The sequence below is a fragment of the Pistacia vera genome, unplaced genomic scaffold (assembly GCF_008641045.1).
Source record: "Pistacia vera cultivar Batoury unplaced genomic scaffold, PisVer_v2 Contig92, whole genome shotgun sequence".
Taxonomy (NCBI): domain Eukaryota; kingdom Viridiplantae; phylum Streptophyta; class Magnoliopsida; order Sapindales; family Anacardiaceae; genus Pistacia; species Pistacia vera.
In genome coordinates this window covers 218110-290198 of record NW_022196801.1, presented here as the reverse complement: position 1 = coordinate 290198, position 72089 = coordinate 218110, and the positions used below count along the sequence as shown (strand labels likewise).

The window sequence follows — 72089 nt, the reverse complement described above, 5'->3', positions numbered from 1 at the left end:
ATTGCTTGTTTAAGAGCTCGACACTCATCGGTTGAAGGAGGATTTTTCATGGGCTCTGGCTCTCCGAACAGATTAGCTTCTTCTGATTTATCCAGAATAGCTGATATCGATGCGTTCAGTCGAGTAAACAGATTCTTGTAACGATCACGACGAGGAACTTAGGCATAAGATTTCTTAGGCTCAAACCGCTATTTCTTTTCCTTTCTCTAATCGTTATTAGCCCATTTGCAATCAGATCTTTTACTATTCTCTCCCCAGTTTTCCTCCCTCCGACTGGGAGTACTGGTCGAAGAACCAGGGTCGTGGCAATTCAAGGTAGCCATAGAATTTTCAATTATGAGATATTTCTCTATGAGGTTGTAAAAGCGAGTGAAGGAAATATCGTCCTCAGATTGCAGTTTCTTCCACGGGTCGGTTTGCGAGCAAACTCCTACAATAATCGGGTGTGTTAGCCATCTTGTTAAGCTCTTTGTGGAATCTATTAATATAGGATTGGAGGGATTCATTCCTCTTCTGCCGTATGTTGCTAAGATAGCTCAGTGGCATTGAGAACTTCCTATTGGCATGGAAGTGTTTAAAAAATAACGAACTTATCTGCTGCCACGAGTTGATAGATCTTGGTGAAAGTGACCTAAACCAACACTTAGCATGGGCAGTAAGAGTCATTGCTAAGTAGCAACATTTAGCCAAGTTGAAAACTTGGTGGAGCTCTATGAGGTCGTTAAACTCATAGAGATGATCCTGTGGATCAGAATTCCCATCGAATGCTCATATATCTGGCATTTTAAACCTTGATGGGAGAGGAGCAGTCAAAATCTAAAGCTCGCTGTAACTCCTCAATCTGAGGAAGCAGAGCCACCTGGGGATCACTTTCTACAATGTGGGTTTGCCCCCCACGATTACGATTGAGGAAAGACCGCAGGTTGGACTCTTCCACACCTTGGCCAGAGCTTTCAGCATACCTTAACACATGCTGGCTAGAGCCATGTGAAGGCACTGAATAGCTAGGGGAGTTATCCTAACCTCCATCGTGGTTAGAATCGACCCATGGATGGTGGGTATTTCCTTCGCGATGATGGTCAGAACCATCATTCTAATGCCGTGCACTCTTGTGGGGGTACCCATGCGATGTGGCGTGAGACAGCTCATGATGTGACATACCGCCAAATCGCAAAGCTGCAGGTATTTTACCTGTTTCACGACTGGTATTCACTGGCCCCTTCGAGCCTTTTGGCCCATTGTCAACCACTTGCTTTCTCTTATTTTTACGCGCTGTAGTGCGTGTGGTATGAGCTTTCGCCTGTTTCCACGCTTTTGTGTGACCTACAAACGTTTTTGGAGGTGGCACCACCTTGTCAAAATTGGGCGGTACAACCTGATCCAAACGATCTAATCTTCAGTTAACCGTTTGGAGAGTATTGTTGAACCTCTCTAGGTAATTCATTACAGCTGGATCAAGCCGTGAGGTTGCAAGGACGTTACGGTACCTTAGGGAACTAAAGGTATTTCGAGAGAAGTAACATCATGTACTCGCGGGATCTCCTTGTTGTTGGTGCTAGTTCTCTCAGTTTCAAGACCACGAGCCATTTGTTCACGAGTAGAATTGATAGATCAGAGATTTTGAATGACGAGCAGATATAAAATCAAGCCCTCATTCTAGCACCAAACTATTGATGCGTGATTTTGACACCAATGACTTGCAAGTGCAAAGTGCTAAGCTGTTCTTAGAAATTACACGTGAATGATTATGTGAGAGCTAATCAATATAATTGAATGCAAAGACTGAACAATAAATAAGAAATGATTTTTAAAGTGGTTCGGACGCTTAAAGTGATTCCTACGTCCACTGTTTCTTTTATATATGTGAGATTACAAGAGGTCGCATACAACGAACAGCGAGCAGAGGTACAATAACTGAGTACTCAGAGAGAAATCAAGTTAGTCTCTTTCTCATAAGTTATCTTTGCTCTGAAAATAAAGATTACAATCAGAATGAAGGTTCAGGATCCCGAAAATGAGAGGGGGACTCCTATATTTATAGTAGTGGGATTCAAGATAATGATTACAAATCTGCAAGTGGGTACGTGCCATGCAAGTCCTTCTTTACCTCCCATTGACTGATAACTTATGAAATATCCTCAAATTGTTTGGGGCTTGGACAGGTATGTGGTCCTCAATCACTCATAAATAAAACATGAATCTGCTAAGTTGATGACAACTGTATTCTTTCTATCACGGGGCAATATGACAGCTCTTGGACGATGCAAAACCTTTATGAACTCTGATTTATACTCACTGACGTAAGTTTACGTGGTTTTTAGGCATAACAATAATAAATTTGTTTTTATATCTTTTGATTATAATATCTTTTTGTTGTTATATTTTATTAAGGGGGTAATTGTCTGTGCTTATGAAAATTAGCTTATAAGCAACAAATGCTTATAAGCTAATTTTAGCTTATAAGCATTTGAAATTTTAAGCAATTACGTGTTTGGTTAAAATACTTATAAGTGGCTGATAAGTAGTTGACGTCTTTGGTAAAATGTATTTTATAAGTACATTTTATTATAAAATGACTAAAAAAGATACTATATTAAATAAGGGTATACTATAGAATTTTAAAATTAAACAAAGATAATATGGTAATATACTTGGTCAAACTAGCTTATAAGTAAAAAAATAAATAAAAAGTACCTCCTCCTAACTTATTTTTCTTTTGGCTTATAAGTTTAAAAAAGTTATAAACAAACAGATTAGGTTAATCTTAGAGCTTATAAACTAATATGACCTATTTATAAACTTTGATCAATACCTCCTAAATTACAGAAAAAGGTTAAATTAAAACCAACCAAATCCACACCCAATCAAATTCCAGCGCAATTCCTACAAAGGTAACGGCCGCGGGACACGTGGCACGTCACACATGTAAGGAATAAGAGAGGAGGCCACTAACGTGAACACAACGGTGCGGAGGGCCTAAACCTGCGCACACACTTGCAGCGTAACCGTGTGAAGAAGAGGAGGGAAATAAAAAGGCAAACAAGGCAAGGGGGAGAGAGAGAGAGAGAGCAACTCTACTAGTGAGAGAGTAGGAGAGAGATTGAATTGAGTCGATTCGAGTGAGTTGGGTCCCGAGTCAAAGTGACCGAATCAACAAAATCTTAAAATCACACCTTAACAAAAACAAAAAATAAAACACAGCGGAGTGTGGGTTTGGGTTAGGGCGTGGCACTAGAAAAAAAATGGAGAACAAGAAGATAATTAGTGATCTTTCCTTTACCTCTCTCATTCCCATCATTGTTACCTATTCTTCTCTAACCCTGACTCTTATCTCTAACCCCACTTTTTTCACATTAACAAAAACTCCCCTCTTTTTTTACATACCCACCAAACCTATACCACTCAATTCTTCTCCCTTTCTCTCTACTTTTCTTCTTTGCCTCTTGTTTCCGTCTCGACCCAGAGTTTCCGTCTCGTTGTCAAGTTTTTTCTTGTTTCTTGACCGAGGGAGAAGGTGACGAATCTGTCTTTCTCATGAGCTTTTCGTTTTGTTATTGTTTCTTTTCGTTGTTGGCTCTCTCGATTTTGGGTTTGACGATGGTTGGTGAATGTGTTAAGTTTTTGTTTCTTGATTTCTTAATTTTGTTCTCTGTTTTTGTAGCCCTGAGATTGGTGGGCTTAGATTTGTATGTTCGCTAAGAATTGTCAATTTATTTTGTTCAATGATGTGAGGTTCTCGATTACCTTCCTTCATTCTATTTCGGTTCTACCTATGTATTTGTGTAATCCGCATTCTATTGCATTTGAATTTCTTCACTTTCATGAATTTTAGATCTGTTTATTAGGTATTGTGCTATGGTCCTGGGTTTTTAGATTCTCCGGCTATGTGCATTGCCCAACTTTTTTTCATTAAATAATTCATGTCACTGGCAATTGCTTTGTTGAGTAACATTTTATTCTTATTGTTCGTTTTTTTCTTTCGTCTCTTGTTTTCTGTTAGGATCTGTCCAATACAAGAACTCATTGGTTCTCATTTTATTTTTGGTGTAGCATTTTCAAACTTTCTACATTGCATACTTTCTGCGGTATTTTTTGGTTACATGATCTGAGAAGTAGTGGCAGCACTGTATCTGGCAGATAACAATTTTTGGTTCATGGAAGAGTTGGGGGGCCATTGTTTTAATGGTATTAATAATGCTATCAAGAAGAAGAGAAGTCAAACTTCTCGCCGACCACGACCTGATTCCCAATCTTTTGTTGAAAGTCGTGATTCAACGCCACCTTCAGATGATATGAGCAAGATCTCTAGTGATGAGAATGTTGGGTGTGGTAATAAATCTAAGCGGAAAGAGTTCAATCTCAATCAATCTGTTTCTGGGTTTTCTTCTGGTAGTGGATTTGAAGGTGAGAAACCCCAAAAAAAAGCTAAGAGGGAGGATGGAGGATTTAACATTTTCTACAATAGTGAACTGGGGCGAAGTGGTCATAACAACAAACGTGCTAGTGAAGGTGTCCTTGCCCCTGCTAACTGGAGAAGGAATGGTGAAAGCCAGAGTCCAGGGCAGTTGGGGGGAGTGAATTGTGATGGTTTAGGAAATGAGAGTAAGGTGAAAAAGGTTAAGCTCAAGGTTGGCGGTGTTACACGCACTATACAGGCCAACTCCACAGCCAATGGTGTGGCAGGGGGTGGGTCTTCTAAGAATTCCCAGTCCCCAGATGACTCCAGACCAAGGCAGAAGCAGAATCTTCAGGTATACTGTTGCTTCTTGTCAGCTCAATTCTGTGAAATTTGGTAGCNCCTTCAATTATGATGCCTTATTAAATTGCCGTTACAAACTAAAAACATAAACTACCATGTAAGGATTCAATATTATATTTAATACCATTACTATTTCACACTTATGTTGCAACCATTGAAGCCGTGGGAGGAACCTCATCAAATGAAGAAGTCAGCTCTCCTGAAATATACAAAAATACAATCTCATCTCTTCCCAGAGTAAATGGTTGGGGATTTTTAGATTATCTTTGTGTCTACAAAGGCTTCTGGTGTGAGCTTCCATTCTAGAGTATGCCTTGTTTGCTCAACAACAGTTAATGTCTCATCACTCCAGTGATATTATTCTTCTCAGCAGCGCTCCAAAATGTGGAAGCACTTGGCTTAAGGCTCTGTCGACCTTCACCATTGTGAACGGAAATGATAAGTTTATTGAGAATACCACCACCCCCTTTGCTCACAAAGCGTCCCCATGTTTGTCTTCCCTATATTGAGATAAATCTATCAAGGAGATTATCAACTAAGCCGCCCACATTCCGTACACTTCCTTGCCAAAATCTGTAAAAGATTCAGGTTGAACACTGTTTACATTTACAGCTAGAGAGCCAAAGGATGCATTTGTTTCTCTATGGCATTTTGCTTGCAAGCTAACGCCTGAGGACCGAGAACCCATCTCTTTGGATCCAAAATCGACCCAGGCTGTCTGTATATTTAAAACACATTGATGCGACGTTTATGGGCGTCGAAGTTGATAGTGGAATTACTCCGATGCACATTGGAGTTGTGACATAAAACACTTAATTCCGCGACACCATTTTTGTTTGAAAAAGGATTATTAATTGCCTCGACAAATATTTTCGATGCTACAAAATATGTAGAAGGATCGATTGAATTTCATTTGGTTCTATGTAAGAATCAAGATGGTAAGATTTTATGAGTTCTAAATAATTTGTTCACATCTTTCATTAAAAGGGTAGGATTGTACGAAGTAATGTGTGTTGGAGTCTCACACCGACTAGGAACACTCAAACCTACTAGTTTATAAGAGAGGGTAATCCTCCTATTGAACAAGGCTTTATTGGGTGAGGAGTCAAGCCCACCTCAAATTCTATCATGGTATCAGAGCCCAGATTCAGTTGAACTGAGTGTTTGACCAGCGGGTGAGGAGTTAAAATCAATAACTACCTCCAATAACAAGCATAACCTAACATATGAGCTTGATTGTGAGTGCGAGTGTTGGAGTCCTACACTGACTAAGCACGCTTAAGCCTACTAGTTTATAAGAGAATATAATCCTCCTATTCAATAATGCCTTATTAGGTGAAGAGTCAAACCCATATCAAATTCTATCAATGTGGTATTTTGCTTTTATTCATCTTCGCATATTGAACAACTATTGTGATTACTATTTTCGTTGTTGTATGGTACTATTGTCAATATGTGTGGTTTATTTATCAAATTGTATTTAAAAATTTATAGATGAAGTTTATTTATATGGTATTATTTGAGAAGATTTGCATTCATTTTTAATTATTGGATCAATAAACAACAAAGGTGAAGCTTAATAAATTACATAGAACATTAATTTAAAAGTATATTACAAAACGAGTATCATAATATCTTTTGTCTTCCATATAATGTTTTGGTGTAATCCTAATGTGGGACTACAAAGATAAATTAGTTTCTCAACAAAATGAAGCACTACGAAGCCACCAACTTAATGATATATATTATTAATAATGCTACGGACACTGGGATTTTTGCACCGAAATATTGTACCAGTCTACGTGTAACACGCTTTGATTTTTTTAACAATTTTTTTCTAGTGAACGGCTGTCCATCAAATTTGGACGGCCGTTCATTCACATGGACGCCTGTCCATGTTATATGAACGGACGTCCATATATAAGGGATGGGCGTCCATATACAAGGGAGGGGCGTCCCCATTTAAAGGACGCCCGTCCATAAATAAAATATGAAAATAAAAAAAAAAATTTTGGGGACGGCCATCCATAAATTATGGACGACAGTCCCTTACATTTGGGTGAGCGTCCATTCCTAATGGACGCCCGTCCATACTTTAAAAAAAAAAAAAAAAAAACGTTTGGACGGGCGTCCATTATTTTGGTTTCTATAGATACTGCACATCATCAGCGAACTTTTTGACGTCCTCCAGCCAGTCTTGGTTTCTTGAAGGGACAAATACAAACACAGGTTTTCCATTCTTGGCATGTTGGACAATTGCAGTATATATGGGTTTCGTCATGGCTTGCATCCTTGCATCAAAATTGGATATATCCACTCCCTGAATATGTATTTCCAGAGGCATAGGACGAACCCCAGGAGGAAAATTGAAAAGGCCATGAGAGGTAGCCCCTATCCATTCGTCATGGCTTTTCTATTGCGATCCCATGAAAACTTTGAGGACTATCTTAGTGGTATCAGTGAAGAGATGTTGAGAGCTACTTTACGTCATGGAGTAAGCTGTTTCAGAGCTATTCAAAGGTGGATATGAAGACAGAAGAAAAAGAGAGGAGATAGGGAATGAAGACGAATTTTTTTTTTTTTTTAAAAGTATGGACGGGCGTCCATTTTTTTTTTTTTAAAGTATGGATGGACATTCATTCCTAATGGACACCTATCCAAACATAAGGGACGGCCGTCCCCAAAGTTCTTTTTTTTTTTTCATATTTTATTTATGGACGGGCGTCCTTTAAATGGGAATGCCCGTCCCTTGTATATGGACGGGCGTCCATGTGAGTGAACGGCCGTCCAAATTTGATGGACGGCCGTTCACTAGAAAAAATTTGTTAAAAAAATTAGAGACGTGTTACACGTATGCTGGTACAATATTTCGGTGCAAAAATCCCGGTATCCGTAGCATTATTGATATATTATAGTGTAATAAAATACCAACCACAAGTTTTTATTTGTTCAAATCAAGAAATTAATGTCAGAGAACACATCCATATATTGGTGCATTCTAAGTTGGGGTATAAACTTTTTTAGCCCACGTAGCTGCTCGTCGGCGTTGTCGGCAAACTCCAATGCCGGTCCTCGCGTCGGGAATCTGCGTCGGAGGATGGACCTTTTTTGGTAGTGTAGCCCCCTAGGCTTAAGGCAATTCCTGAACTTCTTGTCATTGTGATCGACTAAAATGGAATTTAACATGCAATTCCTTCCTCATCTCCTTTAAGTTACTGAATAAAGGACCCATTTTATTACCCAGGTGCTGACACATTTTGCCTGGAAAGCAACCATTCCAGCTAGATACCCTCGACTAATTGGATGGAACTGGCTTGTCCTGTGCATTAAACTATTATGAAGATATTATGCATGACCATAGCTACTATTTTAACTTTCTATAATTATTCTAACTTATAATTTTTAATGTATTCAAATGTAACTTTGGCTTCATGAATTAAAAGTGAATCTTATACGAATAGCTATCATGGAGCAAGAAGTTTTTTGTTTTGTTTTTATGATCGAGAGTGTCAAAGTCAACTTATATACATTTCAACTAATCTTTCAAGACCCTAGAACCACCATAGCAACTAAAAAGGGATTCGAATTCAAGACCCTTTGAATAATACACCAAATATTCCTTATCGAACCACTTGGCCACCCACGTAAAGAGGATCTATCTAACATCATAAACTACAAGCATCTTTATCTAATACAAATAGCATATCATAAACTTATTATTAATATATTTGAATCACACATATTAACATATATAGTTATATTTCCTTTTGGGCTCAATGAAATCCACATGACACGTAATGAGGTTACATACACAAGTTTTCAGACCATAGCTGAACTAATATTAAATAAAATTGCCTAAAATCTTCACAACAAATGAGATGATCACATCATATCAAAAAAAAAAAAAAAAAAAACCAACGATCAACTAGGACTCTTGAATGTATTATTTAAGAAGTCCTAGTTCGATTCACCTAAGTTGCTAATAAGGATGACCACTGAGGAGATTTATCCGGTTGTCAACTTTAGGGCTCCGAAGGATTAGTTGAGATGCACGTAAGCTAGCTTAGACAGCCTCGATCACAAAAAAAAAAAAAAAAAGAAAGCTAATGATACAGTATGATTAAAGTAGCTTGGACCCAACGCATCATATAAAAGAAAAGAAAACTAATAAAAAAAAATTATATGTATACTAGTTAAATGCAAAATCACTCTGTTTTAATTTCAGAAACTAACAATGTTATCTCCAAAATTTCACTCCAGATCTTAATACAGTAAAACCTCTCTATAGTCATAATAGTGGGATTAATTAATTTTATTACTATGAGGAGGTTATAACTTAATAGAGGTGTGGTAACAAAAATTTCTTTATAATTCATGTTTTAGTTGTATAGTGTTAGGATTTCAATTGATGTTCTAATACTGTTAAGATTTCAATTCAACACTTCAATTGCCTACTTTTGAAATTAATAGAAGATCGTGTCTTGCAACTAGCAAAAATATTGCTAATTGGTCAAAATGATGTGAAGCCACAAACTATTGCTAATTGTTTTAATCATTACAAAATTATGTAGCAAGTTGATGTGAAGCCACATACTATTCCCAATTGTTTTAATCATTACCAAATTAGGATTCCCGATGTCGATGAATTGCAAGTTACAAATGAAGTGGATGAGAAGAATCAAAAAGTCATTGTAGAATTTAGTGATAAGATTCGACAACTTCATTACACTAATCAAATAGATATTAATGTCTTTCTTACTAATCCAAATGAGCAATAAGTCATGTATGCTTTAACTAAAGAAGAAATCACTTCTACAATTAGACAAGAAGATAAAGGAAATAATCATGAGGTTGATAGTACAGAAATATAAAAAGTTTTGTGTCAAGAAGCTCTAAACATACTTGAGAAACTATAAATATTTGGCTTCAACAAGAAGATGTTCATGCTAGCGAGTAATTTATCTGCAAGTTAAAAGATATAGTAACAACTTTAAAACATAAATCATTATCTTAAACAACTTTAGATAAATATATTGTTTCATCTTAAACATTTAATGTAACATAGCATATTTGTTTTGCAATATACAGATAATTATTACTATGTGGAGGTAACTTTTCTTAAGATGGGAATTAAAAAAATTATAACTTATTACAATATAGAGTTTATTCTTATTTATAACTATCCCAAATTGAGAATATAATTTTTTATGACCATGTAGAGTTTATTCTTAAATAGAGTATCACTATAGAGAGGTTTTACTGTAATAACTAGAGAAAGATAAAAATTAGTGGCCTATTTGATATAGAATTTAGCTTTAATTTTTTGTTTTTAAAAACAAGGGATACAAAAACTTTATAGAAATGATTTGAAATATTTCAAAAAACAGTTTTATGATACAATCTTAAAAACTAGTACAAGTAGAAAAACGATTAAATATCGTTTTAATAGTTTTCTATTATTTTTAATTCGATAACAATTTTTAAAAATCATATCAAATACATTTCCAAATATTAAAAATATAAGATACAACTAAAATTTGAACCCTATTTTAGTTTTTTAAAACTAGTTTTGAATCATAAATCAAAGATACATTTCACTGACATATTAAACAAAAAAACATAAAAAATTCTACGTGATTTATAATTTTATATTAAGAGATTACTAAGGTACTTTATATAAAATACCTTTTCAATAATTTTTTTTTTTTTTTGTTTTGATAATCAGAGGTGTCCAGCCTAGTTTGCGTGCACCTCAACTAATCTCCCAAGGCCCTGAAGGCTGAAGTTAACGACCGAGTAATCTTCTAGTGGCCACCCTTATTAGCAACTCAGGAGAATTAAATTTAAGATCTCTTGAGTAATACACCAAAAAATCTCAGTTAACCGCCTGACCATCCAAAAGTCGGTTTTTTCAGTAAAAAATAATGTTGACAGATTTCAATAATCGTATCTTAACATTTTTTGGTAGTGTTGTCCCCTAGGCATAAGGCAATTCCTGAACGTGATTGACTAAAATTGAATTTAACATGCAATTCCTTCTTCATTAATTTCCTTTAATGTACTCAATAAAGGACCCAATGTATTGCCCACGTGCTGACACATTTTGCCTGGAAAAAAACCATAATCCATCGTTATTGTCCATAGTAAAAGCACACTGTCTACTACACAAAATGCTTATACATGCTCGTGAATTTCTAAGGAGTTCAAAGAAAGAAGCTACAGAAATAAAGTGATATCAACTCATTATTCGGTTATTACTTTCTCTTCGCACGCAGAATCAGAAGGTATGATCATTTTCTTTGTACATTAGAAGTTAAGAGTTTCATGTAAATGTAGATATAACAGTTGGTTCATTTGCTAAATAATTTAGGCAATTATTTACCTTAATGCTAAGCTGACTCAGAAGACACACGTGGATGAAAGAATGAGAGTAAAAGAAATGACTAGACATTGTTTAAAGTGGTTCGGATGCTTCAGGAAGCAAGTCCTACGTCCACTGATGTTGTATTAATGATAGCGGTCAGGTCGCATGTCGCGAGCTAATTTTACAAATGATTGAGAGAGTAAAGAGACAGAGAGAGAGAGCGTATGTGCTGTTTCTTTTAAGAGATTAGCTAATCCCCAAGTTGAGAGAGGAACTCTCAATTTATAGTGGGATAGATTAAGGTTATGATTACTGAATCTGTGAGTTAGTGGGATTATCCGTACAAATCTTCCTTTATGTCTCATTGCCCACCTTCCAGAGCGATTTACGTGATTTGGTGCAGGAATTGGACACGTGGGAGCTCTCCAGCTCCTGGCTGGTCTGGCGCGCACCCACTACACTGACAGAAGCGTGCTGCTCCTTTCATCACGTGACTCGGCTATGGGTGTACCCAGGTTCTGACTTTTGCATGCTGACATGGCCTTACGTCACCCCTATTTTCTTCAGGCATAACAAAAGTCCCCTAGTTTGTAAGGTTTGAAGATCGAACCTTGGAAACTACATATCATGCTGTGGTGCCAATGAAGAGATTTTGGTCGAACCTACCTTATCGAAAGGAGGTCAAGGCAACGCCTTTATGCGCGCGACCTGATTACACTTGGAATCCTTTGCTAAACAAGGGGTCGTGTTGTTTCAGGACCGAATGCTTATCAATAGTCATGTCGCTTCACGACCAGAGGGCCATGATTGAAGAGTCGCGTCGCTTCGCTACTGAACCGATGGAGAGTGTTCTATGTAATGACCTTTTCAGATGTCATCTGCCACATTTTTGTAACGACTGCATTTAATAAAATAACTTCTGCTTTGACAGACGTGTTCTGTGCGCAATAAGTGCCAACCAGGTGCATTAAATGCATGACATGCTGAAACGATACCCCTTATCAGAACATTGAATGCAGATTGGGGCGTATTGAATGCGGAGGGAGAGAGTGCCGTCGCTTGAGTTTTTCAATGGGGAAGGATGATGGTTTGGTTTTCTCGAATCGTGACTGTCACCATTCCTTACTGATTTGCGACACGTGGTCATGATCAACGGTGAGACATCTTTCAGCCCAAACGTTGTTTTGATTTTGGGAAAACCAAGCATCATCTCTTTTGCTATAAAAACTCAAATTCGTCCCAGGCAATGTCACCGCAAGTCTTTCAGAGAGAGCAAGAGACTTTCACAAGCTTGGACTCTTTGCCTTCCAAACCAGTGCGTTCCTGATATTTGAAGCAGAAGTCATTTTCATACTCCAAGAGGTGAGAATCGTTCTCTGTTTTATTTTTTGTTTTCAGTAGTTGAATAGTCAGTCTTCTAGTAGTTGATCAGAGACGAGATGTTCTTGCTGGGTTCAAGCCGTGAATGGCAGCTAGAAACATTTTGTTAGGGTTTTTTGGGAGTTTTTCTTCCATGTCATCATAAGAAATAGCATACGAGGGCTAAATGACCCCCTACTTGTCACTTTTGCATACTGCAGAAGAATGGACCCCTCAACGACCAGATCTGAGGAAAGGACTGGTTCGTCTATGCAGGATGCTCCTGCGAGTCCCACTCGTGAGATCCTCTCGGTACTTACCAGAGATGAGCTCGAAAGGGTGATAAAACAATATGGTATCGACGTGGAGGTTTTCCGCGATAGGACACTCTCAGCTCAGAATCCGTCAAGTGGGTTGGCCGCGATCTCTGAGGAAATCTTCAAGGGTGGGGGGTTGATCCCTTTCCACCCTTTTGTTAGGTCGGTCCTAGATCATTTCGGGATCGCGTCGATGCAACTCACTCCGAACGCGTACATGATTGCTGTTGCCATGTACATCGCATGTCGTGAGAACGGGTTGGGTGAGCTAACTGCGTTAGAGCTCGGCTACTCGTATATCTTGAAAAATAGCAAGGACAAGGATTCCTACTACCTGTCCAGATGGCCTACTATAGCAGCGAGGATACACAGTTACCCTAGCAACGTGGGGGCCTACGAAGCGAAGTTTTTCTTCTTTCATTATGACGACCATTGCTGCTTTCAGTACCCGAGTAGGTTCTTTTCCCCTGACGAATTCATGGACTTCGATGATGAATTTTTTTTTATTTTTTTATTTTTTTATAACCACTTGTTTATCTTTGGTAGTTAATAAGATGACCAGTTTGGAGCTGTTTGTGGACCTGGACAGAATCGTAGCTTTCGATTTCCTGCCCGAAGCGAGTGGCGACGCGAAGAAGCTTTTGACAACCGCAAATCTACGAAGATAAGGTTTCTTCAACGTTGACACTACCTTAGAGCCCCCATCTTGTAAGTCGTCCTAACTGGATCTTGCATGTGCAAATGATTGTTTACTAACGACGCTCATATGCAGCAACTATGCCTTCGAAGGTACCAAGGTCGTCATGATCAAGATAGTTCATTTACCCTCAAGTAAGGATTGTCAGGACAATCGAAGCTGCTCCCAGTGGTCCCCTGGCTAAAGGAGGAACAACGGGTGTTTTGGTGGGACCTGTTGAGGCTTCCTAACCTTCAATAGGCGCCCTAGTCTGACCTGCGGGCACTTCTCAGCCTTCGGCTGCTCGCCCAAGGCTAAAGACAATGGCTCAGCGGTTGAAGAAAAGGTTGCAAATTTAGGTCGGAGAGTCAAAATATGAACCTGAGGGCAATCAACCCGGGAGGTCACAGTCAAGCATTGGGCAAAGGTCGGGTAAGGAACCGGCGGTTGACACAACCTCTTCCGGAGGCACTGGCGAGGATACTTCAGTGCTGGACTTGATGGGAAGCCTGCCAGAGCATTTACAGCTGATAGTCTTCACTTTGCTGGAGTGCGGACTAGCGGAAGCATTCGAGGAGTACGTGGGTTCTAGCAACGTGGACCTGATGTCCACATCGATTCAGCACTTAAGAAAGGTAAACAAGCTGTCCTCAACGAACTGACTTGCTATTCTTTTGTCCTTTTCGATACTGACTTGCTATTTTGTTTTTTTTTTTTTTTTTTTGTTCACAGGCCTTGCTCTCCATGCAACTATCCCTGCAAAAGGTTCGACTGGGAGCTACTGCAGGGGAGGTTGCGCTGAGGGAAGAGAATTCAAAGCTCAAGCGAGACCTGGAAGCCGCTGCAGCAGAAAGAGAGCTATCCACAGAGGCGACGAACTGATACCTTGGTGAAAGGAACGCGGCTCTTCGCACAGTGGATTTCCAAAAGGCCGAGCTCGATAAGCATGGGGAGGAGGTAAAGGAGCTCTAGAAGACTATAGCCAGACTCTCCAAAGAGGTATGAGAGAAGGACCAGGAGCTCAAAGTGACCTCTCAGTGGGCCTTATGAGCAGAACAGGAGAGGGAGGCCTCTGAGAAGCAAAGGCAGGCTCTCGGGGCTGAACTCCAAGCAAGTCAGGGAAGGGTTACTTCCCTGATCGAAGAGATGTAGACCCAGGCAGCGGAGGTCAAGGCAAAGGTGGCTGAATGGGCGATTGAGTCCATATATGCCTTGCAGGCGAAGAATCCTCAGATTGATATGTCCGACCTTTCGGAGGAGTGGTGAGAAATCCTCATATCCATGGCGCAGCTCGATGATAAGGAAGCAGCAGAGGCCGCTTGAGAAGTTGACTCGGGAGAGGGTTCGGGACACCCCCCGGAGTCTACTGCTGATCAGGCGGATGACGACTAGTCTTGAGATGAGGTCGGGTTTCCTGGAGTTGTGGATCAGGGCCGATAATTGTAATTTTTTGGAATATTGCCCACTGTACTCCTTTTATCAATGAAATACATTGTGCCTTTACAATCTGTACACTTTGTTATGAGTTCACATTACTATTTTAATTTCCCTAACTGTTTATAAAATTAGAACAAGTCTATGCGAACATAATTATAACACGCTTATGCGAACAGAATTACATGTGAAGATTATTTCAAAAGGATAGAAAATACACTATTATTTACATATACAAAGGTTACAAAAAATAATTTTTACAAGGAAAAATTGAGTTCGGAATTATTGATAATATGGTCGGAGATGCTCCGCATTCCAAGCTCGGGGCACTTTGGAACCATTCAGCCTTTTGAGATGATAAGTCCTCGGTCTTATCACTTTGGCGATGCGGTATGGACCTTCCTAGTTCGATCCTAAAAATCTGCCACTTGGTTCTCTAGTACCGAGAAGAACTTCATTCAAAACAAGGTTGCCGACCCGGAAGTCTCTTCTCCTGACCTTAGAGTCGAAGAATCTCTTTGCGCGTTGTTGATAAGCTGCTATTCTTAGTTGAGCCTTGCTGCGATGTTCTTTAACTAGGTCTAGACTTGCTTGCGTAAGCGCTTCATTGTCTGTTTCGTTGTAGAGGTCCCTCCGAAGTGAATCGGTTCCTACCTCCACAAGGATCATCGCTTCGCAGCCATATGCTAGCAAAAATAAGGTTTCTGAGGTAGAGGTTCTCGGAGTTGTCATGTATGCCCATAGAACTTCAGGGAGGTCGTCAGCCCAATTTCCCTTGGCTGCGCCAAGTTTGGCCTTTAAAGTGTGCTTAATGGTTTTGTTGATGGCTTCAACTTAACCATTTGCTTGCGGCCTTGTGAATACCCAACGGAGGCAAATTTTTTGTGAATACCCAACTCGTCGCAGAACTGCTTGAACTCCTCGTTATCAAATTGCTTTCTGTTGTCGGATATAAGGGTATGAGGAATCCCGTAGCGGCACACGATGTTTTTAAAGATGAAGTCCTTGAGCTTTCTGGTTGTGATCGTGGCTAGCGGTTCGGCTTCGACCCATTTGGTGAAGTAATCCACCGCGACCACGACATATTTTACTCCCCCTTTACCAATTGGCATGGGACCGATGAGATCGATCCCCCACATGGAGAATGGCCAGGGGCTGGTCATAGTTATTAGTTGGTAGGAGGAAGCCCGCGGTATATTCACGAACCGTTGGCACTTGTCACACTTCTTGACAAAGTTGTAGGCGTCTTCTTGGATTAGGGGCCAGTAGTACCCTTAACGAACAACTTTTTGGTGAGAGATCGTGTGGCGGTGTGATTACCGTAGATCCCTTCATGTATCTCCCTCATGATGTAATCTGCCTCTTCGCTGTCTACACATCGGAAGAGAGAGGTGCTAAACCTTCGCCTGTATAGCTGGTCTCCGATGAGGGTAAAACGAGCAGATCTTGTTTGGATGGTTCTAGCCTCGACCTTGTCGTTGGATTGTGTTACATTCATGGCCTGTTCGATTGGTGTGATACTAGGGATCTCGATAAATCGAACAAGAATGCTCTCCGATGCATCTGAGTCCAATGACGAGGCTATCCTTGCCAAGGTATCTGCCACAGAGTTGCTATCTCTTGGAATCTATGTGATCATGAAGTGCTTGAACGGCTCGAGTGAGGCCTTAGCTTTCCTCAGATAGCTGATCATATTTTGCTCCTTAGCTTGGTACTCCCCCAAAATCTGATTAATGACCAGTATGGAGTCGCTGTGGATACTGATCGCGGTTGCACTCATTTCTTTGGCCAATCGCAGTCCAGTGAGTAGTCTTGGAATCTGTGTGATCATGAAGTGCTTGAATGGCTCAAGTGAGGCCTTAACTTTCTCCAGATAGCTGATCATATTTTCCTCCTTAGCCTGGTACTCCCCCAAAATCTGATTAACGATCAGTATGGAGTCACTGTGGATACTGATCGCGGTTGCACTCATTTCTTTGGCCAATCGCAGTCTAGTGAGTAGAGCTTCGTACTCGGCCTCATTATTGGTTGCCTTAAAACCAAACCGGAGAATGCCATGAGTACAAGCCCTTTCGGGACTTAAAAGGAGAAGACCTGCCTTGACCTTCTTTCTGTTCAATGATCCATCGACGTAGAGGCTCTAGGTCGATAGATTTTGAGCAGTTTCTTGAATGACTTCGCTGGGCTATTGCTCCGACTCATTTGTCGGATGGTGTGAGAATGTTGATATGAAGTCGGTAACAGCCTGTCCTTTGATAGTTGCTCTCGGTCTGTAATGGAGATCGAACTGACTCAGTTCCATGGCCCATTTGAGCAATTTACTTGATGCCTCCGGTTTCTGGAGGACCTGCATGAGTGGCTAGTTGGTCATTACATGAACTGTATAGGCATGGAAGTAGGGTCGTAACTTTTGGGAAGCGATCAACAGGGCATAAGCTAATTGCTCCATTTCTGGATACCGCATCTCGGCATCCAACATATGCTTGCTCACGTAATATACTGGCCATTGTGTTCTGTTCTCTTCCCAAACTAAGGCTACACTGACCGCTAACTGAGAGACAAACAAGTACAAAAGGAAGATCTCTTGCGAGAGAGGCTTGGATAGAAGTGGTGGCTTCCCGAGGTGTTCCTTAAAACTCTGGAATGCCTATTCACACTCGGGAGTCCATTCGAACTTCTTATTGGCCCTGAGTACATTGAAGAATGGTAAGCAGCGATCTGTTAGTCTCGATATGAAGCAGCTGAGTGCCGCTATTCGCCCGTTGAGGCTCATGACCTACTTTTTATTGGTCGGGCTTTTCATGTCGAGGAGGGCTTGGATTTTCTCGGGGTTGATCTCAATTCCCCGTTGGTTAACCATGTATCCTAGGAATTTTCCCGAGGATACTCCAAATGAACACTTGAGGGGGTTAGCTTCATTTCGTACTGTCGGAGGATGTTGAACATCTCAACGAGATGTGCTATGTGATCTAAAGCGACATGCGACTTGACAAACATTTCATCTACATAGACTTCCATCGATCTTCCGATCTGTTCGAAGAACATTCGGTTAACCAGCCACTTGTAAGTTGTGCCAGCGTTCTTGAGGCCGAAGGGCATAACTCTGTAGCAGTATAGTCCCCGATCCGTAACAAAGGATGTATGCTCTTCGTCCGATGCGTACATCAGAATTTGATTGTATTCCGAGTACAAGTCCATAAAACTCAGCAGCTCGTGCCTTGAGGTGGCATCCACGAGCTGGTCAATCTTGGGCAGGGGAAAGCTATCTTTCGGGCATGCCTTGTTAAGGTCGGTGAAGTCGACGCAGGTTCACCATTTGCCGTTGGGCTTTTTCACTAGGACTGGGTTGGAAACCCAGGTTGGATAGAGTGCTTCTCGGATGGATCCATTTTGAAGGAGGTTATCCACCTCAAGTTTTAAGGCATCATATTGCTCCGGGTCCATCGCTCTTCTCTTTTGGTGAACCGGCTTGGCTTCACCATCGATATTTAATGCGTGGCAAATAATATTCAGGCTAATCCCGACCATATCCGCATGTAACCATGCGAACACAATGATATTCTCTCTGAGGAAGCTGGTAAGTTTGGTGGCGAGGTGGGGGTTGAGATTGCTCCCAATCCTCAACACTCTGCTCGGCTCGCTCTGGTCGACCGATACTTCAGACAGATCCTCAATTGGTCCACTGGAAGGGCATTCTTGAATACGAGGATCCATATTATCCTCGGCTGGGCTAGGTTGTGGCTTGATCCGGCTGATTGCCATTGCCTATTGGGGAATGCCGCATGAGATACCTTTCCCTTTGCACGCCATCTGTACTACTTTCACATAACAGTCCCGAGCTGCGAGCTGAGATCCGCTGACTTCCCCTATCCCTGTTGGGGTGCGGAACTTCGTTTGCAGATGGTATATCGAAGTGACTGCCTTGAAGTTTCTTAGCAGAGGTCGCCCCAAGATTTTATTAAAAGCGGATGGGCAATCCACTACCAAGAATTCAGTTACCTTGGTCACTTGTCAAAGTCACCCAGTATGATTGGAAGCAAGATCGTTCCTTTGGGGATCAGGTGGTCCCCTGTAAAACCATATAGGGGGAACGAGACGGGCTTCAGGTCGGCCTCGTCCAAGTCCATTCTTTCAAAAGTTGTCTGGAACAGGATGTTTACAGCACTTCCGTTATCCATCAACATTCTGTGGATGTTATGGCGTCCTATTAGGGGCGTGATCACAAAAGCGTCATCGTGGGGATGATGCAATCGAATTGCATCCTTTTCGGAGAAGGTAATTTTCTCCATCCTGCAAACCTTTTGTGGTCGTCGCATCGTGCTCATCACACTGATAGGGTCATGATGGGCTACGCGAGCATACCTTTCTTGGGCGCCTCGCGAGTTCCTCGCGAAATGCGGTCCCCCGAAGATCAAATTGAGGGTGCATACTCCTTTGCGATCACGACACTTCTTTCCCAGTTCCCCTTGATTTTTCTCTTGTGAGGGAGTGGAGTCATCAATATATTCCTTGAAATGCCCCTGCTTAATGAGGTCTTCGATTGCCTGCTTAAGAGCTCGGCACTCATCGGTGTGGTGCCTATTACCTCAATGAAAACAACAGTATTTTTTACTATTCCTGGCTGATGGGGGATTTTTCATGGGCTCGGGCTCTCTGAGCAGACCGGCCTCTTCTGATTTATCAAGAATTGCCGAAATGGATGCATTCAGTGGAATATATTGGGTCCTGTCACAGTCACGATGAGAAACTGGGGCGTAAGACTTTTTAGGCTCATAGCGCGGTTTCTTTCCTTTTTGTTGATCGTCAGTAGCCCATCTGCGATCAACTCTCCTATTTTCCTCCCAACCAAGTGCACTACATGAGGTGCTGGGGCCGAGGCGGTAGAGCGCCGCCACTGAATTTTTAATATGGAGTTACTTCTCTGCAAGGTTATAAAAGCAGGTAAGGGAAACATCATCCTCAGCCTGTAGCTCTTTCCACAAGTCGGTCTGTGGACGAACTCCTGCTATGATGAGAGTCCGAACAGACTCTTCGGGAGTGTGAGCTACCTTATTAAGCTCTTTGTGGAATCGATTGATGTACGATTGGAGGGATTCGTCCCTCTCTTGCCTTATATTGCTAAGGTAGCTCAAAGGCATTGAGAACTTTCGGTTTGCTTGGAAGTGCTCTAAAAATGTCGTGCTCATCTGAGGCCACGAGTTGATCGATCCTGCTGGGAGCGACCTGAACCATCGTTTGGCATGAGCGGTTAGGGTAACTACCAAACAATGACACTTAGCCAAATCTGAAACTTGGTGAAGCTCCATTAGGTTGTTGAATTTATACAAGTGATCCTGCGGATCAGAATTTCCATCGAACGCCCGTATGTCAAGCATTCTAAATCTTGATGGGAGTGGGGCGGCTAACACCGTCGGAGAAAAGGGGGACGCTGATGCGACCTGCCCTTGCTCATATTGCTGAGCTTTTAGTTGATCAAGAGCTCGCCGCAGCTCTTCGATTTGAGGTAGCGGCGCTACCTGGGATTACTTTATGCAACGTGGGTTCTATCCTCACGGTTATGATTGAGGAAAGACCATAGGTTGGATTCCTCCTCGCCTCTGTTGGTAGTTCCGACCAATCTTGACACACACTGGCTAGAGCCATGTGATGGCATTGCGTTATTCGGGGAACTTTCACAACCTCCGCGGTGGTACGAACTGACCCGCGGAGTGTGGTAACTTCCTGCATGACGATCGGGGTCGTCATTTTGGAGATAACGGGAATTTTCCTGCCTTGCACTTTTATGGGAGTGCTCGTGCGATATGGCATGGGATGGCTCAGGTCGCAACATGTCATCGTGCCTTAATGCCACGGGTATTCTACCCTGGGTGCAGTCTGTGTTTGCTGGAACCTTGGAGCCTCTAGGCCTATTGTTCGCCACTTGCTTTCCTTTTCTTTGACACAATACAGCGTGCGCGGCACAGGCTATTGCCCTTTTTCGCGCTTTTACTCGACCTGCAGGCCTTTTTGGTGGTGGCACCGCCTTATTAGATTTGGGTGGTGTGACCCGGTCCAAGCGGTCTAACCTTCGGTTGACTGTTTGAAGAGTATTGTTGAACCTCTCCAGGTAGTTCATGACGATTGGATCGAGCCGTGAGCTTGAGGGAATATCCCCCTCAAGATCTTGTGGAACTAAGGGTATTTCGGAAGAGGTGCCCTCTTGCACCTGGGGGATATCTTCCTCACCATTGTGGGGTCGCTCAGATTCGAATCTGCGAGCCATTTGCTATTGTGAGACCAGTAAGTTAGAGATTCTCCTAATGAAGGATGAATACTAAATCAGACCCTCCTTCTAGCGCCAAACTGTTGATGCGTGATTTTAACACCAACCAAACGCAAGTGTGAAATGCTGAGCTGACTCAGAAGACACATGTGGATGAAAGAATGAGAGTAAAAGAAATGAGTAGACATTGTTTAAAGTGGTTCGGATGCTTAAGGAAGCAAGTCCTACATCCACTGATGTTGTATTAATGATAGCGGTCAGGTTGCATGTCGCGAGCTGATTTTACAAATGATTGAGAGACTAGAGAGAGAGAGAGAGAGAGAGCGTATATGCTGTTTCTTTTAAGAGATTAGCTAATCCCCAAATTGAGAGAGGAACTCTCAATTTATAGGGGGATAGATTAAGGTTATGATTACTGAATCTGTGAGTTGGTGGGATTATCCGTACAAATCTTCCTTTATGTCCCATTTCCCACCTTCCAAAGCGATTTACGTGATTTGGTGCAGGAATTGGACACGTGGGAGCTCACCAGCTCCTACTTGGTCTGGCGTGCACCCACTGCATTGACAGAAGCATGCTGCTCCTTTTATCACGTGACTCGGCTGTGGGTGTACCCAGGTTCTGACTTTTGCATGCTGACCTGGCCTTACGTCAACCTTGCTTTCTTCAGGCATAACACTATTTATTGTGCTAATGTAACATTGACTCTCACTTATAGCATAAACTTTTAGGTACAATGACTGAAAAAGAAATAAATTTTTAAAAAAGAAAGAATTGCGGAAACATATATTCTTTCCTACGACGCTTCTTCTTCACTTGAGTCAACTTTGGAAAATTAATGTTAATTTTTCGTTGCAGTCATGGAATCTCCACCCATTTAATTGCAGATAGTTGCCCACCACCGCCATCATTGATGGTTAGATTTTTGGTCGTCGTTTGGCCGTCAACGATGGCCAAGATATGGTCATCGTCAACGGCCAAATATTTGGCTGTAGATTTGGTTGTTTCTGATATGAATCTGGTCGGAAAAGGTTAGATCAACGTACAACTAACCAGATACAACAGGTCATGGGCCATTCTGGTGACTTCCGGCCACCGTCTGACAGTGGTGGTCGACTGTCGGTAATTAGTTGGGTGAGAAAGGGTGTTTTTGTTAATTTATAAACTTTTATTGTGGGGAGTGTTTAGCTAAATTAACAAATATTTTTAAAAAATGTACCAAACATATTCTCAGAATCCTATGCCATTTAATTAAATATCTTATCCTATTCAGAATAGAATACTATTATAGAAAGTTAAACAAAGGGATACATTCCGATTCTGAATAAATACAAGAATTGTTATTTAATATAATACTATCATGTAAATTACCGGTGAACCCTTAAAAGAATTGTAGCTTTGCCCCTAGAAAGTTTGAAAATAGCCACTTACAACCCTGTCATCTATTTTTGGGGTTAAAATGGATGGAAGACCAAGTTTGACCAGTTCAATTACAAATATACCCATGATTTGGCCAATCTTCCCTGAAACATTGTTATCTTTTTAGAATGCTAAGGAGAGTTGAACTTGTCATCTCAAGAATGACAGCTAAACCACTGTGCTAAAGAAATTAAATTTAAATGTGTTTCAACAAGAACTGTATAAACAATAAAGCAAAATAAGATTGGAAAAAAATCTTTAATTTATGTTTTTAATTTTTATTTAAAATTTAGGTTAAAGTATATTTAAATTTCTTTTAAAGTTTTTTAAATTTACCATGCAAAAATTATGTTTAGAAAATATATAGTTTTGTAATATTATTTAGTTTCTGTAGAAAAATATTATTTACTATTACTTTTAATAAAATATTTTTATAGGAATCTTAAATATATTAAATTTATATTTTTCATATTTTGTTTTATTTATTATATAATATAATGTTTTAAAGCATTTGCATTGACGCTTTTAGTCAAGTGTTCAAAGTGTTGAGTTTTAATTTTTGACATCACGGGTTGGAGTCGTGTGTATAACAATTTTATCAATGAATAATTAAAGTGAAATGGTGGTTTTACCCTTTTCTCCGTCCATCTTAATGGAAAAAATAGACATTAGGGGTTGTAAGTGGCTATTTCCAAACTCTCAAGGGGTAAAGGTTATGGATACTTTTAGGAGGTGTAAATTATCAATCACCTTATAAATGATAGACAAAGTGTTATATTTTGTTAAGGAAAAGATGAAAGAAAAGCTTATATATATAGTAAAACCTCTCTATAATTATAATTGTAGAACTAACTAATTTTATTATTATAAGAAGGTTATAACTTAATAGAGATGTAGTTACAAAAATCAATGTTTTGATTCTTATTTTATAATTCATGTTTTAGTAGTATAGTATTAGGATTTTAATTCATATTTTAGTAGTAATAAAATTTCAATTTAGCACTTCAAATTGCGTACTTTTGAAATAGATATAAAATTGTGTCTAAGAAGCAACAAAGATAAGTGCCCTTGATAGAACTGTTAATATGGTTTATGCATGGTCAATTGATGTGAAGCCACAGACAATTGCCAATTGTTTTTGTTGGAGATTGGTTTTGGATTACCCATTTTGGCGTGTAGTGGAATATTAGCAAGTTGATTAAGAGATTTCTAGTTTTTAACCACATCAAACATAAGTGCAGAAAGTAAAGAACATAACCATACACATGGTTCAATTAAATCCACTTTTGGCCTACATCTATGGGACCTCGTCCAGATCGAAGCAATCCACTAAGTTAAAAACACATTATAAGATACAGTTCAAAACTAATCTAAATTACAGTAAAAAGAACTCCCTGTTCAACTTTACATGTAGCATCACACTCTGAATCCTTAACGTGTAGCAACTCTTTGGACCTTCTTCATGCGGGGACACACCCATGAACAATCGCATCACTATATCCAACCAAATAATTGTTAGAATCAAATGAGTACCAAAGGCCAAAGTCACACGTACCTGAAACATATTTCATGATTCTTTTTACTACATTCAGGTGCAACTCAGATGAATTACTTTGAAACCTAGCACAAACAGCACCACTAAAACAAATATTAGGCCAGCTTGCAGTTAAGTAAAGAAGACTTCTAATCATGCTTCGATACAACTTATTGTCTACCTTTTTACCATGTTCATCTTTTGCATAGCTTAAGGGTAGCACTCATAGGGGTTCTAGCATGCTTTGCATTCTTAAGACAAAATCTTTTCGACATGTTTCTAGCATACTTTGATTGGGAAACAAACATTCCATTATTCATTTGTTTAATTTGAAGACTAAGAAACATATTCAATTCCCCTACCATACTCATCTCAAACTCAGACTAATGAATTCAAGAGCATGTGAATGAGATGTATAACCAAACACAATATTATCAACGTAAATCTGGGTACATATGATTTCATTGTTAGCATGCTTACTGAAAAGGGTTTTGTTGGCATTACCTCGTTCATAGTTATGCTCAAGGAGGAAAGTTGTCAACCTTTCATACTAGGCCCGTGGGGCTTGTTTCAAACCATATAGAGCTTTCTTCAATCTGAATACATGATCATGTTTGTGAGGGTCTTGAAAGCCAATCGGTTGTTCAACATACATTTCTTCGGTGAGCATTCCATTTAAGAAGTCATTTTTGACATCCATTTGGAATAATTTGATTTGAGGCAACAAGCAACAAACAGCAGCAACCAGATTGATTCAAGTCAAGCAATTGGGGTGAAGGTTTCATCATAGTCGATTCCCTCAACTTGAGTATATCCTTGAGCTACAAGCCTAGCTTGTTCTTGACAACATTACCAAACTCATCAATTTTATTTTTGAAAACCCATTTGGTACCTATTATGTTGATTCCCTCTAGTCTTGGTACAAGCGTCCATACATCATTTCTTTCGAATTGTTCTAGTTCTTCTTGCATCGCCTCAATCCAATTTTCATCTTCCAAAGCTTGTTTGACATTCTTCGGTTCTACAAGAGACACATAACACAGATGGTTAATTTCATTTTGTCTTCTCCTTCTTGTAACCATTACCTCATTTGGATCTCCAATCACGGTTGAAGGTGAATGAGCTTTTTGAACCCATGTTGGTGGATCTTTTCTTTTTTGATTTCTCCTTTGAAGGTTTTCATCAGAAAGATCAACAACCAGCTCTATCCCCTCATTTTGCAATGATGAATCAATAGATGATTCTTTGTAGGGAGCATATCCTGTTGCTGTAGCACCAGTAGTAGGTGACAACACATTTGCTGAAGGTTTAGGTTCAGGAGATTTAGCAGTGTTCACACCATCTTGTGTGGGCACACAAGGAACATATATGTCTTGATTTCACATTCTTGAGAATATTCTAAAAAATCTTCTACATTACTAAACATAACATTAATGGATTCTAAGACTTTTTTAGAATGCATGTTATAGATCCTAAATGCACGGCTATGGGAGGAATATCCAATAAAAATTCCTTCATCACTCCTAAAATCAAACTTACCTAGATTCTCTCTATCATTCAAAATGTAACATTGCATCCAAACACATGAAAATATGAGAGATCAGGTTTCTTACCTTTCCACAGCTCATAGGGAGTTTGAACAGTACCTTTTCTAAGGAAAACTCTGTTGGAAATATGACATACCGTATTAATAGCTTCTGCCCAAAGTCTTTTAGGGGGCTTTTTGGCATGAAGCATTACCCTAGCCATCTCTTGAAGCACTCTGTTTTTCCTTTCCACAACACCATTTTGTTGAGGTGTTTTTGGTGTCGAAAATTCATGAAATATGCCCTGCAATTCACAAAAATTAGCAAAATCAGCATTCTCAGATTCCTTTCCATGGTCACTCCTAATTCTTACAATCTTTGTAGCTTTAGAACTCTTCTCAACGAGCAACCTTTTAGCCAATTTCTGAAATGCATTGAAAGAATCAGATTTCTCATGCAAAAAATCAACCTAAGCATACCTTGAAAAATCATCAACACAAACAAACACATACCTCTTACCTCCCAAACTTTCAACTTGCATAGGACCCATTACATCCATATGGAGAAATTCCAAAACACATGAGGTATTGAGATTTGACAAAGTTTTATGAGATATCCTGGTTTGCTTACCATGTTGACATGGACCACACACATTACCTTTTGGAAGTTCAAGTTTTGGTAGTCCTTTAACTACTTCCTTCTTTGAAAGTCTTACCAAGTTCTTGAAGTTCATCTGACCAAGCTTCTCATGCCACAAGTTAGTGGAATATGTTTTTGAACTAAAACATGACACATGGTTAGAAAGCAAGTAACAATTGTCATTTGACCTTTTTCCCTCAAGTAGAGAAACATCTTTACCATTCAAGATTTGACACTTGTTCTTTGAGAATTGAACCACAAAATCTTTGTCACAAATTTGACTAATACTAATCAAGTTAGCTTTCAAACCATCAACAAGTAAGACATCATTCAAAACTGGAAAATCAGGAAGCACAATTGATCCTTTGCCAAAATTTTTACCTTTCTTCCTCTCTCCATAAGTGATATGTCCACTATCAACCGATTCAAGTTCTTTCATGAGAGATTTATTACCTGTCATATGCCTTGAAGAACCACTGTCTAGATACCAAAGATCATTTTGAAATGCAAGCAAATAAGTATGAGACACAAAATAGCTCACATCAACCTAAGGTTTCTAAACTCTCTTGGAAGAAGAACCATTGTTAGTATTATGATTTACATTAGCAACAAAACTATGGTTCTTAAAAACTTTCTTCAAAAAACCAATGAATCTGATGCATTTGGGTCTGATGTGACCTTTCTTGTTACAAAAATGACAAATAGGAATGAATTTTGATACCTTTGTAACTTGTCTCATAGCAATTCCTTTAGCAGACATTCCGGTGACTTTCACAAATATGTTAGCACCAGCTTTCGATGTGCCAGCCCCAGGACTGAATCCCAAACCACACCAATCTCCGAAAGATTTTCCTTGACCAAGCACTTCATCAAGCTTAAGAGAACCTGCATTCAACTTATCAATAATGGCCTTAGCCTCAGTTAGTTCAGCAGTAAGCACAACAATTTTGACAAGGCTTTCTTTTGTTTCAACAATGAAGCATTCTTAATACCAAGAGATTGTAACCTTTTCACAGCCTTTAGCCATTGGTCATACATCTTATCATACAATAAAGCTAGGGACACCGAAAAACCTGCACCGAAATTGTGTACCGGCCTACGTGTAACACACTTCTGATTTTTTTAACAATTGTTTTCTAGTGAACGACCGTCCATCAAATTTGGACGGTTGTTCACTCACATGGACGCCCGTCCATAAGTAAAATGGAATAAATTTTTCTTATAAAAATTAGGGACGGCCGTTCATCCGTTATGGACGGCCGTCCCTTCATTTTGGACAGGCGTCCATAAATAAGGGACGCCCATCCTTAACCAAAATATGAAAATAAAAAAAGAAAAAAAATTTGGGGACGGCTGTCCATAAATTTTGGACGGCCCGTTCCTTAAATTTGGACGGGCGTCCATTAGGAATCGACGGTCATCCCTTAAGTTTGGACGGGCGTCCATTCCTAATGGACGCCCGTCCATACTTTAAAAAAAAAAAAAAACATTCTAAATACCTTTCTTCTTCGCTCTTCTTCTTCGTCTTCATTCACTGTGTTTTTTTCATATTTATCGCACCTTCTTCACTTGCCTCCATGGAAACTTTATTGCATAGTTGTTATTTTCAGGTAGTTTTTGATTATGATGACCAAAAGAAGATCCCTTTTTTTGGGTCAGGAATAGAAGAAAAGACAAATGAGACAGTGAAGTTGAGGTATATAATACAGTTAGAGCCCATTTTCCTTTTTCTGGTTATCAAATATTTCTCAAAAATCATGTGATCATGTAGGAGTGATACGATAGGCGAGGTGGCAAACCAGCCAGTCCACATACCATATTGTATACCAAAAGTTCCAGGCAGGTTCTATTATTATTTTGGAAAACCAATTCAAACACAAGGTATATATGCTCCTTTCATTTCCTACCCTTACATAATTATGTTCATCAAACAATATAAAGTTCACTGTTAATTTGTTTTGAAGGGAGGGAGAGTGAATTAAGAGACGGGAAGAAGGCTCAGGAATTGTATTTAGAAGTGAAATCAGAAGTTGAGAAATGCCTTGCTTATTTAAGGGAAAAAAGAGAGAAAGATCCTTACAGGAATATATTGGCTCATTTTATTCACCAGGCCACTCATGGCTTTACCCACATTTGAGCTTTGATATGAAGGACCTCCTTCATACCATGGGTACATGAACTTTCCAAGCACGATTCAGCCTAAAGCAAAGGGAGTGCCTGATGGTAAGCTTAGCCCTAAGATGGAGTATTCCATTTATGAAGTAAAGACTGTCTTCAGCCATGAAGGAGGTCCATTGTATGGCAAATAAGTTCCTGTACCTAACTGCCTTTCCTCCGATGAAGGTATAGTCACCTTTATATTTGCTAACAAACTCCTCAGTTGGCTTTGACCGTGCCGCAAACTCACAATCCACAGCAAAACTCACTGGTCCCTTCTCCTGCATCCCCAGAAACAGCCCAAAATAATGAAAAGAGCTTTACTGGTCCATGTTGTAGTGAGCGGACAAGAAGAACCCTTGTCCACGGAAGTGGAATGCCTAAGAATACATTATGGGCCATGCTGATACTGGTAAAACAAAGCTGCTGGATTGTAACCGAGGTACTAATGTTCAGGAAGGTGAGGCTGGGGGAATGAAGACGAAGAAAAAGAGAAGAGATGAGGAATGAAGATGAAGAAGAAGAGCAAAGAAGAAAGGTGTTTAGAATTTTTTTTTTTTTTTTTTTTTAAAGTATGGACGCCTATCCAAACTTAAGGGACGGCCGTCCCCAAATTTTTTTCTTTTTTTATTTTCATATTTTGGTTAAGGACGGGCGTCCCTTATTTACGAACGCCCGTCCAAAATGAAGGGACGGCCGTCCATAACGGATGAACGACCGTCCCTAATTTTTATAAAAAAATTTTATTCCATTTTACTTATAGACAGGCGTCCTTTAATTGGGAACGCCCATCCCTGGTATATGGACCCCCGTCCATATAATATGGATGGGCGTCCATGTGAGTGAACGACCGTCCAAATTTGATGGACGACCGTTCACTAGAAAAAAATTGTTAAAAAAATCAGAAGCGTGTTACACGTAGGCTGGTACACAATTTCGGTGCAGGTTTTTTGGTGTACCAAGCTTTATTGCTTATCATATGCTTCTTGTTGCTCAGTATAGATATCTTCAGTGTCATCTGAAACTTCACTCTTACCATCTTCTTGGTTTACAGTGAAGGCTAAAACATTCTCATTGCCATTGGTCATACATCTTATCATATGCTTCTTGTTGCTCGGCATATATATCTTCAGTGTCATCCGAAACTTAACTCTTATCATCTTCTTGATTCACAGTGAAGGCTAGAACATTCTCATCATCACCCAAATCATCATCATCAATCTCATCATGCTCACTCTCACTCAAAGTGGCAGCCATGACTTTACCTTTTTCCTTTTCAGTGTGTTAGCACACTCAGATTGTGTGTGCCCGAAACCCTCACATTCAAAACACTTGATACCTTTATTTTTCTTTTCTTTATCTTTTGAAAATTTCTTTGTAAAGGTACCAGGGTTTTGATCGTCATAAGGCTTTTTCACAAAAGGTTTTTGGCCATAACCACTATTATGAGGCTTTTTCATGTTTTTCTTTAAAAACTTTGAAAAATTCTTTGTAAGTTAAACATAGTTTTCATCATCCAAAGAGCTTAAATCACAGTTATCAAAAGGATCAAAATCAACCTCATGTTTGAGAGCCAAACCTTTACTCAGTTTTTGTTTTTCCCATCATTGCAGATTCAACTCATAAGTTTTGAAAGAGCCAATGAGTTCATCAATGTCCATAGCATCCAAATCTCGACATTCCTCAATGGTGGTGACCTTTGACATAAATCTCTGGGGCCAAGAGCAAAGCACTTTCCTGACAAGTTCAGCATTAGTATATATTCTTCCCAAAGCTAAACATTAATTAGAAATATCACAAACTCTACCATAAAAATCAGTTATAGTCTCATCTTCTTCCATATTCAAATTTTCAAAATCAGTGACAAGTCTTCTGAGCCTATATCTTTTAATAGCACTAGTTCCTTCATTCTTGACTTGAAGCCTATCCCAAGCATCTTTAGCAAGCTCACAATTAGCTATGACTTTCATTTAGTTCACATTAACAGCACTAAAAAGAGCATGAAAGGTTTTAGGGTTATAATTAGTGAGGGTTATTTCATCAGCAGTCCAACTATCAATAGGTTTTGGTTTTGACACTTCATTTTCAACAATAACCGGGGCTGTCCAACCATTCAAAACTGTGGACCAAACTCTTTCATCTATAGACTTAAGGAAGGCACGTATCCTAGGTCTCCATGTGTAATAGTTAGGAACTTTTAACAGAGGAGGTTTATAAGCAGATCCACTTTTAGTGAAGAAACTCATGACAAAAAGCAATCAGATAGATGCTAACACACAGATGGAAGTGCACACATAGACAAACAGTAGATCTGAAGTAAAACTACAATATAGAACAAATTTCAACCACTGGCCATATCACTCAGATGCAAATGAAAGTGAGTAAAATGGGTAAGGATCTACTGAAGTAACTTATCAGAACTTGCTCTGATACCAATTGTTGGGGATTGGTTTTAGATTACCCATTTTGACATGCAGTGGAATATCACCAAGTTGATTAAGAGATTTCCAATTTCTAACCATAACAAACATAAGTGCAGAAAGTAAAGAACACAACCATATACACGGTTCAGCTAAATCCACTTTTAGCCTACATCTATGGGACCTTGTCCAAATTAAAGCAATCTACTAAGTTAAAAACACATTACAAGATATAGTTCAAAGCTAATCTAAGTTACAGTAAAAAGAACTCCTTGTTAAACTTTACACTTAGAACCACACTCTGAATCCTTAACGTGTAGCAACTCCTTTCTCCGGGAACACACTTGAAAACAGCTTGTAAACCACCAAGCTTCAAGGATCGATGCCACGCACCAGCATTAACAAAGGAACCACGTTCCAACAGTCGTCAAATCTATGTTTGATATGGTGAGGTTTTGGCACAAAATGGAAAATGAACCTTGAACCTTAAGAGAAAGAATACTCTAAGAAATTCAGAGTAGAATGAAATAAGAGATCAAAAGGTTAGATACATTTATGGAAGAAGGAGTATTATATAATAAAAGTTTTCTTGCTCAACAAAACAGTGCCACGTCAGCCAACAAGGAGCTGACCCATGTTTGTCCAAATAAGGAAATTATTCATTCTTTTGGTTTGGACCACAAAACAAATTGGGAAAGATAAATTTATTCCCTAGGAACACTTAAGGAAAATATGACACATGTAAAAAGGTCATAAATATCAAGAGACAAATATAAACATAATCTTTTTCCCTTTATCAGACATGCAACTCGTGTCGGGTTGCAAAAAGTTTGAAACGAGAGTGTAAGCACAAGTTGTTGTGCACACACACTCGAGACGAAACTAGCCAAGACACATGTTTGGCAAACTGTGTGCACTAAGAATTGATGTGCACACACACAATAGATGAGACAAGCCAAATAAAAGGTTTGACAGCTAGTGTGCACACATAACTATTGTGCACACACACAATTCATAAGTTTGACAAAAATAAATATTCTACAGTTTTAAGCACTACAAAATTAGGACTTTCAATGTTGATGAATTGCAAGCTACAAATGAAGTGGATGAGGAGAATAAAAGAGTCATTTGTAGAATTTAGTGATCAGATTTGACAACTTCACTACACTAATCGAATGGATATTAATTAATGTCTTTATCTATCATCCAAACGAGTAACAAGCCATGTATACTTTAACTAAAGAAGAAATCATTGCTGCAATTAGACAAGAAGAGAAAGGAATATCCTAAGGATGATAGTACAGAAATACAAAATATTTTGTGTTGTGAAAATCTAAACATGCTTGAGAAGCTAAAAATATTTTGGCTTCAACAAGAAGGTGTGTGTGCTAGTGAGTTATTATGTTCTTGCAAGTTAAAAGATGTAGTAACAAGTCTGAAGCATAAATCATTGTACAAGACAACTTTAGATAAATATTTTATTTAATCTTAAACCTTTAATGTAACATAATATATCTATATATATATATATATTACTATGTAAGACTATCAGTTCAATATGTGCCTTCAGAATATCAAGTTGCTAATGTTCTGACCAAGGCACTTGCAGCACATAGGTTTCATTTTCTTAAAGAGAAATTGACAGTTTTGTCCTCCTTACCTGAAGAAGAAGTTACAGCTGATCAGAGTTGGGCTGGTTGCTATGATGGGTTGTTCAAAGTTGAATTGTTTGCTGTGATGTTGTAATATAGTTGCTGGAGTATATAATGTTGGGCTGGTTAGAGATTTGAGTCTTTGTAGCTGTTCTGCAGTGTTTTAGAACTTGTGAAGCTTGAACTGGAATGTTGATCAGAGTTGAATTGTTTGCTGTGATGTTGTAATATAGTTGCTGTAGTATATAATGTTGGGTTGGTTAGAGTTTTTAAGCCTTTGTAGTTGTTCTGCTGCTGCAGTAAATAATGTTGGGCTGGTTAGAGTTTTAAGCCTTTGTAGTTGTTCTGCAGTGTATTAGAACCTGCGTTTGTGAACTGGAATGTTAGTGTTGGCTATTATATGTTTCCTTTAAAGCTGATGGGTAGCTGGTGTACTCTGAGATAGTTGCTATTGTGAAGATTTACTTAAAGCTGCTATGTAACTGGTGTTGTCTCAAATTTTTGGTGTGTTGGCTGTGTTGTAGCTGCTGTGTAACTGGTGTTGTCTCAGATTTCTGGCGTGTTTGATGTGTTGTAGCTGTGTATTTTGAGAGCTGCTGTGTAACTGATGTTGTCTGAGATTTCTGGCGTGTATATTCTTGGAGTTGTAGTGCATTAGAGGTGTTGAGAAAGCTGATGTAGTTAATGAAAGGTGGTATACAAGTATAGGCAGATGAAAAAAAAAAAAAAAAAGGGAAAAGAAAGAAGATTGAAAATAAAAATGAGAAACAGAATTGGAGTTTCATTTAAGAGGAGATATTGAGTATGAGCAGATGGAGAAAAACACATAGGGAGTTTAGTTTAAGGGGAGATATTGAGTAAACTGAGTTGGTTAAAGTTGATTAGTTTTAAATGTAGTAATTGGGTTTAGTTTGCAAACTTTACAAATGTCATGTTGTTAGTATAATTTCACTTAAGTGAAACGACTGAGTTTTGTGTAAAATGGGGAATGTATAAATTAGCTTCCCCTGCTCTGTTTTCAGTTAATGAAATAAACCCAGATTTTCCAGAATAGTCTTCGTCAACTTCACGCTTTTCTTGTTTCTTGATTTCTTGATTTTTTGCTTCTTGTTCTTAAATCCTTCATGGTATCAGAGCCCTAGACACACGTCTATGGTGAATCTTAGCTTTGATTTGGATAACTCTCACTCAAAATCAGTAAAGATGAACACTGAAAGTGTAAGCTTTACTATTCCAAGCAGTCCTCCTATTTTACCCACCCTTTCCGTGAAATTGTTAGAAAGAAAAGCATGAAGTTGACGAAGACTATTCTGGAAAATCTGGGTTTATTTCATTAACTGAAAATAGAGCAGGGGAAGCTAATTTATACATTCCCCATTTTACACAAAACTCAGTCGTTTCACTTAAGTGAAATTATACTAACAACATGACATTTGTAAAGTTTGCAAACTAAACCCAATTACTACATTTAAAACTAATCAACTTTAACCAACTCAGTTTACTCAATATCTCCCTTTAAACTAAACTCCCTATGTGTTTTTCACCACTTGCTCATACTCAATAAGAAGCAACTTTCCTTAAGGCAGGAATTAGAAAAATTATAACTTATAACAATGTGGAGTTTATTCTTATTTATAACTATTCTAAATTAAGATTAAAATTTTTTATGACTACGTAGAGTTTATTCCTACATAGAGTATCACTATAGTGAGGTTTTACTGTAATTAGCATATTATAAGAGCACATTCTCACTATCTTTGCAAACCTTGGATCTCTAATTTTTATGGTAATTTTTTAATTTGTCGTTTTACTTAATTTTTGGATTTTATTCTTACATGTCATGACGTCATGTAGCTCATGAATTTTTCTTTAAATTTTATTGTATTTAGCTTTTCTAAGATATGCAACTCATTCAATATGAGGTTTAGCCAGGCAATTTGGCTATGGAGATTATATTTTATGCATCACTTAAAGATTTTATTTTTCTGAAAATTGAATATAAGAGGGTAAAAATGGTTAATTAGTATTACTTATGGTAGAACCATCTATAAATTAAAGGACGCATTCTTATTTTATTAATCTGAAAATGAAACAATTAAGAGAAATTAATGTTTTTTTTTTCTTGCGGTCATTTATGTTTTTTTGCTGAAAATGATCGATTTCTTCGATTTAAGTGTCCATGTGCTAGCTTCTCATTTTCAATTTTCCATTTTCTATGTTCCAAATTTTATTTTTTGTTGTTGTAATTATCTTACCTGTTATAATTAGTTATTTATTAAGTATGTTTTGTAGCATTACTAGTAAATGCATCATTTACAAAAAATTAATTAGCCTTTCTGTCTCTGTGATATGCTTTGTCTTAAGATTCTGACGAGGTTGAAGAGAGATAGCGTAGGCAGTAAATAATGAAGAAGGAAGGGGGCCTAAAGGTAAAGGTTAAGGAATAATGGGGTCAGAGGAATTTTAACTTTTAATGGATAAAATTATATTTATTTATATATGAAATTTCAAAATCTTTGCGGGACCTGGGTAGTGACCACGTGAATATATTTGTCAGCATTTGCATCTGCCTTATGCAATATGATTTTTTATCAATAGAGATGAAAAATAAAATAGTATGATTTGACATAAAGAAAGTAATACGTACCAAACATCAGATCTTGTTTGATTTACATCTATATTGTTTTCCATACCAATATAGATGTAGCTAAATAATTGACCACTCTAATAAGGATGGTCATTGTAACTCTTAATCGGTCAATAATTTAAGAGTTTTATTAATAAGAGTGACCATTAAAATATTTAATTAGCCAATAATTTCAAAGATTTGAGGAATTAATTGAAGTATACACAAAATTGATATGGATAGCCTCAAGTCATAAAAAATAATAATAATCTCTTTGTAAAAGTTATTAAATAATTGAAGGGGCAGGTTGATAATTATTCAAATCATTGCCCATCCATCTGACATTATCCATTCACGGTGTAGTTTAGTGAGATTAAATAATATATTCATGATTTTCTTTTCACTTTTTATGCAAACAAATCATTCATGGTTGAATTCACGTTAAACATGCAAAATAAACATTACAGAGCGTATAACATTGAATGCCAAAATTACATAGTGATTGTCGGTAGAACCATCTATATATAAAATCGTTTTATTAATTATTGTATCATGTTAAATTACTTAACATTGAATCTTTAGATTGTTTTTGTTGCAGTCATGGAATCCCAGTTCCCTTCTGACAAACATGCTCCCTCCAAATTCTCCAAGCAAGAAGATGAAGTCCGTCCTGAAACCCTAAAAGCATGCAGAGATATAGTTTCAGCTCTTCCTAAAGAAAATGGCTGGAAAGCTTACGGGGATATTTGCTTCTACAAAGGCTTTTGGTGCTATTCTTATTTACTAGAGGCGCCATCTTTGCTCAAGGTCACTACAAGGCTCAGCCTACTGATATTTTCATCTGCAGCGTTCCAAAAAGTGGCACCACCTGGCTTAAGTCTCTGACCTTCGCCATAATCCCATGTCCCCTAAAGGTTTGAGCAGAATTTTGTTTGAAGTGTTTTTCAAAGCATTCCTTTGCCCAATAATTTAAGTACTTTAAATAGTAAAAGCCATTAATTTATAGGAGGTTCCAAGTTCCAACATTCTCCATTAAGGAATGAATTTATAGTGGTTATAAACTCCTTTGTTAAAGATGCCATTTTTGTTTGTTAAAGATTATCTAATTAGTTATTCCTCTGAGAAGACATCCATAAAGTTCAGCAAATAATCCTTGTTAAATCATACTAACATAACAAAACCCATAAAAATACCATTTTTTTAATGAATAAACTAAATTAAAGAAACCAATTAGAGGCCTATTTTTATGGTAATAATATATTTTTCCTACATTAAAACCATAATTATCAAGTTTAGGAAACTTTATAATTTTTTTTACATATAACGAGTTAAATTAAATTTGTATAAGACGGACCTTATTTACTTATAATTTAAGCATTCTATTTATCTTGTTTTTGATAATTACATTAATAATTTAGAAATTATTTAAATTGATTAGGGTGTAATTACAAATTCATAAAACCTTTTGGATTTTCTTTTTTTAAATTTCAGGGAGGGCTGGTCCACCCTGGGCCAGCGCCGGCTCCACAACTGAATTATAGAAAGGATAGAAGCTCAGAGATTTCACAAAATGCGACTGTACCAGGATGGAATGAATCAAATTGATATCTCTATCATTGAATTGGTATCATACTATCATGTACCAGAATGGAATGTAAGACAATGCATGTTTACATTTCTTTGTTTTCACATATCAGGCATAGCTAGTGGCGGATCCAGAATTTTTGTCTGGGGGCCCCCTCGCTCCGCAACTGTTTGCCAATCAACTGGTGAAAACATAAGAAAATAAAATCTAATTCACAAAGAAACACAAGAAAATTGTTACGTGAAAAAATCTCTTCAATGTGAAGAGATAAAAAAACCACGGGAATCTAACGATCCACTTAAATCCAATATAATCAAAAGAGTTTACTGATGCATATTTTTGACAAACATACAAATGTAGCAAGTGTACTAGTTGCAAAAAGTAATAAAGTGATAAGTAGAATATCGTTCCCATGAGGATAGTGTTACTAAGCATCGATTTCTCTAATTTAAGTCCTAATTGAAGTAACAATAAATTGGATTGATGGAAAATTAATGAACTAAATACAATTTAAGAAAATATAAATGAATGATAACAAAATTAAAGCAAAACCCAACAACTTAACTAATTAAACAAAATGCTAAAAAAAATGCTAGGGTGTTGATTTCACCTAGATACGCTAACACAAATCATAGATTCTATTACCCAAGTTCTAATTCCTTGATTGAAAATATAATTCCCTAAGTTGTAAAACATACCTTCTCCAGCTATATTTTCCTATTTATCCTTATTAAGCTTCCGTATCCAACAAAATGAAGATTAATAGTTCAAAATTTTTTAACCTTTATGGAATTCTATCTAGATTTCATAAATCTCTAAACCTATCTCTAGCGTTTGCTTAATCTACGGTATTTATCCCAAGAGGCACAATCACAAATCACTTTTTAGTCTCATTGTGAATAACACAAATTTGAATGGTGATCAAGCATCCAAAAGTCATTAAGCAAAGAGATAAACACTCAATCATGAAATTAAAACTCAAAGTAAATTAATTCATATAAATTTGAATAATTGTATCAAGGTTACATCAAACCCTAGCTAAACAACTTAGTTCATACTAAAAAACAAAACAAAATAACAAAAACAAACTAAATCAAGATTCATCATTGAAAAACAAGCAAAAGATGGAGAAATCTTCTCTAATTTAAAGCTCAAATTTTCAATAATCTTCTCCTTCCAAGAGCTGCCTTCCAAATGACGAACCAAGACCCTTTTTCTTTCATTTTCGTGCTAATTTATACCTTTTTCACTTAAGGACCAAGCCCTAGCAAGCCAAAACGCGTCGTTTTATTTTTCACATCTTACGCAGTTTCGCCGCGGCGAAGCTTTTTCCTTGCCGCGGTGAGAATATTTTGGGCCAAAGTTGACATTAAGAGTCTGAATATGGAAAAGTCTTAAACATATATGAATTGTAGCCCTTTAAATTATCTTTCTACTCAATCAGCACAATCTAAGGTCTACAGCTCAAGTTATGATAGAAATACTAAAGTACGTCCAAAGACGTTTTTCTTCAGTTTCTAACATACTGTTCACGATTTCAAGCCAAGTTTTCACCCCTGTCCAGTCAGAATTAGGAAAAACCCAAAACATGAAAGTTGTAGCTCTGCTTCTTAGCTTTCCAAAGATTCTAAAATCAGGTCATTCTGAGTTTCCAAGCTCAAGTTACGCAATTTACATTCAAACCTATCATTTATGCTCAAAATCATCGTTTAGGTCTGCAAAGACAAATTAATAGAATTAGATAATAATTATGGCCCAAATTGTATAAGAAGTATCCTAAATCCTATGAAAATTCAATGCAAAATCATTGGAAAAAATAGGATTATCATTTACAACAACCACAAATCCACCAAAAATATTCTACATAGATTTAGAGCTCAATCACAACTTTAACAAAAGTAAAATACACAAAGGTTTACAAATATATGGAGTACAATCACCCCAAATCCAGATCTGCATGTAAATAGGAAGTTGGGAATTGGGGAAGAAAAACTTGAATATAAAAGAGATAAAACCTAACCTTTTAATTTTTTAACTTTTAACTTTTTTTTTTACCTTTTAAAAAAAAATTTCAATTTTTTTTTTTAAAGTCGAGGGGAGGCCTGGGCCTACCCTCAAGGGGCCTGGGTCCGCCCTTGGCCATTGTCACCAGAACTCAATTTGACAATTCCACATCCCCCTTGCTCACTCAGAGTCCCCACATCTGTGTTCCCATTTTAGAGATTGATTTTTTCAGGAAAGGAATTAAGCCAGAGCCAGGATCTCTACCTCTTATGTCCACTGAAAGATCTTTTGATAAAATTGTAACTGAACGAAAAATTGGGGAAAAAATCTGCTCTAAAAAGTGTGACTAGTTTTCCATATTGAAGAAGATGAAGATAAACTCTTTTATAGTTGGTGAAAAACAATGAAGAAATGCAGCGTTTTGTACATGGATTAAACAAAAACGCTGCTTTTGATTTTTCTTTGGACTATTACAGTAAACCCCCTTTTCTTTACACTATTACAATTCACCTCATTCAGAAACATATAGGACAATTCTTCTACACTTTATCTAATATTCCCTCTCAAACAGAACTTCTCTTCAAACATTCAGAACAACTTTTCTCCACTTCATCTAATATTCCCTCTCAAACAAAAACCTTCTCTCTTATCATTCCAGATTAATCCCATCAAACATACAAGCAAGTTCTTCTACATTATACCTAATATTCCCTCTTAAACACAACTTCAATTCCATTATGTTTTTCCCTTTTTTTTTTTTTTTTTTCACTAACATATTCATTCTACTATCCCGTTCAACTTTCTGCATTTTTCTAACACTTCAGCTTTTCTGCATTTTACTAACACAATCAGCTTTCTGCATTGTACAAAACACAATCAGCTTTCTGCATTTTCTGCATTGAACTTCTGCAGCATTCTACTCACATATTCAGTTTTCTGCATTTTTCTAACACTTCAGCTTTTCTGCATTTTACTAACACAATCAGTTTTCTGCATTGTACTAAACACAATCAGCTTTCTGCATTTTCTGCATTGAACTTCTGCAGCATTCTACTCACATATTCAGTTTTCTGCATTTTTCTGACACATTCACCTTTCTGCATTTCTACATTAAATTCCAGCATGACCTGCAATATCACTCTACTCCCACATACATTCTATAAACACATTCAACTTTCTGCATTTTTCTAACAATTCAGCTTTTCTGCATTTTACTAACACAATCAGCTTTCTGCATTGTACAAAACACAATCAGCTTTCTGCATTGAACTTCTGCAGCATTCTACTCACATATTCAGTTTTCTGCATTTTTCTAACACTTCAGCTTTTCTACATTTTACTAACACAATTAGTTTTTTGCATTGTACTAAACATAATCAGCTTGCTGCATCTGCATTGAACTTCTGCAGCATTCTACTCACATATTCAGTTTTCTGCATTTTTCTGACACATTCACCTTTCTGCATTTCTACATTAAATTCCAGCATGACCTGCAATATCACTCTACTCCCACATACATTCTATAAACACATTCAACTTTCTGCATTTTTCTAACAATTCAGCTTTTCTGCATTTTACTAACACAATCAGTTTTCTGCATTGTACTAAACACAATCATCTTGCTGCATTTTCTGCATTGAAATTCTGCAGCATTCTACTCACATATTCAGTTTTCTGCATTTTTCTAACACATTCACCTTTTTGCAATTTCTACATTGAATTCTAACATGACCTGCAATATCATTCTACTCCCACATACATTCTATAAACACATTCAACTTTCTGCATTTTCAGTTTTCTGCATTTTTAGCATGTCCTGCTATATCTGTTCATTAACACAGTTAGCTTCGACATGTTTTGCTAAGTCAATTTTCTGTTGTGCTTCTTCTGCATTATTTCTCAGTCAGTGCACTCAGGTAATTCTGTAGTTACATTTAACTTCTCTCTCAACATTTGAAACCTAGCTCCAGATAAAGGTTTAGTCAAGATATCTGTTTTTTGGTACTCAGATGCAACATACTGCACTTCTATAGTCTTCCTTGCAACCAGTTCTCGCACATAGTGAACCTCAATTTCTATGTGTTTAGTGCGAGCATGAAAAACCGGATTTGAGGAGAGAGCCCGTGCACTCATATTATCGCACCAGATCACAGGAGCATGCTTGATATCAAAATTTAATTCTTGAAATAACTACTGTATCCAGACAAATTATGTGGCAGCTTGATTGAGTGATCTGTACTCAGCTTCTGTTGATGAGAGGGACAATACTTTCTACTTTTTGAAACTCCATTGAGCAAGATTTTTACCAAGGAAAATGGCATAACCACTAGTAGATCTGCGGTCATTAATATCGCTTGCCCAATCAGCATCGGCATAAGCTTCGAGCTCCAGATGTGAGTGTTTTGTAAACTACAGACCATGGTTCAGTGTTCCTTGAATATACCGTAACACCCTCTTGCATGCTACCCAATGTGCTATGGTTGGATGCTGAAGAAACTGACTTAATTTATTCACCATGAAGGCTAAGTCAGGCCTGGATAGTGTTAGGTGTTGTAAGCCTCCAATTATGCTCCGATAAAATGTAGGTTGGTCAAACAACTCCCCCTCTTCTTTGCTGAGCTTAGTTCCAACAGCCATGGGAGTTGAACTAGGATTACACCCTACCATATTTGCCTTTTCTAGTAAATCTTTGGCATATTTGGACTGAGTAAGAAGCAGACTAGAAGCATTCCTTTTAACCTCAAATCCAAGGAAAAAATGAACTGGACCCATCACCTTTAGTGCAAACTGACTGTTCAGATCTTGAATCACCTTAGTTATAAGTTCAGGAGCATTTCCAATTACCAAAATATCATCAACATAGACCAACAAATTAATTACAACTGATCCAGCATTGTAGAAGAACAGACTCATATCCGAAGTGCTGTTTTTAAAACCTGAAGACAAGAAGGCTGTTTTTAGTTTATCAAACCAGGCCCTGGGGGCTTGCTTCAACCCATATAAGGCCTTTCTAAGTTTGCAGACTTGTGCTGGAACAGTAGGTTGAGAAAAACCTTTAAGGGGCATCATGTACACGTGCTCCGTAAGATCCCCATTTAAAAATGCGTTGTTCACATCCAACTGATGAATCTCCCAACTGTGATGGACTGCTAAAGTGAACATTATGCGAATTGTAGCAGCCTTGACCACTGGTGAAAATGTATCAAAGTAGTTTAGGCCAGGGGTTTGTTGAAACCCTTTAGCCACAAGCCTAGCTTTATACTTTTGCAGAGTTCCATCAGAATTAAGTTTGGTTTTAAAAATCCTTTTGCAGCCAACTATGTGCATACCTTCCTCATATGGGACTAACTCCTATGTTTGATTGTCAAGAAGAGCTTGATACTCCTTCTCCATAGCAGCCTTCCATTCAGGGATACACAATGCTTCTTCAACTTGGTGAGGTTCTTTGAGAATGGTTTAAGTAGTGAGGAATGCTTGAGCTGATGACTGTGCATTCTTGGACTTAAGTCGTGTGACCATAGGATGTATATTAGTAGAATAAACTTCAGGGTCTGGTGCTGTTATAGGCAGTACAACTTCTAAATTAATACCATGATAAGTATTAGGACTTATATCTGAAGTTGTGACACTGGCAGAGTGTGAAGGTTCAGCATGTACACATACTAGAGAGACAAAGGATGTTACAATTTGTTCATGTTCTTGAGATGTAGTGGGTAATTCTTCACTTATATCCTTCGCAGTAACACTCTTGGAATACACTGTGTTTTTATTAACATCTCTACTAGTACCTACTGGAGATTCAGTAGGTAAGCTTGTAGCTACAGTTGGGTCAATAGGTCTGCTAGAAGAGACTGCTGTACAGCCAGGAATGAACCATGCAGAAGATGATTTTGAAGGAACAAAATCAGACTGTATGTTTTGTACAAAACCAGAAGAATTAATGTCTGCAGTACCATTAAAACCAGATTGAAGGGAAATTCTTCTTCATTAAACTTCACCTGTTTGGCCACAAAAATTCTTCCAGATTTGGTCATAAATTTGTAGCCTTTATGAGACAGACTATAGCCTATAAATATACATTTTTCAGTATGAAATGTGAGTTTATGTTTACTATATGGTCTGAAATATGGAAAACAGTTGCACCCGAAGACTCTAAGATCAAGGTAATTGGGTTCATGCTGCATCAACACAGTGAGAGGAGACACAAAGTTGAGCATAGTGGAAGGTAGTTTGTTAAGCAGATAGACTACTGTGGAGAAGGCTAGCCACCAAAAATTTAGAGGCATGCTAGCATGAGCTAGGAGAGATAGGCCAAATTTAGTAATAGATATGTGCTTTCTTTCTATTCTTCCATTCTACTGGTGTAAATAAGGGTAAGGATGTCTGAACATTATACCATGGTGGCTGAGATACTTAGAGAAAGACGAAACTCCCCACCCCAATCAGTTTGTAGACTTTTAATCTTAGCATTGAATTATTTTTCCACAAAAATATGAAACTGGGTAAATACTTCAAATGCTTTAGACTTGACTTTGAGTGGATAAATCCATGTAAATTTGCTGAAATCGTCCAAGAAAATTATATAATACCGATACCCTTCTCTAGACGATATTGGAGAAGGTCCCTATAAGTCAGAATGTATTAATTCCAATGGAGACTTTGCTCATGATAAAAACACAGGAAAACTGCATTGTTTTAATTTCCCAAACAAACATGCTTCACAAACAGAATTTGCATTGTAATCAGACAAATGTTTTACATGCAGTTTATTTAATACAACTTGTAGTGACTTAGCACTAGGGTGCCCAAGTCGAGCATGCCACAGTAATGAAGAAGTAGATACATCGTCAACACTATTGTAGGCAGGAGTTTTATTTGATACAAATGATGAAATGACAGCCTTATTAACTACTGGACTTAAGATAGCTTCTGAATTATTACTAGAGTGCATTTGAGAACCAAATAGAACACCTGGATTGGTAGCAACAAATAGACCACTAGGACTTGCAGTAACAGTGGCAACATCAGCAGCAACTATAGGACATTGGGATGGAACATCCAACTGGTATAGACCATCCTTAACTGTACCTTGAAGTAGTATCAATTTGCTGCTTCTATCCTTTATCACACAATAATTAGAATAGAACTCTACTATCACATTATTGTCCTGTGTTATTTGTAATATACTCAATAAATTCTTGGCAATGTTTGGAACACATAAAATGTTTTGAAAATGCACAACTCTATTTGAATTAAGTGATGGGAGTAACAGTGTACCTATATGAGTAATCTGCAGAGATTCACCATTCCCAACCTGAACCTTGGAACAACCTGAATAGTTGGTCCTGTTCACTATTTGAGATGGATCAACAACCATGTGATTGGATGCTCCTGAGTCCATGTACCAGGATTGATCCTTCACAGTTTGTGGTGTTGCCATCTGAGAACCTGAAGCTAAGTTCACATCAAGGTTTGCAACAGGATTAGAAAAGACTATATTAACCGAAGAACCAGTAGAATGCGATTGATGTTGATTAAAACCTTGAGAAAGATAAGTGGTATTAATAGCTCCAGGTGCAAACTGATTTCTTAGAGGACCTCCATAAGCAGTGTAATCATGATGAGCTCCAACATCAATATGAAAAGACCTATCCTGAAAATTTGTTCCAGCAAAAAAGGCTTGTGCATGTGTAGGATCATTGGATGCTACTGGAAATGGGGAATGAGCTGAACCAGGTACAAAATAGGATTGATTATGCCCTGCATTAGGAAATCCAGTTGTAGAAAAACCCTCATAATCTTGATCAAATCTGTGGTAGCAGTGAATAGCTGAATGGCCAGGCTTCCCACATACTTGACACATTAATCTTGGCTTACTATAGCCTATTCCTCTTCCTTGACCTCTAGGAAAAGACATAAAACCTCCAGAGAAACCTTGAGGTGCACTGTTATAAGCCATTCGATCATAATCAGTTCTATAATGTCCTAGCTGATTCAGTCCTGGAACTCCATTGTAGTGTTGAGAATATCCTGGTCCGAAATTAACATTATGAGGAGGTTGTGATTGTTGAACTGTCATTCCACCTTGAGGATAGGCATTTGCTGCTGAATTTATTATACCAGGAGACTGATTTACCACTTCCTGAACTATTTTGAGCACTAGAGGTAGGTCCTTCAACTACACTACCTTTAGAGGCCATTAACGCTGATGACATTTGTTCATGAAAATGCAGCAATGCACTATTCTGTTTCTCCAAACGCATTTCATGCTTATGGAGCAAAAATTGCTCTCCTTGAAAACTTGTATGACTGACATTGGACACAAGATTGGCTACTACTGCATCATACACTAAGCCTAACCCATCGAATACGTATAACAACAGTTTTTCATCACTAATGTGAACTCCACTATCATTCAATTCATCGCCTAACTCCTTCATTGTTAAAATATAGTCATTCATGTTTTGTGACTCTTTTTTAGTAACTTGTAATAAGTTTCTAAGATGGAGTGTTCTAGCCTTTGAGACTGACTGAAAATGTAATTCAAGTGTATGTCAAATTTCATATGCACTATTACATTTTGATACATGTCTAAACATGGATTCCGAAATTGATGAGAGTAACCAACTTACTAAGAACTGATCAGTTTTCTTCCAATTAAAATACTTAGGGTTTGGTTGTTTAATAGAATGTTCAATACCTTCTACCTTCTCCATTACAAACAGGGTAGGGCAAGGATTCGTACCTAAAATGAAGCTATCTAGCTTGTGAGAGGCTAGAGCTGGTAAAATTTGAGAGCGCCAGTAGTTATAGTTCTTTTCTACCAACTTTACGGACAAGTTTAGAAGTGATGAGTGACCTGTGAATTGCTGAGATTTGCCATTACTGAGCTGCTCTGCTTCAATTTTGGCCGAATCAGCAAAGGATTTGGAGTTCATGTTTTCCATCGACGTTAGTCTTTGGCTCTGATACCATGAAAGATCTTGTTGATAAAATTGTAACTGAACGAAAAATTGGGGAAAAAATCTGCTCTAAAAAGTGTGATTGGTTTTCTATATTGAAGAAAACGAAGACCAACTCTTTTATAGTTGGTGAAAAACAATGAAGAAACGCAGCGTTTTGTACATGGATTAAACAAAAACACTGCGTTTGATTTTTCTTTGGACTATTACAAAGTAAACCTCCTTTTCTTTACACTATTACAAATTCACCTCATTAAAAAACATACAGGACAATTCTTATACACTTTATCTAATATTCCCTCTCAAACAGAACTTCTCTTAAAACATTCAGGACAACTTTTCTCCACTTCATCTAATATCCACCCATATGCCATACGCTTCTTTGCCGAAATCTATAATTGATTCAAGTTGTAAGTAACAGAGCAAATCCCGTATTTGTTGATTTAGTTGTAACTAGGTTTTGAATCTCTTTGAATATTTCTTTATCTAACTTTGTATAAGTTGTTTTTGCTATTACCTACAATCTAGGAGTTATTTTTGCTGATTTAGTTTACACGTTTAAACACTTTTGTATTCTATAAAAACTCAATTACATCAATAGAGCAAATATACCGTTATTCCTCCCAATTTCCTTCTGTTGTTATGTTATCAAAGCTTTAAGATTTTTTTCTCTTCTCTTTTAACCTATTGCTATGACAACCAAGACTACCAACAACTCCTCTGCTACAACAATTTCCAATACCAATGATCCAGACAATACTCTGATCAGCATTAACATTGCAGCTCAAGCCCTCTCAAACTCACCACTAAGAACTATATCTCTTGGAAATTACAATTTCAAACATTCAATCTACCACCAAGACAACCCTCTTGTATCCCTTCCCATCCAACACACTCAATGACCACTTGAGCCAAAGACAACATTCACAAACTTGCGAAGAAGGTTAATCTTCATACCCAATTATCCAAATCCACCGATATTGAACCCACAACCTAACCCAAGCTCTCAAAGATCCAAAATGGCATCGGGCCATGTCAGAAGAATATGATGCTCTAGTTCAGAATGGACATGGGAATTAGTCCCTTTTGATCTTAGTCATAATATTGTTGGTTGTAAATGGATTTTTAGAATGAAATGTAACTCTGATGGCTCCACTGACAAGTTTAAGGCTCGCTTGGTTGCAAAAGGTTTTCGTCAACACCCGGGAGTCGATTATCATGATACTTTCAGTCCCATGGTTAAAACCACACCATTCGCCTAGTTCTAAGTGATAAGAGCTTGAAAGTATATATTTTTTTAGTGATTTAATTGGATTATTTATGGAAAAATGTGTTTAAATTGTGGAATTTGAGTTAATTCTTTCATAAATACCTTTTACGGGATCACGGGTGTATTTTGAGTATTTTTAGGTTCAAACTGATATGTGAAGGAAAAACAATGATTTCGATGGAATTCATGATGAGTAGGAACAAACGGTGCAAGAATCAGAGTTGAAACGAGAAAGTTGTGACGTGTCGAAGATACAAGATAAAATCTGGAAATTCTTCAAGATGAGCATGCTTTACTATTTTGATCATAACTTGAGCTGTAGAAATCAGAATTTGACGATTCTTGTGGCGTTGGAAAGATTGTTCAAAGAGATACAAAGTTTGTGTTGATTACTTTACCAAATTCTAAAGATCACAGACTCATTGGATAGAAAGAACGATTACCATAGCAACAGTTATTATCGCCACAGCGATGGGTCACGAGCCTGTTTAGGTTATTGTATTCTCCTAGTCCGAATCTGAATGGGTGAAGGCATTTAATTCTTTCCTAAGTAACCTCCAAACCCTATTACTATAATAAGGGTCTTTAAATAGTTTTAAGGGAGATTAGAGAAGGAGAAAGGACAGCTACTACGTTGGAGGTCAGAATTCTTGCAGTTCTCGTTCACCAATTAGAGAAGTTTTTCTATTTTTCTTTCTTGAACTCATGTTATTGAATACAATGGTTGTTTTTATTACTACAATTATGAACTAAATCCCTTTTCTGGGGCTAAAGATGTAGCCCAATTTATGAATATGTGTTGACTTTATTGTTTTTAATTCTTATTGAGCATTAATTCTAAGTTTTATTATTATGTATAATGCTTTCAATTCTTAAGGATTTGAGAGTTGAATGATATCATGGGTTGGGTTGAGATCGAGAGATGAAACTTGATTTGTCAAAGGTAATAAAACCATAGTTTTAGCGAATGCTAGAGATAGGTTACTGCGATCTATGAGGCTCTGGTAAATTTCATAGAACGTAATGATCTCTTAGCTCCTAAATCCAACTTAGAGATGTTTTGGGTTATTGCTTAAGGGTTAATTCGCTAATTGTTCGAGAGAAAGTTAGTGGAATATCAGGGAATTCGGCCTTTAGAATAAGCTTAGTTAGGTTAGCAATAATTATCAATGCATAGGATTAAATTGGTGTGAAATATGTGCCCTAGGTTTAGTCATATTGATCTTTATACCAAAGTATTTATAAAATTCTGCTTTTGTTTAGTTTTTATTTAGTTTTCTTTTTCATTAAACTCATTCTTAAAATCCTGTTTCATCAAATAGTATACAAAATAGACTAGTTTGGTACTTGTTAGGTAGTTCTCTTGGGATTCGACACTCGTTTACTCGAGCTTTATTACTTGCATGATTTCGTACACTTGTGAATAGCCTGTCACTAAGCCTAGCTGTGAGTCGCGGCTGGCCTCTTCATTAACTTGATATCAATAATGCATTCTTGCAGGGTCACCTCTCTGAGACTGTTTACATGGCTCAACCACAAGACTTCATTGATCATGATTATCCATCTCATGTTTGCGAACTCAGAAAAGCCATTTATGGTCTCAAGCAAGCTCCCTGAGCTTGGTATCAAGAATTTCGTACATTTCTCTTAACTCTGGTTTTAAGAACTCTCATGATGATATATCTTTATTTGTACTTACCTCGAAGGGCCATCTACTCTATCTACTTGTTTATGTTGACGACTTGATTATAACGGGGGATAGTAATTCTTTTGTTGAAAGGTTTGTTACTCTTTTAGCTGATCGTTTCTCTTTAAAGGATCTTGGTCTGTTGACATATTTTCTTGGTGTGGAGGTTGTCCCAAACAACCATGGTATTTTACTCTCTTAGCGTCATTATCTAAGGGATATTCTTGCAAGAACTCACATGACTGATGCTAAACTAGTGGCAACTCCTCTTCCAACGAGTTCCTCTTTTCTTACATTGCATTGTGGGTCTACTCTTCTTGATCCAACTGAGTTTTAGGCAGTACTAGGAAGTCTTCAACATCTTCTTCTTACTCGCCTTGATATTGCTTTTGCAGTTGATAAGCTTTCACAATTCATGCATAGACCTACAACCGAGCATTGGGCTCTTGTTAGACCACTACTTTGTTATCTTTGTGGCATTATATATGATGACCTTCATCTATTTAAGGACTTTCCTTTATCCTTACATGCCTTCTCTGATGCTGTTTGAGCTGGCAATTTGGAAGACTTTTCCTCTACTAATGCCTATATTGTTTATCTTGGTTGAAATGCTATCTCTTGGAGTTCAAAGAAGCAGAGGACGATAGTTCGTTCCTCCACCGAAGCTGAATACCGATAAGTTGCTACCACAATAGTAGAATTTAATTGGGTTTCTTTTTTGTTAGATGATCTGCATGTTCATCTCTCTACAAGTCCTGTTGTGTATTGTGATAATGTTAGGGCTACTCAACTCTACTAAATTCCCGTTTTCCACTCACAAATGAAACATGTAGCTATTGATTTTCATTTCATTTGTGATCAAGTTCAAGGTGGTTCTCTTTGGATTGCACATGTTTCCCCTACTGATCAACTTGCTGATGCTCTAACCAAACCACTTCCCTGAGCCAAATTTCTTCTTCTCAAAGACAAGATTGGACTCTACTCTTGAGCTCCATCTTGAGGGTGCATAACAGAGCAAATCCCGTATTTGCTGATTTAGTTGTAACTGAGTTTTGAATCTTTTTGAATATTTCTTTATTTGACTTTGTGTAAGTTGTTTCTACTATTACCTACAATCTAGGAGTTAGTTTTGCTGATTTTTAACAAGAGAAGGAGATTGGGAGGAATAATGGTATATCTGTTCTATCGATGTAATTGAGTATTTATATAATACAAAAGTGTTTAAACGTGTTAGTGTAGGTGCCCTAGAGCCAATCAATTATTGTAAAATTGACTTTGTAATAAATGTTTATTTATCAATAAAAGGCATATTTTCTATATCGTGTATGTAATGATATATGTCCTTAAGATGGTAGAACCGTGACGAGGGTATCAAGTGTTTCAAATCTTGAGTTGGATGCACAATTACAAGTGAATTTAATTCTGTAATCCTTTCCTGACTCTTATGCACCGTTCATAATGAACTTCAATATGAATGCTATGGTGAAAACCCTGTCGGAGCTTTTGAACATGCTAAGGACTGTAGAGCAAGACTTGAAGAAGTCCAAGCCTATTTTACTAGTAGCTGCCAGTAAAGGAAAGGGTAAGGGTAAGGATAAGGGCAAGGGAAAGGCCAAGGCTAATCCTAAGCCCAAGCCTAAAGGACATGATGTTCTCTAGTCTACGGGTGGCATTGGGAAAGGTGAAAAGGTAGTATGTTTCTATTGTGGCAAGGCTGGCCACTGGAGGATGCTCTCAAGTCCGCGGGTGGTGTTGGGAAAGGTGAGAAAGTAGTCTATTTCTATTGTGGCAAGCCTGGCCACTAGAGGAAGCACTGCAAGGCTTTCCTCGCAAACAAGAACAAGTCAGATGCTTCGACTTCAGGTATGTTTATGATTGAGATTAACTTCTCTCCTTCAACATCTTGGGTCATTGACACAGGATGTGGTAATCACATTTGTACTAATATGCAGGGACTAAGGCAGAGTAGATTGCTCGCCAAGGGAGAAGTAGACCTACGAGTTAGAAATAGAGCACATGTGGCTGCATTATTTGTAGGGACTTATTGTTTGTCTTTGCCTTCGGGCTTATTATTAGAACTCAAAGACTATTATTTTGTACCTGCGATTTCTAAAAACATTATTTCAGTACCCGCTTTGGATAATATAGGATATAGTTTTGAGATTTCTAATGGATTGTTGTCCTTTAGTTTGAATGGGATTCTATTTGGAATTACAAGGTTCTATAACAAATTATATGTTCTTGATTTGAACAATAAGGATATTCTCAACGTTGAAACTAAGAAAGCTAAACATAGCGAACAAAACCATACATACCTCTAGCACTGTAGATTGGGTCATGTTAATTAGACCCGCATTACAAAACTTCAAAGGGATGGAGTTTTGGACCCTTTTGACTTCCAGTCATTTGAGGTATGCGAGTCATGCTTTTTAGGCAAGATGACCAAGTCACCTTTCATAGGACAAAGTGAAAGGGCTGTTGAACTATTAAGCATCATCCATAGTGATGTATGTGGTCCATTAGCAATTGACGCTAGAGGTGGATATTCCTACTTCATCACATTTACTAATGATTTTAGTAGATATGGTTATGTCTACCTCATGAGACATAAATTTGAAGTCTTTGATAATTTCAAAGAATTCAGGAATGAAGTACATAATATGTTGGGCAAAATTATTAAAGCTCTTTGTTCAGATCGAAGAGGTGAATACTTAAGCTCAGAGTTTTCTGAATACCTGAAGGAACGTGGGATATTATCACAATTCACCCCTTCGTATACACCTTGACACAATGGAGTGTCTGAAAGGAGGAATATGACCTTACTTGACATGGTTAGGTCCATGATGAATTTTAGTGATTTACCTGCATCATTCTGGGGTTATGCCCTAGAGACTGCGACTCACATTTTGAATCGTGTGCCATCAAAGTCTGTAGACAAAACTCCATTTGAACTATGGAATGGCCGAAAGCCCAATTTGTCTTATTTAAGTATTTGGGGTTGCAAAGCTTATGTCAAGAAATTGACTTCGAACAAGTTGGGCCCAAAATCCTACAAATCTATATTTGTGGAGTATCTTAAAAAGACCAAAGGATACCATTTCTACCATCCAGAAGAGCGCAAAATTTTTGTTGCTCATACTGGTGTCTTCTTAGAAAAGGAATTTTTTCTAAGAAGTACTAGTGGGAGAAAAGTAGAACTCGATGAAGTTCTAGAGCTACGAGATATACTAGACGAAGGACGGGAAGATATGCCATAAGCAGTGGTTGAACATCAGGAGGAGAATACTCCACAACTTGTGGATCAAAATGAGCCACCTCAAGTAGCACAGGAGCTACGTAGATCTGGGAGAGTATGCCATGAGCCTAAGAGATATAATTATCTCATGACTCAACATGGTGACGTACTTGTCTACCAAGACGATGAATCCAGAACCTACGAAGATGCTATATTAGATCTAGATTTTGTTAAATAGCTTAAAGCCATGAAATCTGAGATGGACTCTATGTACCAGAACCAAGTATGGACTCTGATGGAACCATCTGAAGGGGTAAAATCCATAGGGTGTAAATGGGTCTTCAAGAAGAAGACTGACATGGATGGCAAGGTGCACACTTATAAAGCACGACTGGTTGCCAAAGGTTTCAAACAAATTCATGGTATTAACTATGAGAAAACCTTTTCGTTAGTTGCCATGATTAAATCCATCCAGATTATGCTTGCAATTGCTGCATATCATGATTATGAGATTTGGCAAATGGATGTCAAAATGGCTTTCCTCAACAGAAACCTTGAAGAGGATGTGTATATGACACAACCCGATGGTTTCGTTTTTGATCGGAAATCTAAGAAGGTATGCAAGTTGAAGAGATCCATTTATGGAATCAAGCAAGCTTCAAGGAGCTAGAACATTCATTTTGATGAAGCTGTAAAAGAATTCGGTTTTATCAAGAACGAAGATGAGCCCCATGTTTACAAGAAAGTGAGTGGGAGCGCAATGACATTTCTAGTGTTGTATGTCAATGACATACTTCTAATCGGGAATGATATATCGAACTTGCAGTCAGTAAAGACTTGGTTATCCAAGTGCTTCTCTATGAAAGACTTAAGAGAAACAGCCTACATCATCAGAATAAAGATCTACCGAGATAGATCACATAGGTTGCTTGGCCTAAGTTAAAGTACATACATTGACAAGGTAATGAAGAGGTTCAGTATGGAAGAATCTAAGAAGGGATTTCTTCCAATGTCACATGGTGTCTATCTCTCTAAGGATATGTGTCCTAAAACACACGATGAGAGGGATAGAATGAAGAGGATCCCATATGTGTTAGCAATTGGATCCATCATGTATGCCATGTTATATACTTGAATTGATGTCTCATGTGCATTAAGTACTTGTAGTAGATATCAATCGGATCTAGATGAGTGTCACTGGATAGCTGTCAAGAACATCCTTAAGTACCTGAAGAGGACTAAGGACATGTTCTTGGTTTATGGAGGGGAAGATGAGCTCACTGTAAAAGGATATAGTGATGCTAGTTTCCAAACGGATAAAGATGATTCTCGATCGCAATCAGGGTTTGTATTTTGTCTCAATAGGGGTGTAGTGAGCTGGAAGAGCTCCAAGCAAAGCACTGTAGCAGACTCTACAATGGAGGCTGAGTATATTGCATTATCCAATGAGGCCAAAGAGGCAGGCTGGATTAAGAAGTTCGTCACCAAACTTGGTGTGGCTTCCACGATTGTTGATCCGATAGATATCTATTGTGACAACAATGGAGCAATTACTCAAGCAAAGGAACCATGGTCTCACAAGAAGTCTAGACACATACTCAAACTTTTTCATCTCATCAGAGAAATGGTTGAGAGGAAAGATGTACAGATCAGTAAAGTGCATACTGATAACAATCTTGCCGATCCATTGATGAAGCCTCTGTCGCAACAGAAGCATGAAAAACACTTAAGGTCATTCAGTATTAAATACATGAATGATTAGCTATAGTGCAAATGAGAGATTGTTAGAGTAGGTGCCCTAGAGCCAATCAATTATTGTAAAATTGACTCTGTAATAAATGTTTATTTATCAATAGAAGACATATTCTTCTATATCGTGTATGTAATGATATATATCCTTAAGATGGTAGAACCGTGACGAGGGTATCAAATCTTGATAGTGAGAAACCCTCTGATCACATATGGTGGGCATTCTAGAAACGTCCGTAGCCCTAGTATTATTTTGACCAAGGACACAGATAATACGGTAAGGCTATCACAGTTTTGAACGATCCTATCAAAAGGCAGCGACTGATCTCACTTGTCAAGGTTCTTTACCGACAACTTGGTGCAACGCATGGGTGCTTGTTAGAGGGAAGTTCACTAGACATACCCACCAGAGGATTCCATATGGATGGTAACCCTAGTGTCTATGGAATAAATCCTCTAACGGATGATGGTGCATGTGATCCTTAGACTTGAGATCACCAGAGCGCCTTGTGCACCAATTGGTGTAATTTGACACTAGCCCAATGTAGTTTTATTTGGAGCTATCAACACGGTAGTGATTGGCTACATTGAGAAGTGTATCGAGACTATGGTAGATCAACAAAGGATTCATCACTCTTGGGTACAGGAGAAGTTATCTTACTGGGTAATTCAATAAATAGCAATGACACTAATCTGTTGCCACAGTGGGATTGAGTTGATGCTTAATCCAATTTATTATTTCGGTCATTGGTCCATTAACTGAATACAAACATGTTTAGGATATCTGAGGTTGACACCATTTATGTACCTCAGTCTCGATGAGATAACAGTTGATGAAAAGATTTGATTGCACGGTAACCATACCGTTGACAGGCTGCGGTTTCATTGAATCTGAATCTATCGGGCGGCCATGATACCTTGCTAGGGGTCAATCTTGGTCTGTGTGTAGTGAGACGATTAATTGGTGTTAATCGCGATACTACACACTGCCGATATGATGAGGTGCCTACGGGTCAAACACTTAGAAGATAATTTAACAATCAATTTGTGAGAAGGGTATTTTTGTCTTTCAGGATGAAAGGGTATTTTGGTAATCTCACAATGCAATTAAATTTGCTGAGGTTGTTGCTTGTATTTATTTTTTATATTAAAATTAAATTAGTGAGATTATATTTAAATATATCTATGTATACATTTTAGTGAATTATTATTATTAATTGAATGTTAATATATTATTATATAGTAATTGATTTTAATTATAATAATAATTAATTAATTAAAATACCATAAAGGGTGTGTTTGGTTACAAGGGTGAACTAGGGTTGGAGCCCATGACTATTCTTACGTGGAATAGGGTTTTAATTGTTGCACTATATAAGTGCAACCTAAAATTAAAACATAAGAGAAACATTCATTCAATTAAAACCCTAGGCACCCTATCTCTCTCTCTCTCAAGAAGAAAACTTTTCTTGTTCTTCTTTCTTGATTCTTGAAACCCTTGATTGTTCTAGCAAAATAATCAAGGGTTCTGCGGATTATCTTCGTGTGAACTTCTGTGAGGATGATCCTACTTTGGATCGATTAGCGAAGAATCACGTGAATAGTAGACATAAACAGTAGATAGTGAACAGTAGATGATGAACAGTGCCATGAATAGTCCATAAACAGTACCATGAATAGTGGATGGTGAACAACAACTGATAAACAATAGCCGGTGAACAGTGTTTATGTTCGAAATCAGAGATATTCGAAGGAGCCTCCAAACATACGTAAGTATTCTAATCCTTTAATAGATTTACTTTATACAAATTTTTGTTTATAAACATGTAAACAGTATAGTCTATACTCAGATCTAGGCAAAGAAAGGTAATTAATTTACCGATTGAATTTTTGTTTTCCGCTGCATATGATAGATCAATTACTTACAAAACTTGTAAACTAAATCAACAAAACTAACTCCTAGATTGTAGGTAACAGCAGCAACAATTTATACAAAGTGAAATAAAGAAATATTTAAAAAGATTCAAAACCTAGTTACAACTAAATCAGCAAATATAGGATTTGCTCTGTTAGTAAGCTTGTTTATATCTGCAAAGAACCCAAGGATTCGTTTGTTTCTCTATGGCACTATGCAAGCAAATTACAAGCAGGACATCAAGAACCCATGTCATTAGAAGAGACTTTTGAGCTCTTTTGTAAAGGAGTCTCTGACTATGGCCCTTATTGGGACCATTTATTAGGGTACTGGAAAGCGAGCTTGGAGCAGTCGGAGAAGATATTGTTCCTAAATTATGAAGACTTGATTAAGGATACATCCTTTTATGTGAAGAAAATGGCTGAGTTTATGGGATATCCTTTCTCACTGGAGGAAGCGAAGGAAGGAAAAATTCAGGATATTGTTTAGCTTTGTAGTTTTGAAAATATGAGCAATTTGGAGATTAGTAAGACTGGAAAGTATTCTTCTGATAGTATTCTTGTTGAGATAAAAACACTCTACCGCAAGGGTGGGATTGGAGATTGGAAAAATTGTCTTACACCTGAAATGGTTGAGCGTTTGGATAAGATAACGGAGCAAAAATTGGGGGAATTTGGTTTGTCATTTGCTGAAAATGATGCATGAAAATAATTGCTAGTGTGACTTTGTGAGGAGTGATTTCCTTTATTTAAGTTTCTAGGTGCTTCGCATTTTCGAATTTGTTATGTTCTTACGTCAAAAATTTGAGTTTTTATTGTTGTCACAATGTTACCTATCTGGTTATATAGTTTGATTTGATGCATTTTTAGCCATTTTTTTTCTTATAATACATGAATGATGCTATTTACCCCCTTTTTTTTGTCTTATTAAACTCCATTTCTAAATATACCATATTAAGAGTTTTAGAGCTATAAAAATGTCTAAAAAAATCTAATTTATTTCCAAATTAGCCTAAAATTTATGTCACTGCTAATATATTATACATTAATTTTACCTTTTTTTCTCATGAGATAGTTATTAACTTATTATAGCATGAAACCATATTGAAGATATTAAACAACATATTTTTCACTAAAATATAGCGTTTTATTTGGAAGTTTTATCAATATCGAATATGTCACTGTAAAGACTAGGGTTTGCAAGAATTTGTTGGAAGTAAAGAAGAAGAAGCAAAAATGAATTTGGCTATCTGATTTATGTATTGAGCTCAATAATTGAAGACCGGTACAAGAATCAGTTTTATAACTGATTTTACAGACATTAAACGACATCGTTTTGGAGCTAAATTCTCAGTTACTTGCTTACTCAAAATGATAGTGCTTTGAACTGTCATATAACCTCAAAACGTCACTGTTAGACTTAATCCTAATAGCCCCTATCAAGGTAAACTGTGTTAACAATTTTTCTTGTGAAGGTGACAAACTAATACGTATGTTAAAAAAAAAAAAAAAAAATTCTAGATTACATAACGTAGCTTATCAAACAAAGCATCCATCAACTAAGCTTGTCAAATGCAACCTTTATCAAATGGAACACTGCCTCTGTCAAAAAGTTCAAAAACGCAATATTCATCAAACTAGCTAGAACAATACCCCGGTCAAAAAATTCAAACCGTAGCATTCATTAACCAAAAATAGAGCCTTTTAAATCATTCCATCATTCCATTCAACAACACATCATTCCATGTAGCAACACATCAGTAAACACATGCTTTTGTAGATCATTCCAGCACGTATTGCTTTTGTAAATCATTCCATGCAGTAACACAACAATAAACTCAGGAAGCGATTTATTAACCAAAATAGAGCCTTTTAAATAGTTCCATCATTCCATTCAACAACACTTCATTCCATGCAACAACACATCATTCCATGCAACAACATAGCAGTAAACTTAGGAAGCTTCATAAAACTAGCTAAACAGCACAACCTGTAGAAATCTGTAGCTAGACAACTCAATATTTGCATAATCTAAACTAGGCAGCCTTTATGGTATCATGTGTGATAACATTTAGTTTTTGTTTCAGAGTAAGAAATTGAGTGATTAACATTGCTTTAGTCAATATGTCAGCAATTTGCAATTTAGATAGAAAATATTGGACTGCAAGTTTCTTGGCTAGGACCTGCTCCCAGATATAATGTGCATCAATCTCAATATGTTTGGTCCTGGCATGGAAGATAGGATTAGCAGCCAAAGCCCTTGCACTAATGTTATCATACCAAATTACTAGAGGCTTGTTGAATTTCAAGTTTAGCTCATCAAACAAACTTTGGAGCCAAGCCACCTTAGTGGCAGTTTGAGCCAAGGCCCTGTACTTGGATTTAGTGGAGGATAAAGCAACAATTCTTTGTTTTTTTGAACACCATTGAATGAGGTTTGGTCCTAAGTATACACAATACCCGCTAGTGGGCTTGCGATCTATAATGTTGTTGCCCCAATCGGCACCCGAATAGCACTCAATATCCAAGGTAGCAACTGGTTTAAAGACTAGACCATGAGTAACAGTTCCTTTAAGATATCGCAAGATGCGTTTACATGCTTGCCACTGTAGATCAGTTGGATTCTGAAGGAATTGTCTGAGTTTATTGACTACAAAACCAATATCAAGTTTGGTTAGGACAAGATATTGTAAAGCACCTATGGTGCTTCTATATAAACTTGGATTGGTAAAGGGAGAACTATCTTCAGGAAACAACTTGGTACCAAATACCATGGGTGTGGAACACGGGTTAGCTTTAAGCATATTGGTTTTACGTAACAAATCTGTGGTGTACTTAGACTGTTTAAGGTGTATGCTTGTTGATCCTCTGGTAACCTCTAACCCAACAAAATAGTGAATTGATCCAAGTGTCTTCAAAGCAAATTCGTCATGGAGTTCTTGCACTAGGGAATGGATGAAAGCAGAATCTCGAAACCAATAAGGAGAATGTCATCCACATAAATCAAAACATAAGTGTTTTGATGATGCTCTTTGCTGATAAATAGGCCGGAGTATGAGATGGAATTATGGAAGCCTTTACTAACCAAAGCTTCCTTCAATTTATCAAACTAGGCACGAGGAGCTTGTTTAAGGCCATATAATGCCTTATTCAACTTGCAAACATGAGAGGTCTTATGCTAATCAAAGAATCCAGAGGGTTGTTCCATGTAAACAATCTCATGGAGGTCACCATTTAGGAAAGCGTTTTTGACATCCACTTGTTGGATGTCCCAATTGTAAGTGACAGCTTAGGTGAGTATAATTTTGATTGTGGAAGGTTTTACAATTGGACTAAATGTCTCAAAGTAATCTAATCCGGCAGTTTTCAGAAATCCCTTTGTAACTAACCTTTCTTTGTACTTCTGAAGAGTTCTATCAGCATTAAATTTGATTCGAAATACCCACTTATTACCAACAATGTGCATATCTGAAGTGTGAGGGACAAGAGTCCATGTATTATTATCTATCAAAGCATTGTACTCAGTTTGCATAGCCTTCTGCCACTTTAGGCTGCTAGGTGCTTCTGTGACTGTTGCTAGTTCTGGAACATCAATATTAACGGCAGTAAAGGCAGTAGGATAGATGGCTTTGTGTAACAACTGCTGAAAACTAGTACAATGCATGCATAATAACAATAGAAAATTGGGCCCAAAGTTTTCTTTTCATTTCAATTCATATGTCTTTTATACACAAAGAGTACTGTTTACAAAAATTCATTTTAAAAGACAAAACAGGGGAAACAGTGTAGCTATTGCTCCTCGCTTGCCGACGCCCCTCCGACTGCATCAACACCTAGATCCTGCATCCACAAATGAAAATAACGGGGTGAGCACAAAATAATGCTCAGTAAGTAAACCCTCTATCTGTCTATCCCCGTATGTATTTCTCTTAATTCTTTCCTCACACTTTCTGTTGTTTTCTACTAAACGTCATGGCCTCATCTTACCGGAGGTACGGCCGGATGGCGTTCACACAGCACCATCTCACTCTCCATGACTATCGGGTGGAATTCACACAGTACCAACCCGTTCTTAGTGACTACCGAGTGGGGATCACGAAGCACCTACCCGGTTTTCGTAACTATCGGGTGGAGACCACATAGCACCTACCCGTTCCTCATGACTTTCGGGTAACGATCACCAAGCATTAACCCGTTCCTAATCACTGTCGGGTGATGATCACAAAGCATCAACCCATCTCTAATAAATATCGGGTGATGATCACAAAGCATCAACCCCTTTTCTAATAACTAACCGGGTGATGGTCACAAAGCATCCACCCGTTTCTAATACCTATCGGGTGATGATCACAAAGCATCAACCCATTTCTAATGGCTATTCGGGTGATGATCACAAAGCATCAACCCGATTCTCATAACTGTCGGGTGATGATCACAAAGCATCAACCCATTTCTAATACTCTTCTCATTCACTCTATTCTAGCACTTCTCATTCTCTCTACCCTTAGAGTAGTTGCATCCACAAAGTTCTCTACTCATAGAGCAAGTGCATACACAAAGTTTCCTACTCTTTCTTAGGTCACTTCTCAATGCACAATTAATGCCTATGGATGGTTCATCTCCACTAATGCACTTATGAAATGCCAACATGCAATGTTGCAAGAATTAAGGTTCACTACTCATACTCAAACCTCTACTAGGCATTTCATCAAACAACTCAAGTGCATCATAAAACTCTACTATAGCAATGATTCTAAATCTTTCTCTAACCATCCAAAATGGGGAAAAACCCCTTCACATAACCATAAAACCTGTCAAAGAAAGCACTTCCAAAAAGGGATCCACAATACCCCTTCAATTCCATCTCAAACTACCTTTCCAACCCAACAACTCATTTCTCATATTTGCAAAGAATAAACAATCACAAGGCATAGAAATCTCTATTTAAGCCTTCATACATGGCATATCACATGTATATCACATACATACATCATTTCTATCAAAACCCTAATCAAGAAAATTCTTAAATCTCAACTTGGGTTGGGGTTTACTTACCTTGTTATGGAGAGACTTCACCAACTCTTCCTTTCACTTGTTTTGCTTGACTTTTTCTCTACTCTTAACCAAAAGAACAAAAACCCTCAAACTTCAATATAAACTAAAATTCACAAATCATACAACTTAAGTAGGAATCCTTACCTTAGGAAGCCTTATGTTGATTTTCTACCCCAAATCACTTCAAAAACCCCTTGGAACTCCTTGATCAAAAGGAAGAAAAGTTGAGAGGAGCAAGAATGGAGAGTTGCATTTTTGAGAAGAAGAATGAGGGGTTTGCTAATTCTTAATTCCTTTTAATGAGATTTAAACCAAAGCATTCCCACTTTGCCCTTACTCTTCTTTGGGAATTCCATCTATATCCTTTGATTCATTACAAACTCACCCCCATATCAACATATTCTCCATGAAAATTCCTTACAATTAACTCCCCACTTTTCCTGCTAATTAGGGTTAGAATGGTCAAATTGCCCTTAGGGAAGAAAATATCTAAAACTTAACCAACATTTTAATCGGCCTGTCGCCGCAGCGAAGAAACTTCTGTCGCCGCGGCGAAACTGTCCAGAGAGTTTCCCCGTGGTTTCAACACATCTTCGCCGCGGCAAAGATTCTCCTTCGCCCCGGCGAAGCTTGACACCTTAAACTTCTTCTATTTTCAACCAATTTCAGGGCAAGCATTCAACACAACACTCAATCAAACAATATTACCAAAACCCAACTCAAATAAGAGCGCAAGAGGAAACAATAACGATGTACCTCATGTGGGGTGTTACACTTTGGTTCTTGCCTTTACTCTGGTCAACATAGGATGTACATTAAGGTTTGCTGTTGCTGAATTGTTTGCATTAGTAATAGACTTTGATGGGAAAAGATCAACTACAAGTGGACATGTTGAGAAGGATTGATTAAAGGGAATAGTTTGGGGTGACTGAATAGAGGTTAAGGTAGCAAATGGTGTTGTTATAGGTATAGAGTGGATGGATAGAGGGTGTGCAGTAATGTTTTGAGTAAATGGAGATATTGGCGTAGGTGAAGGTGTTGCAGGCAAATGAGGTAAAATCAGAGATGCAGTTTGAATAATTGTAGAAGAGGAAAATTTTGTTGAAGAAAGTTGCTTGACTACTGATGAGCTAGAGTCAGTACCAAAGCTCTTTACTGCAGGAGAGAGATGAGGCCCCACTGATACAAAAGGAAGAGGAGCAGAGGAAACAGTAGTGAACTGATCTATGGAACTATCATGTGTGTGTGCTGAAGTAAGAGATGATAACAATGGAAAGGGAACGAAACTAGTGGAAAATGGCAAATCAAGTTCATTGAACCTAACACTAAGGGTAACAATGATTTTCCTATCAGAGGTAAGATACTTGTAACCTTTATGAACAAAACTATACCCTACAAAGACACATTTAGAGGAATGAAAACTAAATTTGTGTTTGTTGAACATTCTGACAAAAGGGAAACAAGCACATCCAAATACTTTAATTGTGGAATAGATAGGAATTTTGTTGAACAACAATTGATAAGGAGACACGTTATTGGTAACTGAAGATGGCATGCGATTAATGAGGAATGCAAATGTTACAAAGGCAAGCTACCAAAAGTGCAATGGCATGGATGCATGAGCTAACAAAGTTAGACCGGTTTCAACAATGTGTCTATGTTTGCGTTCATTACGATCATTTCGTTGATGCACATGAGAACATGAATATCTATATTGAATACCTTCAACAACTTAGTATGACACAAGACCCTTGTATTCACCTCCTTGATCAGACTGGAGACATTTCAACTTACATTTAAATTGTCTTTCAGCCAAATGATGAAATTTAATGAAAACAGACTTGACCTCAGCGTTTGTTCAAAGCGGAAATAACTAGGTGAACCTGCTGAAATCATCCAAGAAATGCACATAATACCCGAAAGCCTTCAGTAGAGGCTAGAGTGGTAGGACCCCATATGTCACTGTGAACAAGTTCAAGCGGGACAATTGCTCTTGAGTTGGACATGGGAAAGGAATTGTGATGCATTTTGCCTAAGTGACAGGCATCACAGAATGGTACGAGTAAGGTTGGTTTGGTGTCTAAAGATTCATGTTTTATCATGCTACTTAAGATCCTTTCTAATGTTGCTAAATGAGGGTGGCCTAATCACATGTGCCAGGTCATAACATCAATTCTATGTGTATTTGAAACATTGACAGATGCATTTTTGTTAATATATCTAATAGCAAAATCATCATTATCAGTAGCATTAAGAATAGTGGTAAAAATGTGTCTTTTATTATCATGCAAACAAGCAGTGGTACAAGACGCATCAGACTCACATACAAGAGAGTTTTACAATGTGTGATTATTTATACTACAACTGGAAGAACCAGCAAAAATATCATCAGCAAGAGAAACATTATAGGAGCAATTCAAAGACAATGTGTTTGAGTGTGAGTGAGAAGGAAAGTTGGATGGAAGAATAGTTGGTAGAGGCCTGCTCTAAGCTCCCCTTGCAGTAGGGGCGCTATGGTGACTTTGTCCTTAACAACACAACAATCCGCATTAAACTTAACAACAACATTATTGTCCTTGGTGAGTTTAGATATACTAAGCAAATTTTTTATTATTCTAGGTACACAAAGAACATGTTTCAAGTGCAAGCATTTATTTTGTAAGGTACAAGGTAAGGAAGTAAAGCTAGTATGTGTAATGTGTAGAAACTCACCACTTCCTACTTGGAGTTGATTAGAGCCATCATAGTCTTTGCTGATGCTTAGCTAAGACAAATCAGGGGTAACATGATCTGTTGCACCAGAGTCCATGTACCATATGGGATCTTGTGGAGTGGATGCTGAAGCTGTGTAAACTGACAGACCATTATTCTGGTTTGTTGTATTATTTTGAGCAGCAAAAGAAACTGAAGCTGAATTTGATGTAAACGAAGCTAAGCTAGAAGGCTGACCAAAATTGTTAACAAAATTCATATTCTGACCAGCATAAGTAGCCTGGACTGATGACTAAGGTGTTATGTGGGGATTATTTGAAACACCAGAGTTGTGGTACGGTGGTGGCATCTGGATATTTCAAAAACCTTGTTGTATTGAAGGTGGAACATTTGAGGAGCTGACACCATGCATGTAGTTCTGACTTTGATGACTGGGAACATGAAACCCACTAGAATTGTTATACGAACTTCTAGGATATGTTCTGCCAAATTGACCAAAGCCATTATACATGGTTGAAGAATTGATGACGCCAGGTGGTTGCATACTGATATTATTATAATGGCTTTGAGATCTAGGGCTTTGTCCATGGCCATTGTAGTTATTGTAAAAACCTTGTGGTCCAGAACCTTGCATATAGCCACTATAGGTTGAGTTGTACCTGTGATAACACTAAACAACAATATGTCTAGGTTTATTGCACACTTGACAAACAGGTTTACCTCTGCCATTGTTTCTTCCGTGGCCTCTGCCATAATTATTGAATTGAGCAGGTATGAAAGAACTAAAGTTACCATAGCTCGTTCCAAAGTTATTGTTAAACTCTGAAAAACCTTGCTGACCAATTTGAGCACCAGAACTGGATTGTCCTATCTGTGCAGCAGCAACAGGATAGACATCTTGCAGATTGTGATTTCCTAGTGCGTTTAATGATGGACCAAAATTGGGCAGTGTATTGATTTGATTAGCAGCCATATAATGATTACTATTAGGTGTAATAGTGGAGTTAACATTGACAGTAGCTGTAGTGTGAGCAGAGCTGCTATGAAACTCAACCAAATTAATTTTTTCCAATCTTATTTCATACTTCTGTAAGAGATATTGTGCTTCCTGCAATGAAACTAAATCAGTTTTGGACTCTAATCACGATGTAAGATTAACAACCACCGTGTCGTACTCAGGTCCTAGCCCATCTAAAATAAATTGAAGTAAATCCTCTTTAGAGACAATTGGGCCACTAGCTGATAAACTGTGAGCTATCCCTTTCAATTTCCTAATGTAATCACTGATACTGAGACTGTCTTTACTGGTATTTTGAAGCAAATTTTTTAGGTGAAGTGCACGAGCTTTAGAGTCAGTTATGAATTCCCTTTCTAGTGCAACCAGATATTTGCAGCATATTGGCACTTAGAAACAACTCTAAACACATTTTCAGAGATAGATGCTAACAACCAACTTACAAGAAATTTATCAGTTCGTTTCCATAAAGTATAGGCTGGATTAATCTTTTCTTTTGTAACCAATTCATCAGTTTGATTATCAACAATATTTTTAGTATTATCACATTACTCCAGTATCAAAGGGGCGGGACAGGGAACTAAACCTGTTAAGTGATACTCCAACTCATAAGCTCCTACTCCAAATAGCACCTGAGATCGCCAAAAATTGTAGTTGTCTCTAGTGAGTTTTGGGTTGATAACTTGGAGGCTGGAGGAAATTGCTGAAGGGACAAGATTGACTAAGCTATTGATTGAGTTATTCAGCATTCTGTCTATGCAGCATGCTGAATGTGAGCTTTGATACCACTTGTTGGTTTTTGGGCCTAACTCCTCACCCAAAAGGGCTTATTGAGTAGGAGGATTTCCCACCCATTGGCTTGAGCATGCCTAGTCGATATGGGATCTCCAACATTCTCTCTCACGGTCAAGCCCATATGGTCCACTTGTCTATGAATGGAGGTAGTTTGGCAGCCCATCGCTAGTCAATCACTCAGCTCAAATGCGGCTGGCTCTAATACCATGATAGAATTCGAGGTGGGCCTGACTCCTCACCCAATAAGGCTTTGTTGAATGGGAGGATTACCTCCTCTTATAAACCAGTAGGCTTGACTGTGCCTAGTCGGTGTGGGACTCTAACACTCCCCTCATGGTCAAGCCCATATGTTGGGTCATGTCTGTTATTAGAGGTAGTTCTCGACTCTAACTCCTCACCCGCTGGTCAAACACTCAGTGCAATTGAACCTGGGCTCTGATACCATGTAAAGACTAGGGTTTGCAAGAATCGGTTGGGAGTAAAGAAGAAGAAGCAAAAACGAATTTGGCTATCTGATTTATGTATTGAACTCACTAACTAAAAACTGGTACAAGAATCAGTTTTATAACTGATTTTACAGACATTAAACGACATCATTTTGGAGCTGAATTCTCAGCTACTTGCTTACTCAAAATGACAGAGCTTTAAACTGTTCTATAACCTCAGAACATCATCGTTAGACTTAATCCTAACAGTCACAAGCTAACATATTTAATAATTATTATTCAGAAAAATTAAAATACAGAAGATAATAAAACAACATTTTATCACAAAACAATTCAAATGCTAGCAAGCAATGAAACTTAAAGTTGCAAAGGAATAATATAAAATTTGAAGAAAGAAAAAAAAAATCATAAAATTTTCAGGCCCTGGGTGGTCCCACATTATCAATTTAGTCCCTATAAGTGCAGCTTTTTTAGCCACCCCAGGTTTTGAACTTAGCATTTTAGATCCTATAAATGTAGCCTCACATGTGGCCCCATTATTTATTGAAAATTACATTTTTAGCCCACTGAAAACAAGTCTTTGTTCCACCCTTGGATATATAGAGTTATGTTCTTTTTAGTCCCCTGAAAATTTTTGTTTGGTCCACACCATTATTTAAGCAATATTTTGGAGGTATATAAGGCAAAGGTAGAAAATGATCAATCTGTAATGGACAACAATGTATTGTTTCGGGAAATGTGTAATTGTTGATTGGAAAAATGATCTTACACGTAAAATTACAAAGCGTTTAGATAATATAATTGAGCAAAAGTTGAGAGCGTCTGACTTGAATTTCATTTAGTTCTCTGTAAGAATCAAGATTGTAAGATTTTATGAGTTTTAAAAAATTTGTTCACATCTTTCAGTGAAAGGGTAGGATTGTATACGAAGTGATGTGGTATTTTGCTTTTTTTCATCTTCGTATATTGAACAACTAGTGTGATTACTATTTTCATTGTTGTATGGTATTATTGTCAATATGTGCGGTCTATTTGTTAAATTGTATTTAAAAGTTTGTAGATGAAGTTTATTTATATGGTATTATATTTGAGTAGATTTACATTCATTTTTAGTTATTGGACCAATAAACAACAAAGGTGAAGATCAAATGACATAGAACATTAATTTAAAAGTATATTACATTAAAACGAGTATGTTTTGGTGTAATCCTAATGAGGGACTACAAAGACAAATTAGTTTCACAACAAAATGAAGCACTACGAAGCCACAAACTTAATGATACATATTTTAGTGTGTAATAAAATACCAATTACAAGTTTTTATTTGTTCATGTAAAAACTCAAATCAAGAAATTAATGTCAGAGAACACATCCATATATTGGTGCATTCTAAGTTGGGGTATAAACTTTCTAAGCTCACGTAGCTGCTCATTGGTGTAGTTGGCGAACTCCAATGCCGGCTCCTCACATCGGGAATCTGCCTCAGAGGCTTAAGGCATTTCTTGAACTTCTAGTCATTGTGATCGACGAAAATTGAATTTAACATGCAATTCCTTCCTCATCTCCTTTAATTTACTAAATAAAGGACCCATTTTATTACCCAAGTGTTGACACATTTTGCCTGGAAAGCAACCATTCCAGCTAATTACCCTCGACTAATTGGATGGAACTGGCTTGTCCTGTGCGTTAAACTATTATGAAGTTATTATGCATGAGCATAGCTACTATTTGAACTTTCTATAATTATTCTAACTTATAATTTTTAATGTATTTAAATGTAATTTTTGATTCATGAATTAAAAGTGAATCTGATACGAATAGCTATCATGAAGCTATCATTGAGCAAGAATTTTTTTTTTTTTTTTTTTTTTATGATCAAAAGTGTCCAAACTAGCTTATACGCACCTCAACTAATCTCTAAAACCCTAGAACTATCAGTCGGGTAAGAGCTCCTGACTACCCCTATTAGCAATCAATAAGGGATTTGAACTTAAGGCCTCTTGAGTAATACACGCAATATCCTTATCGAACCACTCAGCCACCCACATGAAACTCTCTTGTAAAGAGGATCTATCTAACATAATAAACTGCAAGCATGTTTATCTAATACAAATAGCATATCATAAACTTATCATTAATTTATTTGAATTACACATATTAACATATACATAGAGTTACACATAGGCTAGAGATATTTCCTTTTTTGCTCAATGAAATCCACATGACACGTAATGAGGTTACATACCACAAGTTTCCAGACCATATCTAAGCTATTATTAAATAAAATTGCCTAAAATCTTCACAACAAATGAGATGATCACATCATATTTGAAGATTCTTGAAGAAAACATAAAAGAAAAGCAAGAAAAGAACAGAGAAAGCACGAGCGGGTACTTGAAGCTGTCAAAACTGGAAAAATTGGAATCTGTTTCTTTAATGAAAGCTAGTTACAAAAACCGGCAAACTGTTATTATATAACAGTTCAAAACACACCGTATTGGAAAACATTTCCAATTCTTACAAATACACCCTTACTCTATTATACTCAATATTCCCCCTTAAACTAAAGTCTCTTAGTACTTTAGTACTTTCTATTAACTTCTCTATGCTAATATGCTTCCTTAAGCAGAACATACTATGAATATTACACAAACTACTGTTCATTCAAGTTACTTTTCATCATACCACAACACTGCTTTACCACCAAATCAAATTCACAAATTTTCCACAGTACCACACTATCTTTATTGTAACACCCTTACTAGACCAAAACACCTTTTAGCTTCTGCATCTACCTGAATTCACACCAATCATCAGTTACATTTAAAATTCTGTAGAGACACTACTACACACTAACATTACCAAAATTGACACCAACTAATTTTGCACAATTTCCAATTACTGTACTATTGCATACTAATAGCATCAAATTAAACACTAACTAACTTGCACAATTCCAATTACTGCACTACTGCAACACCCTTGCATATTAAACAATTTCTTCATACTATCCAGATAGTGTAAACTGCACAATACATTGCTGCACTACTGCATACTAACCAAGTAACACACTAACCACTAACATCATGTACTAACATCATTGACCTCTGCACAATTACTAATTGGTAGTTTTGATACAACATTCAGCTTGTTCTTCAACATATCGAATCTAGCAGTAGGCAAAGCTTTGGTGAGCAAGTCTGCTATTTGATATTTAGAGGCAATGTATTGTACATGTAAAACCTTTTTAGTAACCAATTCTCTGACAAAATGCACATCAATTTCGATGTGCTTTGTCCTAGCATGAAAGACAGGATTGGAAGATAAAGCTCCTGCGCTCATGTTGTCACACCAAATGATTGGAACATTATTGATGTGAATTCCCAACTCCTTAAACAAATTCTGAATCCATACTAACTCAGTATTAGCTTGGCTGAGAGATCTATACTCAGCTTCAGTGGATGATAATGATACAACCTTCTATTTTCTAGAAGACCATTGCACTAGATTACCACCAAGAAACATAACATAGCCGTTGGTAGGCCTCTTGTCTGTTACATCTCTAGCCTAATCTGCATCCGCAAAGGCTTCTAAGGTGAGAGATCTTTGCTTGTTAAAAACCAAGCCATGATGAAGGGTGTCATTCGCATATTTGAGAACTCATTTACATGCTATCCAGTGTGCTTTAGTAGGCTACTGCAAGAATTGGTTGAGTTTGTTAACTGTAAAAGCCAAATCAGGTCTGGACAAGGTTAAATATTGTAAACCACCTATAACACTTCTGTACAAAGTAGGCTAATCAAAGACTTTACTCTCTTCATTTCCAAGCTTCAAATTAGTAGCCATAGGAGTGGTACACAGTTTTGATTTCTCCATACCTGCTTTGATAAGTAAATTCTGAGCATACTTGGTCTGTGTAAGTAGTAAACTAGTATCATTACGTTGAACTTCAAAGCCAAGGAAGTATTGTACTTCACCAAGATTCTTAAGCGAAAATCTGCTGTTTAAACCAGTTACTAACTGAGACATAAGCAAATTATCATTACATGTGACAAGAATATCATCTACATAAACCAGGAAATACATAACCTTAGTGTCATTTTTATAATAGAATAAGCTCACATCTAACACATAATTTTCAAAACCCCAGTCAAGTATTGCAGACTTCAGCTTATCAAACCAAGCTCAAAGAGCTTGCTTGAGCCCATATAGAGCCTTATTCAACCGACAAACCTGTTGTGAACTCTTCTTGTGAGAAGCAACATGATAGCCTTTAGGAGGAACCATAAACATAGTCTCTGTTAATTCTTCGCTTAAGAATGCATTATTTACATCCAACTATTGAATTTTCCAGTTGTGATGAACAACCAAGGAGAGCATTATTCAAATGGTAGATGCTTTAATCACTGGTGAGAAGGTGTCGAAGTAATCCAGGCCAGGGGTTTGCTAGAAGCCTTTGGCTACCAACCTGACTTTGTAATTTTGACGAGAGCCATCTGAGTTTAGTTTTGTTTTAAAAATCCATTTGCTTCCAACAACATTCACCCCTTATTCATAAGTAACAAGATCCCATGTGTTGTTCTTCAACAAGGCTTGGTATTCAAAATCTATAGCTAGTTTCCATTCAGGACTAAGTAAAGCTTCAGTCACAGTTTTTGGTTCTGAGAGAATAGAATTAGTTGTCATAAAAGCTCTTGGACGAAGTGAACCAGTTTTAGACCAAGTGAGCATATGATGAGTGTTGAGAGCTAAATTATGAGAAGTTTTATTTGGAGGACACAATACTAAGACTTCTAACCGAATTCCTAGAAAATCTTGAGCTTGAGGAGATGTTGAACGGGAAGAACTGTATAGAAGATCTTCACTTTGTTTATACAGAGATTCTGGGGAAGTTATAAGTACTAGAGTAGCACCAGAAGACTTCTATAGAGATGCAGGTGATGACTTAGAGTGAATAGTGGTCATGAGATTGGAGTATCCATTGATGACTGTTGCAAATGAGCAGTGGTAGATGTCTTTGGTTGACTGTGAGATAAAGATGGTACATGTTCAGAGACAAAATTAGTATGAGATTGACTAGTAACTAAATTCAAAACAAAGCAAAGATTAGTTGAATTTGAAGTAGGATGTGGAAATATCCAAGGAGATGCAAGTGAGTTGATATGATTTTCACTAGATGAATCAGAGTCCTTTGAAGGTGTAAAGTGATTAAAACCAGATTTAAATGGAAAATTTGTCTCATGAAATTTCACTTGCTTAACAACATATATCCTCCCAGTAGAAGCAAGACACAAGTAGCCTCTGTGAGAGAGACTGTACCCCAAAAAGGCACATTTCTCTGTGTGGTAAGATAGTCTGTGCTTATTATAGGGTCAAAGATAAGGGTAGCAACTACACCTAAATACTTTCAAGTCAATATATATAGGTTCTTGATAAAACAAAGTGAAGTATGGAGACACAAAATCAAGAGCTGAGTGAGGCATTCTGTTCAACAAATATGTAGATGTGTTGAAGGCTGCCCACCAATACTTCAATGGCATACTAGCATGAGCCAATAAGGATAAACCGAATTCTGTAATTGATCTGTGTTTCCTTTCAACCCTGCCATTTTGCTAGTGTAAAAGAGGACACAAATGCCTAAACATAATACCATGTTTCTACAAATAACCAGTAAAACTTTTATACTCTCCTCCCCAATCAGTTTACAAGCACTTTATTTTAAAATCCAATTGTCTTTCTACAAAACAATGGAATTGTACAAAAGCAGCATAGGCCTCGAATTTAAGTTTCAAAGGATATATCCAAGTGAACCTGCTAAAATCATCAACAAATATGATATAGTATTTATATCCCTCACAAGAGTTTATAGGAGCTGGACCCTATAGGTACGAATTTATTATCTCTAAAGGAGCTGCTACTCTAGATTTTGATACAGGAAAATGACATTGTTGCACCTTCCCATATTGAAATGCTTCACCAAAGAAGCTTTTATTGTTGGACAAAGATTGCTTTACATTTAACTTGTTCAAGACAGCATGAAGTGTTCTACTATTAGGGTGGCCTAATCTTGCATGCCACAACAACAGAAAATCTGAGTTTGCATTATTACTAAGACATTTATTTGAGGATGATACAGTAGTAGGAAATGCGGTAACGACTTTTGTGTTAAGAGTAAAATGAATTGCAGAAGGCAATATTAAGGCAAAAAGTAATATTGCAGCGGTTGGAGTAGAAGAACAAGAGGCAGACTTCTCAAGTGGACTAAGAGACTTTGTCAATTCAAGTTGATATAAGCCATCTTTCTTTGTGCCCCGAAGCAACACATCTTTATTGTTTTTGTCCTTCACCAAGCAATGGTCAGAGTGAAATTCAACAATCACATTATTATCCTTAGTGATTTGTGATATACTTAACAAGTTTTTTGCAATTTGTGAAACACAAAGAATATCCCTAAGATGAATTAGTCCATTAGTATCAAATGAAGATACCATTAGCATACCTGTATGAGTAATAGGG

The 72089-nt window shown here is 37.5% G+C and overlaps 1 protein-coding gene and 1 pseudogene across 1 annotated transcript; both read left to right on the top strand.

Annotated features, from left to right (window-relative positions):
• The first annotated feature begins 2995 nt into the window (after nt 1–2995).
• Nucleotides 2996–7289, top strand: LOC116120058. The gene is made up of 3 exons (XM_031406002.1): nt 2996–3514; nt 4051–4751; nt 7098–7289. Exons 2-3 carry the CDS (start codon nt 4155–4157, stop codon nt 7287–7289), a joined length of 789 nt encoding a protein of 262 aa, XP_031261862.1. The 5' UTR covers nt 2996–3514; nt 4051–4154.
• A 28320-nt stretch (nt 7290–35609) lies between these two features.
• On the top strand, nt 35610–56256 carry LOC116120057 (annotated as a pseudogene).
• Nucleotides 56257–72089: the final 15833 nt, after the last annotated feature.

Bases quoted from the DNA above. Each gene is read 5' to 3' on its own strand.
- LOC116120058 (XM_031406002.1), top strand. From the start codon at position 4,155: ATGGAAGAGTTGGGGGGCCATTGTTTTAATGGTATTAATAATGCTATC. The intron at 4,752-7,097 runs GTATACTGTTGC...ATGTATTTCCAG, and splicing joins GGCAGAAGCAGAATCTTCAG to AGGCATAGGACGAACCCCAG.